Below are 65,739 nucleotides of genomic sequence, written 5' to 3'. Positions count from 1 at the left end.
ATCGCCAACGTGGCTCCTTTCGGAGTGACGCGATCTTGCCACGTGGCAGGCCCTGGTTGGCCGGGACTGCTGACGTGGCTGCTGACGTGGCCCCCCCTTTTTTTTTTTTTTTTTTTTTTTTTTTTTTTCTTCCTCCTTTCCGGGTGCTACAATAGGGTGAAAGATTTTTACTTAATTTGACGTCGAAAAGCTAAATGATTTATTGTGTCTATGGGCGGTCTTTAGGTTCTATGAATTTTTTTTCGGGAACTGAAACACGCTTATAATACCTACAAATATTTCAAATAAACCCCAAAATCAGTCCCAGGACCCACTCGACCAATTTTAAAAATCCGGCACGGCAGCTCCGCTGTGCTCCGGCGACAGCGTTGCCGCCCGCGGCGGTGGTCCACCTCGAGTCGGTCGTTTTTGATCATTTTCGGCTGAATCAGCCGATTTTGCATTAATTCCTGGGAGCAAATATGTTAAAGGGCATTGTTTGGCCGAAAAAATACAAAAAATTGAAACTCACCGACGGCGGGACTTTCTGGTGTGGTGGCTCATTCGGCTCACATTGCGGTTGGGTGTTTTGCTTCGGTCAACCTGTAGAGAAGAAAATGATTATCACAACGGTAGAAAAATTACACAAAACGGGAATCGGGAAGGGCTTCATCAGAGGCGTTTTGTGAAATTTTTCGCAACGGTGTCGTCGGGCTTTGCCGGTATTTTCTGGCCAATTAGTCGGTCTTTTCACTTCGATTTGATAATAGATGAGCTTAAAATTGAATTTCGTGCAAAAGGAAAAGTTTTTACCTTTTTTGGCGGTCGGAAAGGGTTCCGATGTAGCGGCAGGTGGCGGCGGTCGGCTCCCTGGTGGCTCGGTCGTTTTCTCCGACGAGGGGTTCTGGCGCCTTGGGTTAGGGTTTGGTGCGGATGAAGATTATTTATATCCATCCGCTTTTGATTTGAGCTGTCTATCGCGTTTGATCTGGATCATCCAATCGCGATTAAATAGGGAGTGAATCTGGACCATTCATCACGATCCAATCTGGGCCGTCTATCGTGATTCACTATGGACCATTCGATCGCATTTGACTATGGCCGTTCAATTGCGTTTGGGAGGGAACCATCCAGGCTGTTCGTGCGCGCGAGAATGGACCTCAGCCTTTCGATCGCGGACACACGGTTCGCCCACGTGGTGCTGCCCTCCCGCGTGGCTTCCCGCGTCAACGTCTCTGTCACTTGGCGCGTCCTGGTTGGTCCGGACTGCTGACTCGGCGTCTGACGTGACAAAACTTTTTAAAATTGCGTTTTGGCTCCTATTTTTCGATTGTTCTTTCAAAAATACCTCAAAAACTTAAATTTTTACCATTTTTTTCTAAAATTATTTTCAATTAAATCCTCTTTCAATTTTATTTTATTTTTTTACTCTAAATTAAATAAAACAAAAAACATTAAAACAAAATAAATTAATAAAATTTATATTTACTAATTATTTAATCACTACAAAAAAAATTTGTGGGTGTTACAATTTAGTTGTAGTGAAATGAAGAAACTTGATTTTGAAGCATGATTATAAGTAGCAATTCTTTCCTCAAAAGAGAAATCCAAATGGATTTTTGCTAGCAACTATTCAACACCACAACACCCAGATCAGAGCAAGTGCAAATTCAGTAGCAGAACAGAAAAATACCAAAATCCAGATAACAGGAAAGCAAATAATAATAAATGGAAAAGACTTTCCAGACCAGGCATTTTATTTCATGTTAAAAGAGTTTTGACTTAGCAATTACAAGTAGCAGAAAGCTGAAATACTAATTGTCTAAAATCAGCTTTAACAGACAATATAATCTTATTACTTACCCAGTTTTAATCTGTCCCCAAATCCATCCAAACACGTTCAGATTTTCCCAGAGAAAAGAGGAAAACCCCATAATCCTAATTAAATCATGCGCGTTTGATCCCTCAAATACTAATAAACCCGGGATTCTTAAATCGCACATCAAGTTTGAGGTTTCTTAAATCTTAGCATTCTCGTAAGCCTGGAGAGCCTCGTCAGTCAACCTGCAAATCCTCCATTCCGGCAACACCTTAGCGCCCATCAGCTCATAGAACTTAATGGCATTCGCATTCCAATCAAGAACAGACCATTCAACCCTGCCGTAACCCATCTTCACCGCCTGCTTAGCCACTGCCGACAGAAGCATCCTCCCCATACCTTTCCTCCTATAACACTCTCTCACGAACAGGTCCTCCACGTAGAACCCAGGCTTGCTCATGAAGGTGGAGTAGTTGGGGAAGAAGAGCACGTGTCCAGCAACGACGACGTCGCCGAGAGGATCGGTGAGGAATTCATTCCTCTCAGGGTCATCAACGGGGAGATCAAGGTTTATGACGCGATGGAGGGGTGGGAAGTGGGGGGAAGGGGAGGGAAGAGAAGGGAAAGGGGAGGAGGAGAGCTCGAGGAAGAAGATGGTGAAGGATTGGAAAGGAGGAGAGTTGAAGAGGGTGGCGGAGAGGGAGGATTCAGTGGCGGCGAAAAGATGAGCGAGGCGCTCGTAGACAGCCATCTGGTGGAGTAGCTTGTGGATGAAAGGCACATCGGCAGGCGTCGCCAGGCGGATTCTAGAGAATAAAGAGTGGCCGACTGCTGCCTTCTCCGGCACATTGTTGTGTTCCAGTGTGGAGGTTGGCGGAGGAGTAGGTGCTCTGGCTGCCATTTTTGAGTTTGAGTGACTGATGATCGGAAACAAATCAGGGCTTGTCTTCTCTCCTCTGCTTGATGTGGGGAGAGAGATTATAAAGAGATTTTCCGAAAATGTAAGGGGTAATTTTGTCCTTGCATTATTTATAAATTTTTGTTCTTCGTATTTATTTATTAAAAAAGTGAGATTTTGAGCAAAAAAAAATTAGCTCTTTCGAAATTGGCATGTTGACGAAATTTAGGAGATCTTGTAAGAATATGTTTAGCCACTTAACCTTACTTTATATATATATATATATATATATATATTATATTGTATGTAAATTAATTTGTTCCTGAAAGAAAAACCAACAATGTTCTCTTATATATGTGTATATATACATATATGTTTACTTTAGGTATCTGATAATTCCATAAATTATACGTAAGTGCAGTTCTGAAAGTTCATGCATGCACCTTTTAACAGTTCAAAATAATCACGATTAAATTGAACATGTACAAAAAATCGCATTAAGGACCCTAAATATGCAAGATGGTTCATGCAAGTTGGTACGTTGGATGAAATTCAGGAGACTTTGTAAAAATATGTTTAGGCACTTGATTTTATTATACATATATATATATATTGTGTATTGTATGTAAATTAATTTTTTTGAGAAGAAAAACTGCAATGTTCTCTTGCATATGTGTGCCCACATATACATATATGTGTACCCACATATACATATATGTGTACCTATTTTATCTATCTAATAATGTAGGTGCAATAATGAAGGTTCATGCATGTACCTTTTAACAGTTAAAAATAATTATGATTAAATTGAAATAGTACAAAAATTATAATAAGGAACTTAATATGGAAAAAAGTGTTTACAATGCTCATATTCACTTTTACTACTTGTGAATAAGTAAAAAAAAAAAAAAAAAACAACTCTCTTGAAGTTGGTATGTTGATGAAATTGACTTTACTATATATATATATATTGTATTTTATGTAAATTAATTTGTTCCTTTAAAACTTGCATATGTGTATACACATATATATATGTATATTTGTTTATATCATGTATGTGAAAATTGAGAAATTTTCGAATGAATTTTATTTTAGGGTTATTAATTTCACTCGAATTGATTAGATGATGAAGACTTAGTTAAGATCTATTATATAAAATAATTTTTAATGTGTTATGTTGAATATATAAAATGAAAAGTTTACTAATACAATACAAAATAAGAGATTAATTTCGTTCATTTTTCAATAATTCTCTTTTGACCGAAGCTTTCTTGTAAATCTCATATAATTCAAACCCAACATGAAAAAATTTTAATTGTTCGTATCAAAACTAATGTGAAAAACAAAACTAGCACCGTTTAAGAAATAAATAAATAAAAATAATAAAGAAGCTTTGTTGAGTTTGCTAGGAAATACCGACATATATAGTTGTTGTTGTTGAAGTAACTCAAAATCTTGTTATATTGTCAATTGGTGAATTATTTTGGTCATTGTTGGCATAAGTTATAAATTACTAAATTAGGGTTGTAAATTATTAGATTAATTGTTAGATTAATGTTGTAAATTACCAGATTGGTATCACAATTATAAAAATTTGATTAGCTTTTTGTACAGTAGTTTTGGTTTCCTTTTCTATGATGTAATTGTACTTTTATATTGTCTTTGAATAGAAAAGAATAATTATCCCTGAATTATTTATAAATTCTATCATTTTATGTGGTATCAGAGCATTCTTCCTAAATGACCAACTCTTGAATCAAATTTTGTATTCCTCTCCGTAAAATCAAATGGATGAACTAACTCTCGTCATATCCAAAAACCAAACACCATTATTGTCATCCACCAAGATAACTCTATGTTTCCTATCAGTACCATATTAAATGAAAGGAACTACTCATTATGGTCTTAGCTCATAGGGATGCGAATTGGTGCTCGAAATAAAGTTGATTATCTTACTAGAGAATAAAAAAGCTTGCACCCGAAGACCCCAATTACAAAACATGGGTCACCGAAAATTAAAAATTAAAGAGTTGACTTATTGACTCAATGAATCCATCACTTATGCAACAATTTATTGGCCTTTACACAACTAAAAAAATATGAGAAATTGTATCAAGAACTTTTTACGATGGATCATATGAAACCCATCTATTTGAATTAAACCAAAAGACTTTTTGTGATAGACCATTGTCTACTTACTATAATGAACTTGTTACTATTTTTTAGAAAATTGATCATAGGACTGCCTCTTAAGAAGAGAGAGTTGAAAGAGTTGTCTAGTTGTATTTTACAATGGCTATATTTTGAGTTTATATTTTTTTAAGTAGACTCGATTCTAAGTTTGATTAGGGTCATGGAGAAATCTTGTAAAGAAGATCCATAACTGGATTTAGAGAATGCATATGCATATATAAAGAAAGAATACCAACAACAATAAATAATGAGAGGTTTTCGAGTGATCTCAGAAAGATCAACCACGCTTGCCAACTAAAAACTATATAGATCATCCTCGATATCAGTAAAACCTCAAAATAATTAATATGCTAGAAAGTCCAGCAATTTTGTATGCAACCATTATGGTGAAACATGTCATCCTAAACAACGATGTTATGAAGTCATTGACTATCTTGAATGGTGAGATTTCTATATAAAAAAAAAAACTACAGAAAAAGATTGTAGGGAAAGCTATGATGACATCGTTTGAGAAAGTTGAATCTAATACGGAGGATAATTTGTAGCCTATAACAAATGTTGCTCACCCAGGTATTATTTATTAGACAAATATTCTTCTGTAACTTATAAGAATCCAAACTTGGATTATTGATACAGGTGCATATGATCATATGACTAGAGACCCTAACAGTTACAATTCATTTGCTCATCTTCTCAATCCGTTATATCAACATCTAATGGGAGTACAGCTCCTATTACTGAAGAAGGATCTGCCATTTTGTCCAATCTACTCACTTTAGATACAATTCTTATTGTCTCATATCTTGAATAAAATATTTTATCAATGAACCAAATTACTTTATTCCTTGATTGCACAATAACTTTTTGGCCTTTTATTTGTGTATTTCAGGATATTCTGATCCGAATGGTTCTTAGTATAATGTTAAACGAAGCAAACTCTGCTACTTAGAATTGACAAAAAATTAGGAATAAAAAGTTAGTCACAGATGTCAAACTAGTGGTGAAGAGAAAACTCAACAATTATATAGTTATGACATAGAAGATTGAGGCATCTTTTTTTAGATATATTTAAAAATTACAATAACATTTGTTTTTTAACTTGGATGTTTCTGATTTTCATTGTAATATTTGTGAACTAGTTAAAAGTCATCGTATTCCTTACTTATCTAGTATGAATAAATATTCTGAACTTTTTGTTGTCATACACTCTGATATTTGGGGCTCTGCAAAGATTCCTTCTCTATTTAAAGCTTTATATTTTATTATATTCATTGACAAATGTATTAGGATGACTTTGTTGTCCTTGCTTTAGAGAAAAAAATGATGTTTTTAGCCTTTCAAACATTTCATAGTTTGGTGGGAACTCAATATCAATGCAAGATTTGTGTTTGGCAATCTGACAATGTAAAAGAGTTTATTGATGCAAAGTTTGAAACTTTTCTTAGCCAAAGAGGTATTTCGCATCATACCTCTTGCACATATACTCTGCAACAGAATGACTTGGCGGAGAGGAATAATAGGCATATAATGGAGGTGGTTCATGTAATACCTGAACTCAAAATTTAGGTCGGGATCAATTTTAACATTTCTAAAATATATAAAAATTTATTTTTAAGTTAATTTGTTTTAATTTTTGTTGAATTTATGGAAAAAATAGGTTATGGATGAAATCAAAAACAATTTTGAAAAAAATGGGTAAAAATTTAGTTTCAGCGGGTGTTTTTGAAAGAAAAATTAGAAACTGGGAGTCAGAGTACAAATAGAAAAAATTATACTACGTAGGATCACCCAGTCAACAACCCTGACGAACTAGAGTACACCGCGTGGCGAGTCACATTGACGTCGGTACCACGCGGGCAATCAATGTGCCCCGCAAACGAACGATCCAGGATCGATCCTGCACACATAGATGGTCTGAATTTATTCTCCCTTTAAACATAATCGGATGGTCGAGATCAAATCATGATGGATGGCCCAGATTCATTTCCTCATACGCGATTGAACGGTCGAGATCAAATCGCGATGCACAGTCTAGATGAAAGCGAGATGGGTATAAATAACTCGCATTACACGAGAACCCAAACCTTAGCTGTTAGCCCCCACTAGAGAAGAAAAATCAAATGCCAGAGAAGGAGGTTGACTGTCGACTATCGCAGCATCGGAGCCACCGCCAACTGCTAAAAGAGGTAAAAATTTTCCTTACTTGCTTGGAATTTGATTCTGACCACCTCCACGGCCAAATCAGAGCAAAAGGGACGGCGGGAGAGCTGAAAATTACAGGCGAAACTCGGCGGAGCTGTTGCGGCCAAAGTTTTAAAAACCCTATGATGAGCCCCTTCGTGATTCTCGTTTTACGTAAATTTTTAATCATTGTGTTCATCGTTCTTTTCTGTGCAGGTCGACCGAAGAAAAAATCTCAGTTGCAAAGGAGACCGATAGAACCGTCGCACCCGGAGGTCCCCCCCGCCGGTGAGTTCAATTTTTTTTATGGTTTTCTTACCAACCGAGGCCACTAACGTGTTTTTCTACTAGGAATACAGCCAAAATCGCCTAAAAACTAACAAAAATCAACCAAAACGGGCTAGGACGAGGTGAACCGCTGCTATGCCGAAACTGTAAAATTGGTCAAAATGAGTTTTGGACATCGATTTAAGATTTTATGGTATTTTTAGGTATGTAACAAATGTTTTGAATTCTACAGGGATAATTCAAGAAAATTTGATACTCGTTAGGAAGCGTAATGGGCAGCGCAACATCTTGAAACATTGATTCAGGTAAGGATCCATTACCATTTTCTCCATTACGACAAATTGAGGCTTAATAATTGATAATTATATTTTTATGAAAAAATTAGAGAACCTTAAAATAATTACAGGTCACTAGTGGAGTCAGAACTGGTTAGTCCATGGTCGTTTCGATTTCCTATTTATTTTCCTATATTGCCCCTTTTTGTTTACTATTATATTGTGCATAACTGAAATGATGGTTTTTAGAGTTTTTTTGGTTATTTGATTCTTTGTTTCCCCTACAATTGTTTGCCAGTATTCTGGTTATTGGTTATTTGGCTGTGTTGAACTATATTTAAGTGAACTGTGAGTATAAAATGAGATACGATTATGCATGGTTGATTGTTTTGCTGATGAAAATCTATATGAGAAAGACTTACTGAGTACCCGAAAAAGGGCGGACGGGCCCGGTATATAGGGAACCTTACTGTGAACGTTACTTCAGTCAAGGGGGTTGGGAAATCCCTTACCAGTAAGGTTTGGGAGATATGGTTCACCCTCATACTGGACATGGTATTGAGGCAGTAGAATGTTTGGTGCCCATTACCGGACGGGGTATGGAGATGGCTGGTTAACTGTTTAATTGGATATTGCGTTCACGAGTAGGAAGACATCCCTATGGACCTCCAGGAGTACCGGTAAGCAAGTAAGAATAAAAAGTGATTGTTTCTTGTTATTTTATATACGATGATAAAAAGTGTATGGATATGATTTTTATAGGTTATTTTTGGACAAAAACTTGTTACATAAATATGGAATAAATGATATTCTTTATAGTAAATGAATTTATATAAATTAAGAGTGCTATTGGTTATTTTTCTGATTTTTACCAGTCTTCAGTTTTCGTATTTGTGATTAGTGTGATATTCTTATTGTGCTAGTGTAACTCAACCCTTCATTAACTATTTCAGATCAAGAGGACTAAGATCTAGATCTTGATCAATAAGAGAGTTGTGAATAGTTCACCATTAGGATTTTCTTCAAAAACTAATTGAGGTTGTCCTAGGATTGTTCAATTATTTGCTTTTCGTTTATTTCTTTAATTTTTGTTTATTCTTTTAAAAGGAACATTTCTCTAACCTTATTGGGTATTCTAAATTATTATGTAAGGAATGTAAACTCTAACTCTATTATTTCGCTTTCACATTTAGTTTATGACTTTATTTCTATTTAAGTTCTGAGCCTTTACAGTTCATGTATCACTTTTTGGTATGAATATGCCTTAGTTCTATTGGAGTAAAGCTGTAAAATATGTTGTTTATTTAATCAATCGGACGCCTTCCCAAGTACTAAATTTCTAAACACCACAACAAAAGATGCAATCTTTTTTCTCAATTCCAAATGTTCCAAATCTTGAACTTAGAGTTTTCTAATGTACTGTCTATGTTCATCTTCTTAAGAATCTTTAAAATAAACTAGACCTGTGTGCAAAAAGATGTGTTTTTATTGGTTATTCTGATTTTCAGAAAAGATATCAGTGTTGTGACCCTCAACCCTAGAAATTATATATGAACTTGGTTCATCCTTTAACGAGGTAGAACCTTATTACTCAAGAGGAGTTCATCCATCTTCTCTTTAGGGAGAGAAATATGAGAAAGAGAATGTTTTACAATAAAAAAACAGTAAAAGAGATGAAGGTGTTTTTTTTTTAGGTGGAAAAGATGCATGAAATATTGGAAGAAGTAGTCAAGAAAATCTGGCAGAGAATGATAATCAACTAATGGTTCCTTTTAAAAATATGTCAGAATTACCAGTAGCTGCATATTAGCCTTTGATAACACCATTAACTGAAGAATTAACTTAGAATGCCCAGATACTTCACCTCAGGTAATTCCAAATCCTATATCTGATGAGTCTCATTAAAAAAATATTTATTCTGAATTTATAATTCCTAAATATCCATAAAGATCTAATAAAGGTGTTCCAAAGAAATAATATGAATCTTATCCTAAAGTCAAAGTTAAATATCATATTAACTGTTATGTCTCTACTCATAAGTTGTTTGAGTCATATGCACTTACTATTAATCAATTATCTGAAGTTTCTGTTCCTAGTAGTGTGCAGGATGTATTGCAGGATACAAAGTAAAAAAAAATGCAATGAACAAGGAGGTGGAGGCTTTGCAAAAAAATTCCATATGGGAACTAGTTCCATTACCCAACGAAAAAAAGACTATTAGGTATAGATGGGTATACATAGTGAAACTTAAGGTAGATGAAAATATTGATCAATATAAGGCGAGACTAATTGAAAAGGAGTAACACAAAAGTATGGGGTGGATTGTCAAGAGACGTTTGCACCAGTAGTTAAACTGAGTATAATTCATATTTTTTTGTCTATAACAATAAATCAAGACTGGAATTACAATAATTTAATGTTAAGAATGTCTTCCTTAATGGAAACTTAGAAGAATAAGTTTACATGAAGCTGCCACCAGGATTTGGAATGTTCTTTGTAGCAATAACAACTTTTAGTTATAAGCAAAGTAATTCATATCATTCTTTGTTTGTAAAGCATATAGAAGGGAAGGTAATGACTTTAATTATGTATGTGATGACATGGTCTTAACAGGAGATAATTATTGTGAAATGAAGTTATTACAAGAATACTTGGCTACTGAATTCGAAACGAAGGACCTGGGATAACTTAAATACTTCTTAGATATTGAAATAGCCAGATTGAAACACATGATTTTTCTTTTCACAATGAAAGTATGTGCTGGATCTTTTGACTGAGACTAGAATGTTTGCTTGTAAGCAGTAGACACGCCCACGGAAATAAATCACAACCTTGGAATTTTTCCAGAACAGGTTTTAATAGACATTTATCAATATCAACGACTGGTTGGGAGATTAATTTATTTGACACATATAAGGCTAGGTATAGTCTATGTTGTAAGTGTCGTGAGTCAATTCATGCATACACCAAGCGAAGATCATTTAAATATAGTGTACTAAATCTTGAGATGCTTAAAGGGTGCTCCAGGTAAAGGTTTGTAATTTTCAAAAAATGGCTCCTCGAAAATTGAAGGATATACAGATGTTGATTGGGTAGGTGATTAAATGAGTAGATGATCCACTTCTAGTTGTTTTGCTTTCGTGGAAGGTAACCTGGTCACATGGAAGAACAAAGGTTGTGGCAAGATCAAGTGTTGAAGTTGAATTTCGAAGAATAACTCATGGTATAAGCGAATTTTTATGGATCAAGAGTATTTTAGAATATTTAGTGTAATATCCAGCTGGTGTAACAGCTGGGTACAAAAGAAAAAAAATATAAAATATATATTAATTAATTAGAAAAAAAATATAGAGAGAAGGAGAACAAACCAAGCATAAAAAAAAATATATATAATGAAATAGCACAAGAGAAAAAAAAAGAAAAAAAAAGAGAGAGAGGAAGAGAGTTGAGTTCGAGCGGGTGAGAGAGGAGGCCGAGCTAAGTAAGGATCGAGGCCAAGAGAGTGGAGTGAGGGGAGGAGCCTTGGCAGCGTGGGGAGGAGGAGTGAGCGATAGTTGGGAAGGTGAGATGCGGCGAAAGGGGAGACATCGCGAGAAGGAGAGGAAGAGAGAAGAAGAAGGAAGAAGAAGAAGAAAAAAAAAAAAAAAGAAGAAGAAAAGAAAAAAAAAGAAAGAAAAGAAAAAAAAAATAGAGAAAGAAAAGAAAAGGAAAAAAAAAAGAAAAAAAAGAAAAAAACAAGAGAAAAAAAAGGAATAAAAAAATAAAATTAAATTAAGGAAGAAAAATAGTAGTGTGGCGACCAATATGTTATTGGTGCGTCGCATGCAATAATGCGCACTGATATGATCATCAGCGCCTGACATTTCCAATGACACGCGTATGATGACGCATGGTAACATTGGCGACTTGGACCGCATGTCCCAAGGTAAAATCTGTTCCTCATATCACGTAATATAGTTTCTAAAATTATTTATAATTTAATATATGTGTTGTTTATTATACACGTGGAAAATTATTTAAAAGGTATTCGAATTTTCGAGAGAACCTTAGATCGAGTCAGAAAAGATTCCTAAAGCTTTCTCGATCACATCATAGGTAAGAATTATGTGTATTTCTTATGGAGATATAAATTATATGTTTATGTAAATGTATTATGTATAGTACATTGTGTGTAAATGTTTAAATATATTTGTAGTATAATAGAAATATAATTAACATGTCTAATTTATATTTGTTTGTATTTATGTTGTGTGTATATATAGATGTTGTTACGCATGCGTGTGTAAATATATAAAAATATACGATGAATGTGATATAAATTGAAAATGACAGATTTGATAAGAATAACACTAATAAAAACAAATACGTGAATATATATATATATATATGATATGTTGTATGTGATGGTGTATACGTATTTAAGTATGAACATGTGTGTATATATCAGTAGAGATTATGTGTGTAAATATAAATATATATTCTGTGTGAGACATTTAATGATGGTACATGTCTGTATTGTAATATATGTCTGTATTAAAATGTGTATACATATGTCATGCATGTGAAATGTATAATTAGTGTATGTACGTGTAAAATTTAGGTACATTGCACTGGTTGTGTGATTTGGTGTAGATATACAGTGCACTATACTTGTTGTGTAATTTGGTACAGTTGCGCGAGGAATCTGAGTATCTTGTGCTTGCTATGTGATATGGTACAAGATGATTCAGAAAGTGGTTTGAAATGTATAACTCTAATGTGCGTGATGATATTGTGCATTTTGTGTGTATGTTTGTGTTTAATTATGTATAGAAATTAAGATCTTATGTAGGAAATAAGTGAATTAGAAATGAAAAATATTTGAAAAGAGTGTAGAGTATAAGAATCTTGAATACCTACTCGTTTAGTCTGAATCGAGGAGGTGAGGGTGCGTGTGTGGCTGAAGTTCAGCGGGTATGGTGAACCTGCACATGATAGAGTTTGAAACCTAATCTAGACGTTGATAGATGTTTGTGAGTGTGGGTCACCTACCAAACATATCTGCGGCGGCCATTGTGAGATTTGTGCGTGTGTGTTATCCATGCGATGAGAGGATCCATTTCGCTTTTTCTCAATGACGATATAAACGGTATCGCATGATAAAATTTTAAATGTGATATTTCGAGTGTATTGTAATATTTCGAGTATAAGTTTAATTTGAAATAAGAACAAGATTGAAGTTATAAGAGTAAGAATTAGAATATGTTTCGTGTGATTATTTATTTTATTGTGTATTTTGATTATAATGTTTTGTTTGATACTTTTTTGATTATAAGTATTATTATATTTTATATATTGCATGAACGTATGTACGTAAGTTTCCATTATATAATTATTTTTCTTACTGAACTCGTGAATCTCACCCCAATTCACCCATATCCAAGTTAGAGGAAGTCAAAGATCAAAGGAAGATGACGAAGAAAACTTCATTAGTTTTTATTTTAATATCATAAATTAATTTAAATGCCTCAATTATTTGTTATCCAGTCACAAGAAATATGTATTAAAGTGTAGTTCAACTACATATTTAATATTTATCTATTTAATTGGTTGAAAATATTGTGGTAACGTCCATACCTACCGACATTGGGGTTCAGGATGTTACATTTAGAAATTAAATATGAGAAACTATGAGTCTTTATTGTGACAACACAACTGTTATCGAAATTGCATAAAATCCTATACAACATGATCGTACTAAACATGTTGAGATTGATAGACACTTCATCAAAGAAAAGTTAGATAAAAAAATCATACCTTTTTCCTTTGTCAAATATGAAAATTAATTAGTTAATATCTCACCAAAGTAGTTACTAAAAACAGATCCTCGAAAATGACAAACAAGTTGGGCATAATAGATTTTTATGCTCCAACTCGAAGAAGAGTATTGACATGAGTTGTAAATTACTAAATTAATATTATAAATTATCAGATTAATTGTTAGATTAGTACTGTAAATTATTAGATTAGTATCATAATTATAAGAACTTAACCAGTTGATTTTTTTATATAATAATTTTGATTTTCTTTTATGTGACGTAATTGTACTTTCATATTGCCTTTGAATATAGAAGAATAATCATACATGAATTATTTACAAATTCTATTGTTTTACCGTCACCGTAATCCATCGAAGATAAGTAAAAAAGATACAAGAATTTTATCTTAGATAATATATTCTACGCAAACCAAGTCGCAATTGTCTAAAGCCAACTCAAATTTTAACATGTTCATTCAACTTAAAATTTCTTCCCCAAGATAGATGCCAATACTAGTTCATATTTTGACAAGAGTATATTGATAGTTTAATTCTTGGAATGTTTTAAGACTGGTGTTTGTTATTCCAAATAAATAAATATCAATAGTAATTTCAACAAGTATATAAGGCAACAAAGTTGGAGTCCTTTCTGATCTTGCTTCTTGGCTTAACGCCTAATCAAAGAGAAATCCAAATTGATTTTTGCTAGCAATTATTCAACACCACGAAACCCAGAAAAACCCAGATCAAAGGGAGTGCAAATTCAGTAGCAGAACAGATAAAAGCCAAAATTCAGATAATAAAAAGAAAGACTTTCCAGCCGGGGCATTTGATTTCATGTTAAAAGAGTCTGATTTTACAATTACTAGTAGCAGAAAACAGAAATACTACTGATCAAGATCAGCTTCAACAGACAACATAATCTTATTACTTACCCAGTTTTAATCTGTCCCCAAAATGCATCCAAACACATTCAGATTTTCCCAGAGAAAAGAAGAAAACCCCATAACCCTAATAAAATCATACTTCAGCCCTGCGTTTGATTCCTCAAATGTTAATAAACCCGGGATTCTTAAATCCTACTTCAAGTTTGAGGTTTCTTAGATCTTAGCATTCTCATAAGCCTGGAGATCCTCACCAGTCAACCTGCAAATCCTCCATTCCGGCAACGCCTCAGCGCCCATCAGCTCATAGAAATTAATGGCCTTCACATTCCAATCAAGAACAGCCCATCCAACCTTGCTGTAATTCATCTTCACCGCCTGTTTGGCCACCGCCGTTAGAAGCATCTTCCCCATCCCTTTCCTCCTGTAACATTCCCTCACGAACAGGTCCTCCACGTAGAACCCAGGCTTGCTCACGAAGGTAGAGTAATTGGGGAAGAAGAGCACGTATCCAGCAACGACGGCGTCGCCGAGAGAATCGGAGAGGAAGTCAGTCCTCTCTGGGTCATCGATGGGGAGATCAAGGTTGATGACGCGATGGAGTGGAGGGAAGTGAGGGGAAGGAGAGGGAAGAGAAGGGAAAGGGGAGGAGGAGAGCTCGAGGAGGAAGATGGTGAAGGATTGGAAAGGAGGAGAGTTGAAGAGGGTGGCGGAGAGGGAGGATTCAGTGGCGGAGAATTGATGGGTGAGGTGCTCAAAGACAGCCATCTGGTGGATTAGCTTGTGGATAAAAGGCACATCGGCCGGCGTCGCCAGTCGGATTCTAGAGAATAAAGAGTGGTCGACTGGCGCCTTCTCCGGCACATTGTTGGGTTCCGGTGTGGCGGTTGGCGGAGCAGTAGGTTCTGTGGCTGCCATTGTTGAGTTTAGGTGACTGATGACGACAAACAACAAACCAGGTGCTTTAAGAGCTTCTACTCTCTCGTCCACATGATGGGAGCGGGAGCGAGAGAGAGAGAGAGAGGGAGAGGTTATATAGGGATTTTCTGAAAATGTAGGGGGTAATTTTGTCCTTGCATTTTTTATTTACAAAAATAGTATATGAAATCCAAGTTAATATCCCTTATATTTACAAAAACATTTTCTTGATTATGATTTATTTAGCCTTTTGGATATTTTGTAATTTACTTTAGAAATATATACATATATATATATATTTATTTACAAGCAAATTGGTAATTTAAATTACTGATGTAAAATTATTATTAAACAGATTTTATTTACATATTATTAAATAAAATTTTAGCTTTTAGTAGATATATTGGAAATAATTATGATTAAATAGAAACCAAATATACAAAGAGGGTTTATAGAGCTCATAATAAAAATTTTCAGTTTTCACTATAATTATTGTGTGAAAAGTTGAAATAATTTAATTATTTATTTATTTTGAGTTAAAAAAAAACAGCTCTCATGAAGTTGGCATATTGATAAAATTTAGAAGACTTTATAAGAATATATTTAGATATTTGACCTTACTATATATATATATATACATACATATTATACTGTATGTAAAACATTAATTTCTTCTTAGAAACAAATCCACATATGTTATCTTGCATATGTGCAGACACATATATTGTGTTTATTATATGTATCTAATAACTCGATAAATTGCATGTTGGTGCATGCATATATACCTTCCAAGAATATGTTTAGGCACTTATCCTTACTATAAGTAATGTATTGTATGGAAATTAATTTGTTCCTGAGAAGAAAAACAAAAAAAAAAATGTCCTCTTACATATATGTACGCACATATATATACATATGTGTTTATTTTAAATATCTAATAATTCGATAAACTGCATGTAGGTGCAGTTCTGAAGGTTCATGCATGCACCTTTAACAGTTCAAAATAATTACTATTAAATTGAACGTGTAGAAAAATCACAGCAAGAACCCTAAATATGCAAAATAGTTTACAGAGCTCATAATAATTACTCTGTGAAAAGTGAAACAATTTAACTAATTATTTATTTTGAGAAAAAAAAAAAAAACAGCTCTCTTAAAGTTGGCATATTGATGAAATTTAAGAGACTTTGTAAAAATATATTTAGCCACTTGACCTTACTATATATATATGTATCTATATATTGTATTGTATATAAATAAATTTGTTCTTAGAAAAAAAAAAAACCCAACAATTTTCTCTTGAAAACCCAACAATTTTCTCCTGCATATGTGTATATACACACACACACACACACACACACACATATATATATATATATGTTTACTTCAAGTATCTAATAATTTGATAAATTGCATGTAGATGCAGTTCTAAAGGTTCATGCATGTACTTTTAACAATTGAAAATAATTATAATCACATTGAATAAGTAGAAAATTCACAGTAAGGAACCTAATATCCAAAAGCTCATAATAAATGTTTTTACTTTTCACATTTCACATTTCACTGTTCTTGTTGTGTGAAAAGTGAAATAATTTAATTAATTATTTATTTATCTTGAGCAAAAAAAAATGATCTTGAAGTTGAGATGTTGATAAAATTTGGGAGACTTTCTAAGAATATGTTTAAGCATTTGGCCCGACTATATATATATATATATATATATATTATATTGTATGTAAGTTAATTTGTTCTTAGAAAAAAAAAAAAAGAACTAACAATGTTCTCTTGTATATATGTATGTGTGTTTATTTCAAGTATCTAATAATTTGATAAACTACATGTAGGTGCAGTTATAAAGGTTCATGCATATAACTTTAACAATTAGAAATGATTATGATTAAATTGAACAAGTAGAAAAGCAATACTAAGAAACCTAATATGCAAAAAAGAGTTTACAAAGCTCATAATAAATGCTTTTACTTTTCATAATTATTGTTGCGTGTTGAAAATAAAATAAAATAATTTAATTATTTATTTATTTCGAACAAAAATATAACTCTCTCGAAGTTGGCGTATTGATGAAATTTACGAGTCTTCGTAAGAATATGTTTAGGTTCTTGACCTTATTATATATATAAATGTATTTACTTATACCATGCATGCGAAAACTGAGAAATTCTCTCATGGATTTAATTTTAGAGTTATCATTTTCACTCGAGTTTGGTTAGGTAATAAAGACCTAATCCTTATTATATCTAACTATAAGAAAGATTAATCAAGAGATAAAATTTTATATAAATAGTTAAGATCTATTGTATAAAATAATTTCTAATGTGATATATTGAATATATAAAATGAAAAATTTACTAATAAGGTGAAAAAAAAAATAAGAGACTAAATTAGTTCATTTTTCAATGATTCTCTTTTGACCCAAGCTTTGTAATACCCTAATTAATTTAATTGTAAATATAATTTTTTAATTTTAATTTAATGCAAAAATAGAGTAAATTTGGTAGGGGATGAAATTGAAAACAATTTTAGGGAAAATGAGTGAAAATTTAGGTTTTGAGGGTGTTTTTGAAAGAAAAATCATAAATCAAGGGTCAGAATGTAATTTAAAAAAATTTTACTACGTAGGATGTCCGGTCAGCAGCTCCGACGAACCAGAATGCGCCACGTGACAACGGACACTGGCGCGATGCCATGCAGAAGCCCACGCGGGCGATCCGCATGCCCGCGATCGAACGGCTCAGATCATGAGCACGAACGACCCAGATGCATTCCCTCCCCAAACACGATCAGACGATCTTTGAACACGATGAATGGTTCAAATTAGATCACGATGAACGGTTTAGATTGGTCGCAATGAACAGTCTAGATTCACTTCCTATTTAATCGCAATCAGACGGTCCAGATTAAACGCGATGGACGGCCCAAATCAAAAGCGGATGGGTATAAATAACTCTCTTATACCAAACCCTAACCCTAGCCGCCAGTTGCCCTCACCAGAGAAGAAGACCAACCACCGAGAAGGAGAGCCGTCGCCACCCGCTGTCTCGCCGGAGCTACTTTCGATCGCCAAAAGAGGTAAAAAAAAAAAATTATTTTTACTTGGAATTCAATTTTAAACACCCCAATTGCCAAATCGGAGCAAGATGACCGAGTAATTGGCTGAAAACTACGGGCAAAGTTCGGTAGAGCTGCCACGGGAAATTTAACAAAATGCCTCCGATAAAGCTCTTTTCAATTCCCGTTTAGCAAAATTTTTTTACCATTGTGATCACTGTTTCCTTCTTTATAGGTTGGCTGGAGCAAAACACCCAACCGCAACGTGAGCTAGAGGAGTCGCCGTACCGGAGAGCTCCGCCGCCGGTGAGTTTCGATTTTTTGTATTTTTTTGGGCCAATCGAGGCCCCTTAATATATTTTCTTGCAGTGATTGATACAAAATCGGCCGAAAACAGCCAATCCAAGACGGACCGCCATCGCAGGCGGTGGCGTTGTTGCCGGAGCACGACAGAGCCACCGTGCGTGAATTCTGGAATTGGCCAAAATGGGCTATGAGATTGATTTTAGGTTTGTTTGGGACATGTAGGTACTTATAGTGCGTTTTGATTCCTGAAAAAAAAAATTCAGGGAACTAGGGATCACCAGTGGACGCAGTCAACAGTTTAGCCTTTTGGACATCAAATTAAGTAAGAATCCCTCACCTTATTCTCTGTTATAGAATTGAAGTCTAATTAACAATAAATACGGTATTTTATATAATTTAGAAAATATTCATAATTAATTACGGATTGTTAATGGAGACAGAATCAGAAATTATCTATTATTGTTCTGTTGATTGTTTTTACAGTTTAAATGCATGATAGTGCCTTATTGATTGATTTTATAGCTTTGAATATATGTATTATGGTTTTATGTGTTTACAGTTGAATTGAAAAAATGGAGGTTAAAGATAAACGAAAAATTTGTGTGATTATGTTAATGGATGAAATGACAGCCTTACTAGGTATCCTAATAGATGGTGGACAGACCGGGCACATAGAAAACCCTACTGTGAACGATGTCTCATACCGAATGGGGTATGGAGACTAGGTAATTTGGCGCTCATACCGGACGGAGTATAAAGACGGCCCACTTCACCCTCATACTAGACGGGGTATTGAGGTTTAGTAATTTAACACTCATACCAGACGGGGTATGGGGACAGTTCGTAATTGAGAATTGTAAAGGAAATGGTTCACGCGTAATAGAGATATCCCTATGAACCTCCATGGATACCAGGAAGCTAGTAAAAAAATGGGCAATTGTTATTTGATGATTTAAATATGAAACTATAATATATGTTATATTGCCAATTATATATTGAATCATAGTATATATAATGTTATTTTTTTTATATGTTATTTTTATAAATCTCACTTCGATAAGTGGACGATAAATAGTTTTATTATTAATAAATGAATTAGCTTAATTAAGTGCTCTATTAGTTTTTTTTTATATTTTCTATCAACATTCTTTTCTGTGTCAGTGATATAGTGTGATATTTTTACTGAGATAATGTAACTCATCCCTATTTAACCATTTCAGATCAAGAGGACTAGGATTTAGAGCCCGATCTATAAGAGGATTACGAGTAGAATGCTAGTTTTCTTTATTTTCTGTTAATTTCCTTATTTCTTTGTATTTCTTTCAAAATGGTGAATTCTGTAACACTATTTAGTACTTTAAGTTATTGTGTAAGGAATGTAAATTTTGAATATTTATTTTGCTTTTGTAGTTTAATTATAATTTATTTTCTTTAAATATTTTCGGGGTTGTTACAAGCTTTCTTGTAAATCTCATATAATTCAAGCCCAAAAAAACAAATTTTAATTATGCATGTCAAAACTAATATGAAAAACAAAACTAGAATTGTTTAAGAAATAAGTGAAAAATAAATCAAAGTTTTGCTAAGGAAATACCAACATGTATAATTAATGTTGTTGAAGAAACTCAAGATCTTAGTTAATTGTTAATTGGTGAATTATTTTAGTTTTTATAATCCCACGAAAATAAATAAGAAAGATACGAGAACTTTATCTTAGATAATATATTCTAAGCAAACTAAGTTGCAATTTGCCAAAGCCAACTCAAATCGTAACATGTCCTAATGACATATACTAATGTTGGTTAATATTTTGAAAGGAGTATTGAGTACTTACTTATAATGAAGTCGATAAAAAATGATGTAATCCACTATCATAAACCCTAATGTTACTGTTGTAAGAAACTTCAAGTATGTTTAAAGACTTCGTGAATTAAAAAAAAAAAGACATGTTAAAGTATTTTTAAGAAAGAAGAAAATTATGTTGGTAGTTCTTGAATTCTTTAAGATTAATGTTTGTTATTCAAAATAAATAAATTATAATAATAGTTTCAACAAAGTTAGAGTTCTTTGTTTGGTTAAATGAATTCTAAAATCGAAATAAGTAACTGTACTGTATCGTTCGCAGAATCTATATTAACGACGGATTCGATAACTATAAGATAATAAATTAATTTAAAAAATTTTTTATCTAATTTGAGTGAATAAATTCTAAAATTATAACGAGAGAATATACTATTTTTAGAGTTTTATAACAAATTGCGGAGATAAATATGAGAAAATTTATATATAATTGAAGTTGTTAAATGTGGATATGTCTTGCCAAATGTAGACTTCATCTTGTTGAGATGACAAACCACATGCTCATGCTCAAAGCAAAAGAACTTCCCAAACTCTTATGGGCTTAAGCATATATATATATATACATATATATATATATATGTATATGACAACTTATGTACTTAACCAATGTCCTATATTAGCCTTTCACTCCAAGAATCTCTTTACAATTTCACATGAATAGAATCTTCAATATAACACAATTGAAAGTCTTTAATTATTATTTTTTAATTATATAATTCTTTATTGAAGAAAATAAATACTCAATGTAATTAGTTTTAATGAAATTTTGATGTAATTAGTTTTAATGAAATTTTGATGGGTTATAATTTTAAAACTAAATGAGATCGATTTTCGTAACCTCTTATAGGGTCGAGTTTTATCGGGCTCAAGATCTCGTCGAGTTTTATCGGACACATTAATAATAATAAAATCAAATAATTCTCGAGTTTTTTTAATAAATTAGTTTCATTTATTAATAATAATATTATTATTTTCAATAAATCATCTCCAGAAAAGGAAAGGAAAGCCTGGAAGGGAACTCTCAAAAGAGGTTTCCAGATTCAGTCCCTATTTACCTTCAAACACCTACACTATTCAGTTCTTTTTTACTTTTCCAAATTATAATATATATAATTTTAAATAATTATATAAAGTAATAATATAATATTTACCTAATTGTTCAATTATTATTACATTATTTTAAATAATTATGGAGAGCATTATTTTGCTGATAAAAAGGGTTTAATCTTTACACAAATATATATAATTAAGTACAAAAAGTTTATTTTATTAAATAATGTTCAACTAAAGTGTTCATTAAATTACAAATAATTAATAACATTAATTTTAATGCCACTCGACATGCCATCTCAATTAAAATAAATACAAAATAATATAAATAGGAATGTTTAATTTTGTATTCAAACCATATAAATGAGTTAAATTAAATTAATTATATCAATAAATACTTTTTTATGTTAATTTTGTGACACCATGTTACTTTTTTTTAATTAAAAAAATTAATAATGTTAATTAAAATAAAAATTAAACAAACCCAATTAAAAAAGTTAGACCCTTGATTAAAAATTAAACAAAGAATTTAAGATTACTTTACTTAATTGAAAATACTAAAAAATTAGACCCTTAATTATGCATTTGTGCAAAGGAGAAGCCCTTCAAAATGCATTTAGGAAAGTAAATAAAGCAAAAGAGGAAACATAATCAAGTGAAGCCATCAAATCAAAACTTATCCATTGAGTTTCTGGTGAAAGAAAGAAACTTGATTTTGAAGCATGATTATAAATGGCAATTTTTTCTTTCTTGGCCAAACATCTAATCAAAGAGAAATCCAGATTGATTTTTGCTAGCAACAATTCAACACTACAAAACCCTGAAAAACCCAGATCAAATCAAGTTCAGATTCAGTAGCAGAACAGAAAAAACCCAAAATCCAGATCAACAGGGAAGCAAATAATAATAAAAAGAAAGACTTTTTCCAACCCCAGGCATTTGATTTCATGTTAAAAGAGTTTGATTTTGCAATTACTAGTAGCAGAAAACAGAAAATAGTACTGATCAAAATCAGCTTCAACAGAATATGTAATCCTATTACTTACCCAGTTGTAATCTGTCCCCAGATTCATCCAAACATATTCAGATTTTCCCAGAGAAAATAGAAAAAAACTCATAATCCGAACAAAATCCTACTTAAGTACTAATAAACCCAGAATTCTTAAATCTTAAATGTTAGCATTCTCATAAGCCTGAAGAGCCTCACCAGTCAACCTGCAAATCCTCCACTCCTGCAACACCTCAGCACCCATCAGCTCATAGAAATTGATGGCATTCACATTCCAATCAAGAACAACCCATTCGACCCTGCCGTAACCCATCTTCACCGCCTGCTTAGCCACCGCCGAGAGAAGCATTCTCCCCATACCTTTCCTCCTGTAACACTCCCTCACGAACAGGTCCTCCACGTAGAACCCAGGCTTGCTCATGAAGGTGGAGTAGTTGGGGAAGAAGAGCACGAATCCAGCAACGACGGCGTCGCCGAGAGGATCGGAGAGGAAGTCATTCCTCTCTGGGTCATCGATGGGGAGATCAAGGTTGATCACGCGATGGAGGGGAGGGAAGTGGGGGGAAGGGGAGGGAAGGGAAGGGAAAGGCGAGGAGGAGAGCTCGAGGAGGAAGATGGTGAATGATTGGAAAGGAGGAGAGTTGAAGAGGGTGGCGGAAAGGGAGGACTCAGTGGCGGAGAAGAGATGGGTGAGGTGCTCGAAGACAGCCATCTGGTGGATTAGCTTGTGGACGAAAGGCACATCGGCAGGCGTCGCCAGGCGGATTCTGGAGAATAAAGGGTGGCCGACTGGCGCCTTATCCGGCACCATGTTGGGTTCCGGTGTGGCGGTTGGCGGAGGAGGAGGTGCTGCGGCTGCCATTTTTTAGTGCGGTAGGAATTGTTGATTTTGGGTGACTGTTGATGATGGGAAACAAATGAGGGCTCAAGGGCTTCTCATCTCTCTTCTACACGATGGGAGAGGGAGACTATGTAGAGATTTTCTAAAAATGTAAGGGGTAATTTTGGCCTTTGAATATTTTGAGTCTAATTTTTTCTGTAGAATTGGTTAAAAAATCCAAACTTCAGAAGTACATATTTATTTACTAACGTACGAGTAAGCACTTATTCAGATTCAAACAGGTTATATAAATTGTAAGCACCAGAAAAAAGTGTTTTGTTGGATAATATCTGAATTTATTCTAGAGATAACCTTAGTTAATCAACAATTAGAAACATTATGATTAAATTGAATAAGCAGAAAAGTCAGAAATGAGTAAAAGGGTTTTTCAACGCTCATAATAAATGTTTTCACTTTTCACTATTATTATTGCTGTGTAAGTTGACAAGAAATGTCAAACCATAAAGAGAAAAAAAGAACACCATGACCTGATTTTAGAACTCAATGTCTCTCTACCACAATTTACATCTCTACCAGACGCCTCTTCTACATCAAACTAACCAGAACATTTGAAAAAAACCAAGAGATCATCATCCTCATCATCATCAACAGCAGCAGCAGCACAAAAATCAGACCCACCAACAAACAAGGTGACAATGGTGAGCTTCTTTCCCGCACCATGAATGCCACTGTTGCTAGGTCCCATTGACTACACAAGAATCCAGATTGAAGAACAAAACCCTCAAAATGGGTATTTCCAACTATCATTGAATTCTATTAATTGGATAATACACCTACAGAAAAGGATAAGTTTAACCCTAACCTCCACCTACTACTCATAAACAGTGATAGGGTATCTGTAAATCCTACAGGCCTCCTTTTGGCCCCCTAGACCTCCATTCCCCCCCTGCATTTATATATTGCACAAGCAATCTGCCAACTAGAACAAATCTTCAGGCAGGTGAGTTCACCCGGTGACCCGTTTTCCGTCTATGGCGGCTAAAATCTGACACAAACCTAAATGAAAGACCACAGCCCTCAACTGGGCACTTGTATGGCCGCTCCCCAGTGTGCAAACGCATATGCTCAGTCCTAGCCCAAGCCCATTTAAATGTCATCAAACAACCCTTCCATGTACACTTTAGTGGTCTTTCATCATCATGTACACGTTGATGAAGAATAGCATATTTGTGAGAACTGAACTTCTTTCCACAACCTTCATATGGGCAACAGTTCCGCTTGTGCACCCTCAGCGCCTCTTTTGTCTCAAAACTCATCCGGCATCCTTCTAAATCACACCTATGACGGTCCTTCAAAATTTCTTTCTTGCCTCCACAAGGATCTTCAACTTTTGAACATTCTTCTGTCTTTCTTCTTGCCACCTTCTCCTTGACTTTTTTGCTGGAATCAATCCCACTTCCACTGGTTTCATCTTTCCTATTCCTTGGCCTCAGGCCTTCACATGGACTCCTGATAAAAATGTTATTTTCTAATTTGTTTTCTGCTTTTTGTTCCTCTCCTCTTTTTCGTTTTCTTTCTTTTCCTCTATTTGAATTGGGATCTACCGTGGAAGATTCAATATTCTCCGCCTCACAACCTTCATTTCCATCGTGCAAGCTTGCCACATTACGGACCCCACTTTGACCTTCGGAACTTTCATGGACTGGGGGAAGAATGGGCTGATATATAGGTGTTGCAGAGCAAGAAACGTGTACCTCATTACTAATTTTCACATTCTGGTTATTTTCTTGTCTTTCACTCTCTATTGTAATATCACTGCTTAACTCTTTGCTGACAAGTGTCCCTCTTGGGACATTAGAACATGTTTTCACAGATACAGGAATTTGTTGACTTTCTGCCATTTGCAGAATGGAATTGGAGGTACATGAAGTCTGGGTACCTACCTGCAATTTAGCATCTGAAGCCAGTTTAGCACCCGTCCCTCTGGATACATCAGAATGTTCTTTCAAAAGAGTAGGATGATCTACTTCCATTTGTGTAACAGAACTCGAGACAAGCTCCACCACACCTTCATGTGTATTCTGAATGCCCCACTGATGCACTTTATTCTCCAAAGTCACCTCCTTGCACAAATTTGCACAAATCTCCCTTGGAACTTCTGAACTCTCCTTCAGTGGGGTAGAAGGTCCATTTATCAGTGTATCAACATCAAAAATCGAATGTTCTTTACTTGTATCAGAAGTCAGCTGCAGGTTATTTTCTACAGAAACACTACAGCAGAAGTTTTCTTCAGTACAGATCTCTCCTGTACCTTCACAATTCTCTCCTATTGAGGCAGGTGTTGTCTGACTAATTGATGCATGATCTGTTGAGTTTGGTTCCTCAACTTTACTTGTGTAGCCAGCTGGAATTTCAAGCTGGACCTCGTTAACAGAAATCACATGATTAAAAGCCTCATTGTCCATGTCAACAACTATTCCCTCTATCCCCGGTTCAAAATTTTCTGGTGGCAGAACAGCACTCTCTAAAGTGGCTAATTTAACTTTGTCAGAAACCTCGTCCATCAACATGTCTCCCCCATCACCTGATACAGAAACAAGTTGACAGGCATTGTCAGCCAGGCATTTATTTACCGCAATGTGATCTTTATGTTTCATTTCAAATCTAGCACAACCTGGAATGACATGCTCGCCAGAACATTCCTCGGTACAAAAGTTTGCAGTTTTTGCATTGGTTCCCTGACTGACCTTAACCTCATGGTTCACCCCAGAACCATCACCAATTGCTAAGTTACAAGGTTGTCTCTCCATGTTCAGCACCTCCAGTGGTTCACTCTCAATCTGTCCACGACTTACAAACTCTGAAGTAGTGGCAAGTGATTCTGCATCTCGTAAAAGAAAAGAATTTAACTGCATTCCTATGTTTTGTTCAACCTGAGCTTTTTCATGTTTCATCAAAGGCATTTTGCTCGGAGAGAAGCCCATTCCAGAACTGCTTCTGCTATGGCCATCATTGGAAAGGCTACTTTCTGAGATATTTTTACTAAGATCAACAAAATTTCCACATATAGGATCTGAAACTTCTTCTGCGGTTTGTTTTCTAGGGCAATCCTGAACCCTATTTGCTTCCCTAGAACAGCCTGATTTAAACTTACTCCTCCTTGAATATTGAATAAGTGTTTCTTTCTTTCTGACAATCACATCATCTGATTTTCCCCCTGATTGTTCATCTTTTTTTACTTCAAGGCCTTCACATGGTTCACATTGGGATGAATGATTCAACCTAACTTTTGAGCGTGATCTTCTGGATTGCCATTTAATGTTAGAGAAATCTGAATTGGGATTTTTATCCAAGAATAGTCCACCTAATGCCAGCGCGTGATGAACTTGCTTAGAAAGGGAGTTCTTCCTTGCCTTCACACACCATCGTAAGTTGATGTCCAGTTTTGATGTCCAGTCTTCTCCACATTCATCATGTTCTTCATCATCAATGGCAAGATTAATCAAATCAAGTTCTTCATGTGATGCAGACTCTGATGGAACATCATTATAATTAAAAGAACAACCAATTTCCTCCGCAACTGCTGTAGCATGAGCCTTCATCTTCTGATAGTCTGTATGTGATACAAAAGAAAAAGGGGATCAATTCAGAACTAGCAGATCATAGCCCAAACAATAATCAAGGAGAAGACTGGAGAATTTAGGAGTCAGAAGGAACTCCAAGGTGAGATAAAGCAAGACTGTGATCATAATCTATTGAAAAAGAACATGGATAGTATCATAGATACACAGAAAGGACTCGAGTCAACTGCCTGGTTGATTCTCACAAGTTTGATCAATATTTAATATCATGGAATAAAACCTTCCCCATTCCTGGGGAACATAAGTCCACAGGGAAAAGAAAATAACTTGATCTTTACAAGTAATTAGCTACATAAGAAGTACTTTAAGAAAAAGACAGAACGTAAATATATTCTGATTAGTAATTAGGTCCATGCTAAAGGAGACAAAATTAAGAGCAGGTTTAAATGGATGAAAGGTACATTATCAAAGGGCAGGGGCACCCCTGGCAACTACTGCATAGATAGGTGCTGGCCAAAATGATACACAGATATGAACCATATCTCACCTCTATGGCAAATTACAAGAACACTAGCTCCACCTTTTGACTGCAACAACTCCTCAATTTGAAGTGCGTGCTCCAGGCAAAAAACTCGAGGCCTTAGATATTTACAAGAATTATTCCACCCGTTTTTAAACTCCATAAATAAGGGTGTTAACATTTCCTTTTTGGACAAAGAAATTTCAGAAAAAATATCTCCTGTAGATAGAAGCATAATTTTAGTCTGTCAAATTCTTATGGATAAACATTGACCAAGAAGAAAATTAGAGAAAATTAGTATAAACAGAGGACTCTACTACTAAAAAGATGCAGCTCTTGTACAGCCAGAAATTAGAATTCCTTGACAAATGCACTTCCCTTTCATGGATAATTATGTTCAAAACAAGGTAATGACGGTGATCATAGCCCATAGATGCAAATTCAAGATAAATAAAACTGCAAGTAACTATCTAGAATAATTTCTGCTTAGTTTAGCACTCAAAATATAAAAATATGCAGCATGCAGATAAGAATAGCAATGACTATAGCTATAATACAGCCATATACCTCAAAATTTTTTGAAATATAAAGTGTGAATTTGTATTAATATAGGCAACAAGGAGGTACTACCCATGTACAAAATTTACAAATCAATCAATGTATCAACAAATTCCGCTAAATCCTCTATAGAACAAAGAGGATGATCCTGTAATCAAAAAACAAGAATTTAGAACCATCTATTCTTAAGGATATCAAAACTATTTACATCCTCAACCCCATCAAAAACCTTCCTATTCCTCTTCTTCCAAACCATCCAGAAGATGAAGAGCTGTATTATGTCCACATGATCATAGCCATGAACCTCAAAATATAAAAATGAAGATAGAAAGATATAAAAGGATAGTGACTTTGATTTTCAGAAATTAGTTTTAAGATCATAGTGATTTTCCCCAAAATTTTCTTTGATTGGGCAGCAGACAACATGCCCAACAAATTGTACAGGTGATGTACTAATGGAAGAGAGCAACTTCTACAAAGGCTTAAAACATTTGAAGCTTCTTGCAGCAACCCTCAGATGAGACTAGAAAAAAGTACTGCGACTTAGAGAAAAAGATTTTGGATATTATTTTGAAATAGCGTCAGAGTAATTAACCTTTCTCCAATCAGAGGCATCCCTGATGATACAAGCATCATGTTTGTCATAGTATCTATAGCCCGAATGACAATGAAAATAGCTGAAGCATGACATAATAAGGAAGAAGAAAAAAATGAATTAGGAAGGTTATAACATAGGTAGATAGTTAGAATATATTACCTGAAGTAGATTCCTTCATGATGGAAGCAACATCTGGATGAGAATGAGGGTTATTATGTTCTGAAGCTACAGGTTTTTCTTGAACCAAAGTATGATATGCTGGAAGTTGCGTTACTGTTTTCTCAGAAGGTTGTACCACGGACATAAATGGAAAACCAAGAATGCCACAAGCCACACATGCCAGCGGTCCAGAATCAACTTGAAAATCGCTTAACAAATCATCATCATTAAGATATAAATCATTCAAGGTTCTCATATACAAGTTCATTTCCTCTAAAAGGTTATTCTGTTTGGTGTTGCTATTTGTTTCAGAGTGAATGTAGGAAAAATTTTCTGCCAGTGCACAAGAAGCAGCAGCAGTCACACTGGCCATCCGAGACTCCTTACTTTGACAAGGAAGTAGATCAGGGTCCCACAATACCGTACGATAAGCAGCTTCTCTTCCAAGAAGAATAGTTAACATCTTGTTTTCATTCAACATATCTTCTATAAAAGCCTTCTTTACTAAGAACTCCCTTCTTTCCTTCTGGCGGTCTCTCAGGCGAGAACTCCGTGCACCTGGTAGCAATGATCGTGGCACTCTGGCACCAAAACAGGTCCAGCATATCAAACTTAAGAACTAATGAAAGAAGACCACTTAATACTAGACACAAATTGGGCAAAGTAACAGAACAAAACAAAAAAGTATGCAAATACCAAAAGAGCAGAAGTTTACATAGATAAACAACATAATAAGTTAACAGTTGGAAAGCTGAATGAAAACTCAGGTATTCATGCTCATTGCTGAAATCAATACAAATCATCTGATACAAGAAGGGAAGAACACACAAGGGCATTTATTTTATTCAGGCAAGAGAACAAAATTCAGTCATTTGGGCCGAGTTGTATCGCCTTACTGAATTTTTCTTATGTCAATAAGCTTAGTACTATGAAGCATACACAGAGTTAAGGGAATGGGCCTATATTGTGATTATTGTGCACATAAATAGCCTTTCATATGATAACCCCAAATGGCGACGTTTAAATATGGATGAAGTTGTTAAATCCAATCTAAATGTGATAGGATCTCTTGAAGGAAGAGAACATATCCATTTAATGGTTAGGAGACATTATCATTGATTGTAAACATTAGCGAATTGATCAAACACTTAATGAGATCTCCATCCAAAAATGCATTTTTAACATCTTTTATAAGTATGTTTGGGTTGTAAGGGTTGTAATCCTTATCAATAAGGATAAAGATTGAGAGTCCATGGTTGGAGGACAATACCTCTTTGTTTTCTCTAGTTTCCCACTAAAGAAGTGACTGGAGCAAAGAGAAAAACGATTCAAAATTCCCCAAAACATGACATCCATGCTAAAAAGTACTTCCATAACGGGAAGCTAATAGCACGTATTGCCCTTCTATGTAGCAGAATATTCAATAAAGAGACACTTGGGATCCCGTTTTCCTATACTTCACTTATAACAAAACAAAAGACTCGAAGACTTTAGGAGAGATGGTATAGGACTTAGTCCCTAGCAAAACTTCTAAGGGACTTTTAAAACCCAATGTTTGCATTGGCATTTAATAAGATGGGCCACTCTTATGATTGCAGTCCAGTGAGGTTTGGGAACATTTGAGAACATGTGGGCTCTTGAAACTTCTAATATGTGCCTATTCTTTCTCTCAACAATCCCATTTTGAGTATTAGTATTGACAAAACTAACCTAGTGCACTATTCTGTGCCTTTGTCAGAGCGAGTGACTTTTGCATTGATATGTGTACAAACCATTTTTTGGAGAGTTAAACAAGACTTTGTTTTTAGCATGCAACAGGTAAACCCAGGTAATTTGACTGCAATAATCAATAAAAATGACAAAGCACTATAATGATACAATTTTAGTAGAACCTGCCACATTAAAGTGAATAGTCATAAATTAAACATAACTTTTATCATTGACATAGGATAAGAGAGCTTGTGTGTTTTACAAACTCATGCATCATAGATCAACAACTACGAATTGCAATTTTTAAACATATGAGGACAGATTTTTTCTAAAACTAAATATGATCAGTGACCTAATTTTTTTATACAATTGAATAATTCATTGATTACCAGATATCAACTTTCCAACGATAGCTCAGGTTCTAGAAAGGATCAAAGAGTTGTTACCCTCCACTAACACATAGAGCTTGTCTTGCAGTCTACCATAGTTAATTGTTTTCCCTATTTTAGTCCTGGAAAAGCACAATAAGTTGGATAGGATTCAGCTCTACAGTTAAGGTCATTTGCAATGGAAGTTATAGACAAGAAGTTATTAGGAAAATCAGGAACATATAGGACAGTATACAACATGATGGAAGGTGTACAAGGATGAGATCTTTATCAATGATAAGTGATAAAGGCCCATTTACACTCAAACTTTATCATTACTTGAACATGTTGTTTGTTTTTTCAAAATTGTCTGAAGGGCCTGTTAGATGGCCAGAAGCTCCTGAATCTATAATGCACACACTGTTGTTTTTAATTTTAGCAAGAAATATCATGCCTGACTTGGCAAAGTTAAGAGGAGACTACTGCAAATGATAGAGAATCAAGTCATGGTAAAAGTCATTTTAGGGATATTATCTCTTCAATTTAGTGACTTCTCTTCATATTGGTGTTTCAACAGTCTCAAATACGTTGGCTTCTCCCCGTGTGGGCTTATTTCAGTTACCTCTACGACCTCTATTTAGTCTTCCATTAAGTTTCCAATAACTCTCCCTATTATGTCACAGTTCACTACAACAATCACAAGTCAAGTTTTGATCTTTGTCAGACAATCCTTGTGAAGAACTTGAGAATAAAAAAAAATTCTCTTTTCTTCTCACTCTGATTTTATTCATCGATAACCAGCAACACTTTATAGGCAAAGGAAGGAAGAAAAAGACAAAAACTAACAAACTTCCCTAATGGAAGGGAAAAACAGCACAACCTGACAGTAACCATCTTGTTATATTGCCAGGTTGTAAAAAACAGAAAAAGAAAAAATATAAAAAAATAATTCTACACTCCCCCTCAATCTAAGTTACATAAATGTTTAGTAAGCCTATATTGGATATTAATTTGTTGAAGAGTCCTTTAGAAAGTGTCTTTGTTAAAATATCTGCAGTTTGCTGATTAATAGGAACGTGGAGTATTGTAATGATCTGATCTTCAATCTTCTCCTTAATGAAGTGCCTATCTATTTTTACGTGTTTAGTCCGATCATGATATACCGGATTTTTAACTATGTTGATTGTTACTTTATTGTCGCATCATACTTTCATTGGAGTAGTAACCAAGAATTTCATTTCCATTAGAACTCTTTTTAACCAAATTCCCTCACATATTCTATGAGCAAGTGACCGAAATTCAGCTTCTGCGCTACTTCATGACACAACAGATTGTTTCTTACTCCGCCAAGTAACTAATTTTCCTCAAACGTAAGTACAGTACCCAGACATAGATCTTTTGTCAGTTATAGAACCCGCCCAATCAGCATCTGTGTAGATTTCAATATTCCTGTTCATTGTTTTTTTAGAAAAATAGTCCTTATCCTGGAGTTTTCTTAAAGTATCTTAAGATCCAATATACTATATTCATATGAATATTAGTAGATTGGTTCATAAATTGACTTCCAGTACTTATAGTAAAACTGATCTCAGGTCTAGTATGAGCAAGATATATTAGTTTGCCCACAAGTCTCCGATATCTTTCTTTATCAACCGGCTTACCCTTTTTAAATCCAACTTTTGTAGTTGTTTCCATGGGAGTTTCTGCTGATTTATACCCGAGCATCCCTGTTTCTTTCAACATGTCAAAAACATATTTCTTTTGTGACACAGATATTCCCAGAAAATACATGAGTGCTCCAAGATCTTTTATCTCAAACTCCATGGCAAGAAAACTTTTGAGTTTTTTGAATTTTCTCTATGTTTCACCTGTTAAAATAATATCATCAACATAGACAATTAGAATAGCTTTCTTACTGGATGCACTGTTCTTGACAAACAAAGTATGATCAGACTGACATTGGTCATAGCCCATATGTTTAACTGCTTTGGTAAATCTGTCAAACCAAGTTCTCGGAGATTGTTTTAAACCATAAATTGCCTTTTTGAGCTTGCATATCTTGTGATTTTTATATGTGGTCTCAAGGCCTGGAGGAACTTCCACATATACCTCTTTTTCTAAATCTCCATTGAGAAATACATTCTTTACATCAACTTGACAGAGAGGCCAATCAAGATTAGAGGCAATAGAGATAATATCCGGATAGTGTTGAGCTTAGCCACTAGGGCGAATGTCTCTTGATAATCTATCCTGTAGGACTGAGTGAAGCCTCTAGCTACTAGACGAGCTTTGTACTGATTCACACTTCCATCAGGATTGTATTTTACAGTAAATACCCATTTGCACCCAACTTTATGTTTTCCCGGTGGAAGTTCTGTCAGTTCTCAAGTCTTGTTCTTTTCAAGAGCCCTAATCTCTTCTTGAATAGCACCTCTCCACATTGGCAATGCAAGGGCTTCATGAATGGTTTTATGTTCAGTGGGGCTGCCATCAAGTTTGCTTATATATGCATGATACTTTGAGAACAAGTTGTTGAATGAAATGTAATCTTGTATAGAGTGTTTGGTACAAGATCGAGTTCCTTTCCGCAAAGCAATAGGTAACTCAGTATCATGATTAGTAGTAGTAACCGAATCAAAAATTGTGCTTGAAAACTCATTATCTGATATGTTCTTACTGCTTGGAACTGGAATAGACTCATGCCAATGTATAGTTAGTTCCGAATCTTTATTAACTGGAGTTTTGTGTCTCCTGGTATAGACATGTAACTCTTTGTTGATAGTAACAAGTATAGATTCAGTTTCAGACTCTTTAATACTGGTTTCAGGAAAATTTGATGAAAACTCGGGAATAGTGAGGGGAGAAAATGTGAGAGGTAGTGTACTTATATCTTATATTTGATATTCCTGATTAGAACTCTCCCCCTGAATATCAATAGTGGGATAGAAGGACTGATTTTCAAGAAGCGACATCCATAGTGTTGTAGAAACGACGGATCTTGGGACAAAAATATTTGTATCCTTTTTGAAATTGGTGAATATCCAACAAAAACACATTTAATGGCTCGTGGGTCAAGTTTACCCCTGAGGTGAGTATGAACATGAACATAGGCGAAACAACCAAAAACTTTATAGGAAATGGTATGAAGAATATGAGATTGCGGAAAGACCCTGAGGAGGATATCATAGGGTGTTCAAAATGAGAGAGTTCGGGAGGGCATACGGTTTATCAAGTGCAGCAGTGAGAACAGCCTCTCCCCAAAGAAATTTTGAAATGTGGTTAGTGAATATGATTGATCGGACTACTTCAAGAATGTGTTTATTTTTCTGTTCAGCTATGCCATTTTGTTGTGGAGTATTGACACAGGAACTTTGATGGATAATGTTACGGTCAGAAAAATATTAACTTAAAATAGTTTCAAAGTATTTAAACCCATTGTTTGACCTCACTACTTGGATGTTGGTGTGAAATTGATTGTAAATCATAATGTGAAATTTTTTAAAAATCTGGCCAACTTCAGATTTTTCTTTCATGATAAAAATCCAGATAATTCTAGTGTGATCATCAACAAAAGATACAAATCATTTTGTCCCGATAATATTAGTGACCCAAGAGGGACCCCGTACATCACTATGAATTAATGAAAAAGGTTTTGTGGGTTTGTAAACATAACTGGAAAATGAATTTCGGATATATTTGGACAGCTGACATACTTCACATTGAAAGGAAGTTGGATTTTCATTTCGAAACAAAGTAGGAAATAGTTTTTTCAAGTAACGAAGTTAGAATGTCCGAAACGGTAATGCCATAACATGATAGGGCATTCCATATTTAAGTTGTTTACAGATTCAGAATTAGTACATACTGCATGATGAGTTTGTCTATTAAGAGAAGAATTGTCAACTTGCAGTAGATAAAGACCCGAATCCATACTAGCATTGTCAATCGTTTTCCACGAGTCCAAGTCCTGAAATTCACACAATTTAGAGTTAAATATAGTCACACAATTCAAGTTCTGTGACAATTTACTTACTGACAGGAGATTGCAATCCAAATTTAGAACATATAGCACATAGTACAAAATTAACTTGGGTGTCAGTGCAATTATTCATTTTCCTTCGACTTGGGAGTTAGAGCCATCAGCAATTTTAACTGAGAATTTATTTCTGCACATACTATATTCCTTGAATAATGAGATATCCCCAGTCATATGATCGGAAGCACCTAAGTCAATAATTCATATTCATTTTTTTGTGGAATAAGTTGAGAAACTAAAAAAATTACTTTTGTGAGTTGTAGAAGCATTACTGAGAACCATATTGAGTGAAAACAATTTTTGGAGGAGGCTGATTTGTTCAGGACTAAATAGGGAGCTTCCAATAGAAATAGTTGCAGTGGATCCCTCATCTGTTGAGATAAAATTGCCCCGATGAATTTCCTCCATTTCCTGCTTTCGTGTTTTCTTCTTCTCAGCCGATTCCTTCTCAGCTGGTTTCCTTTGAAGTTTCCAGCATCTTCTACAAACGTGTCCCGGCTTTTTACAGTATTCACACCATGGCTGTCCCTTTCGCTCAGTCACCCGATTTGTGAGAACAGTACCAGTCTCGGGTGAGAGAGATATGCTTTCAGTAAGGTTAGGATTGAGTTGCGAGTCACCCATCATCACTTTCTTCCTGCTTTCTTCACATCGCACCTCTGAGAGCACCTCTCTGATGTTCGTTAGAGGTTTGGTTCCAAGGAAGCGTCCTCTTACCTCATCGAGGTTTTTGTTCAGTTCGAAAAGAAACTTGATGATTCGTCTCTATTCCACGATGCTTCAGAATCTTCTGGCATCCTCTAAGCAGGTTTAAGCATGTTCCTCAAAAACATCAAGTTGCTACCATTTTCGAGTAAGAAAATTTTAATATTGAGTTACTGTTTTTTCTTCTTGGCGCAGGTCGTGAAGGTTTGCTTCGATTTCAAAGATGGCAGAAGTGTTGTCACGAATGGAGTAAAACTCACGAACTGCAACTCAGATATCGTACACAGTCTCATAAATGAGGAAATTTTCGCCAATCTCAGTGGTCACTGAGTTCACCAACCAAGATATAACAAGATTGTTCTCAATTTTCCATATCTGAGCATTTGGATCGTTCGTGGGAGGAGGTGAGAGCTCTCCAGTGAGATATTCATCTTGGCTTTTCCCTCGGATGAACATCAACACCGAGGACGACCACTGAACATAGTTACTGCAATTTAGTCAATGGCCAGTAACGAAAGATGGAGCCTGATCAACCAGAGCATGGCGGTCAGGCACCGAAAGGTGAGAACCCAAAAGAACTTCGGGCGGAGAAGGGGTCTGCTCATCCATTGCCTATTGAATGCAAGAGGGATGCTGAAGAATTTGGATCAGGCTTGCTCTGATACCATGAAGAACTTGAGAATAAGAAAAACTTCTCTTTTCTTCTCACTCTGCTTTTATTCATCGATAATCAGCAACATTTCATAGGCAAAGGAAGGAAGAAAAAGACAAAAACTAACAAACTTCCCTAGTGGAAAGGAAAAACAGCACAACCTGACAGTAATCGTTTTGTTATATTGCCAAGTTGTAAAAGACATAAAAAGGAAAAATACAGAAAAATAATTCTACACCTTGATTATTGATCGTAGGTTGTTCACAAGTGGCGCCACCAACCAAACCTATCTTGTCTACACTAGTTGGATGGACCATGACACTTCTATGATTCTCCTCTTGCTAAACTTAAGAGTAGCTCCGTCATGGTGATGGTACTGGATCTCAACAAAAAACTTGATCTGCATTTGGTTGTATCCTATGTCAAGGCCAACAAGAAAATCATAGACTCGTGACCCAAGGGAAAGAGGGTTTAGTTGATCGTTTCTAGCACACGACTCTGTTCAACAAATGGGTGATATAGTTAGCCGGTTTGAAATATTTATGCATGACACAGGCTTGATTTCGTTGTCTTTGGCATGTGGCTCTGTTCCACAATGTCGGGAGCTGAGTTCTCAGCTCTCACATGGTCGACGTTCCCAAATATTTTTCTTTTTTCCAAGCACCGCTGCATCCAAACCTAAGATCGTCCAACAGCGTGCGCACTTGAGAAGAAAAGGACGTGTGTGAAGCCTGAAAATGACTTCAAAAACACGAGGCCCCTAGGGGCTATCAAGGAAGCAGTTAGAAGTTAGAAGAGGCCTGTTATTGAGAATGGATAGTGGGACTTAGCCTGTACCATGTTGAAACTGATGGTGAAACCAGAGAGAGATGTTTTCTGTAGATTCATATGGTTCTTTAGACATTTATACTAGTTACCTATACATGGAAGTTCCATATAGTGTTTTTTTTTTTAAATAAAAAGTTTTATATAGTGTTACAAAAAGAAAGACAAATAATCAAGAGATTTGCATATTTATTAATACAAAAGGGAAGAAATATTTTTGGAATTTATTGCAGCGTATTCTGAGAATTATGGCAGATAGTCAACAGAAAGTCACACACCCTAAAGAGCAGCTTCTTATCTCTTTGTACCCAACTTGGTTTTTAAAGTTCCAGTTGTTTTCCTTCAAGTTAGAACCTAATTATTGAATGCCAAACAAGTGAAACAGTATCAACTGAAAAATTCACTGAGGCTGCTAGCATTGGGATGAAGCCATACTCCTACTGTTAAAAAACATGATAAAATTATATTCACAATGCATAACTTGCCAACCACCATGGACTAGACGATCCAACTTTGTCAGAATAACATAAAGTCATGCTGATCAAATATACAGTTCTTTTTTTAAATTAAAAAAAAAAAACTGTAATGAAGTATACAGTTAAGTGCAGTATTTACGGATAAAACTATAAAGAACATGGTTTTGAAAGTTTGTGTAGAAGCAACAGTATTGAGTGGATAATAAAATACAGATGCAATCAAACTGTTCATTTGACAAATAATGGGCTATGTAAAATAACACAAGCTGTAAGAATAGAAATCCCTTACATGAGATCCAAGTATAAAATATGCATATTGGCATGCATGAATATCAATTCAAAACAGGTTTCTTAAATCATATGCTGCCAATATCTTCACCTTCCATCCAAATTGAACACAAAAAATCTTGAAGGTAATTGTATCAGTGAACATGCTAGATCAGAATTCTCTTGTTCAATGCAATATAAAATCGGCATTGTAGGACAGAGTTATTATATAAACCATGACAGTCCAAGTTGCATATGGGAGAAATGCAGGAGCCATGACAGCTTGGAATTACTTTTTGGTGCTTATAATAGCTTCAAGCAAATCTACTTTAATATTCATGTTTAGTAATATAAAAACCCAAGATGTTTATCAGGTTCATAAAGAGTGACTGTAAGAAGGTAGAACTAAGCACCCTAATCCTGCCTTTTAAGTTCTTATTTTATTATCTAGTTAATTTTACTTAATATCATCTCGATATACCCTTAAATGTTTCACTGATTATCTTTACATATGAAGTTACATGCTTTAAGCAACTTAAGACACCTTCCTGCTTTAAGCACCTTTCTTTTGGCAATCTCAAGCATCCTCTTAGGCAATTTAAGGTCAACTAAAACAGAGATAAAATGTACAAGCGCTGACCTGGAAACAAAGGACATGGTCAAGAGATACAGCAACTGCTGATGCGAAAGCATAGGAAGATAATTCATAGCAGCTCTTCGAACAGCAGCTTCCTTAGCTACTTTAAGCCACTGTGGTGTTCCAAAGTTAGCAGCTTCACCACAATTAAAACCTAGGCCAGAGAGAAAGGTTTTATATTTCACAAAAAGGATAAAGACATGAAGAGAAAAGAAAAGTCTTAAAAGTTATACAGCAGCTTAAAAGGAATGAAAAGGTAAAAGACAAATCCAATTTCTGCCAAAACAGATAAGGAAATGGTATAAAAGAAACTGACAATGAAATGTGTTTATAACTTCTTTTAGAGCCTCAACAAAACTTTAAGCATTAGTACATATATACATCCACAATGAATTAAGAGCTTTCAAAAAAATCTTATTGATGAGCATAATATACTTGAGGATCTTAAAGAGTTATAAGTTCACAATATTAGGTATTTATAATTCTTGTAATACTTCAACACAAAATCTAGGCCACGGGGTGACTCTCTCTCCTAATATAGTAGTGGTGTCTTAATAGGAGTCGAAAACATTTACGAATGAGTCCTGAGCTTCTAATTTGATAAGAGAGGGCATGATAACCATTTTTTGAAATAAAAATAAGAGTAATATTAATATCAAAAGGTGCAAAGGGAGCACCCCCCATGTACAGAATTTACATCTCGATTAGCATATCTACAATGTTACCTAAATCATCAAAACAATCAAGATTATGCCCTAAAATAGAAGAGCCAAAAGAGTTAAACAAGTTATCCTTGATGATGTTAAAATCATATTCGACTCCTTCGAAAGCCCGTTTGTTTCTTTCCTTTCAGATGACGCAAAATATAATAAGAAGAATGAGTCTGGTGAATTTATTGCTGCTGCCAAGGCCCTCCCAAGCCATCAATTCCGAGTTGACATTTTCAGAGATTACCCAAGAGACCCCCTGCAACCCTAGGATCAATTCCAAGGGCATGATAACTATTTACAAGAACAGTAAATTAAATTTGAACTTTCTGGAAACTTCTTTCGGAATTGAAGCTGCATGAATCAGTCCCATCAACTTAGAGAATTATGTTTTTCTGAACTTTAGAAGGTAAATTCACCCACTACCTAATTATTAGAACCTACCAATTCAGTTGCCCATTGAAAACTTGGCTCACTGATGATGCTACGATATATATGATACATTGAAAGAGTGAGATAATTGAAAACGGAAAAAAGGACAGTAGGTGGGATTGAATCAAGTAGTGGCTTGATTTTCTGGGATGAAAATCTGGAACTAGAGATATTAATTCTCTATTTCTAATGTTTAAAATTTCCCACTTTTATACTGTATGGAATCAAAACCAAAGGTCCTTCTAGGAATCCTAGTAAAAGTAATCTTTACTAACTATACTTGGAGAACCAACTTAAATCGTCACAACAATTAAGTCGTAATGGCTCCTAGTTTTTTAAAAACCATTACTTTGTCCTCTATCAATTCTCCAAAAGTGAGGGAAGCTCTCTCAGGGATGAACTATCATTCCCAGTTCAACTTGATTGCATCTCTCCAACCATGTATGTTGCTCCACTTAGAGAAGATATCATTCCTGACAATTAAAATGCTTTTCAATTGACCATCCAACAAAAAAGTATACAGTTGTTCAAGTACCTTTTGCTACTTTTTCAAGATAAAAAGAATGAAATGTTATATGGCACTAAGGAGGTACTACCCATTTACAAAATATTTACATCTTAGTCAATAAGTCAATGACATTCTCAAATCCTCACACCTATAGATGTCATGACCCAAAATTAAAGAACCAAAAGCATGCATCCATCTATCTCTAATTTTGGCCATTTCTCCCTCATACCATTCAAATGCTCTATTGTTCTTCTTTTTCTACATCACCCAAAAAAATAATTCAAGAAATAAGTTTTACAAATTTATTCTTTGTAAAAATTTCATCCCAAGCTCATAGTTCATCTCTAATAATACCCGCAATAACCCAGTTAATCCTCAACAATTTATAGACCATAGTCCAAATGTTATACACCACAGGACATCAAAAGATAATATGATTGTAAGATTCAGTAGCTTTCTTGCACATATAGCAACCATTTACCAGTATTTTACTCCTCATCAATTTGTCAATGGTTAGAATACATTCTCGTTCCATGCAAAGAAAGCAATTCCTGAAGGTGCCTTCACTTTCCAAATTTGTTTAGCTGGGAACCTGACCACTTCCCCATCCCTCTTGACCAGATGATTATAAAAAGATTTAATAATGAACTCCCCATCCTTCTTCAGTTTCCACACAAACCTATCCCTATTGTCACTCAATTGCAAATTGGATAACAGCTGGAGCATTGCCTCATATTCTTCTATCTCCCAATTGTTAAGATTTCTTGACACATTCATATTCCACCCCCTTCTACCATTGCCCCCTCTAAACATTTCCTCCACGACCATATTCTACCCTTGAGTGATAGCGTATATCCTCGGAAGTTGTTTCCTGAGACTGCCCTTCCTATCCATTTGCCATCCCAAAACCAAATCTTATTCCCCCTCCCCAGTTTCCATTAAATGCATTCCCAAAACTGTTGTCTCCCGTACCAATCTTCCTCCACAAACCCATCCTATGAGGTCTCACTACCTCTCTACCAACTCCTCTCCAGTCCTCCACACCTCAACGCGCATCGATAAGTCTCCACAACCTCCCCTCCTCCATACCTTCATAACCACTTTCCTTGCAAGGTCAAGTTCATTTCAACAAATGTTCTAAAGCCCAAACCCCCCCCCCCCCCCCCCAACTTCCAAAAGACATCTTCTCCTCATCCCATTTCACCAAGCGATATCTCCTACTCCTCAAATACCCTTTACTACAATGTCTAACTAGCTAGTCTTCTCTCAAAAATGTTGACTAGCCAGTTACATTGGTATGTGAACTTTTTCTTTACTTCTGCAATTAGACCCTCACATACATGGATAAATGTTTCATCTTCTGGAAAAAAGGTTAGCTTTTTAGGACAATTGTTCAAGTAACCGTTGTTACAATGTCTAACTAGCTAGTTTTCTTGCAAATATGCCTGACTAGCTAGTTACATCCATATGTGAACTTTTTCTTTACTTTTGCCCTTAGACCCTCCATATATGAAGAACTGTTTAATCTGCTAACAAAAAAGATTAGTTTTTAATTCTTTTAATTCTTCTATATGTGATATTCCTGATTTCTATTGGAAAAAAGACCTAATGTTCTAATAGGTCTATTTGCTAGAGATGACAGAAATGCACCAACCCAACTTTTCAGTATCTTCAATGTCTTTTAAGACCATGTATATCTTTTCATATTCTAGGAAATTGTCAGCATTAACAGGCAGGAAATGTAATATATGCATTATGAGAGTGCAATGAAATAGTTACTGCAAATAAAATGGATAATCTGACCTTGTAATTAAAATAAATGACAAATATTTAATAACACAAGCTTTTGACACCGGTTTTATAAGAATTCTATTAATTAATTGTAGTCATTGGTGATTATGTAACTTCCATGTACAACAAGTCAATAGTAGCAAGCTCTTTAAGCTGCACAAGTAAAAAGTAATGCAATTACCATGGCTGAATCCCACATGGTAAGCCCTCGGAAAAGTCACAACAAATTCACCAGGATTTTGTACTAACCTGAAATAAACACCAGGAAAGGAATGAAATTAAATCCTTAAAATCTGAGATTTTAACTCTCACATCCAAAAAAGAAAGATTCAGATGCAACAGGAAAGGAAAAACCCACCTACAGCAGGGAATCCCTGAATCAATAACTATCTCTGGTGATAACAGAGTTGTCTTTTCACCTAGTAGGCTAAGGGCAGCTGACAGTGAAGCAAACTTGAATTCAGCGACAAATATATAAAGATGTAAAAGTTATCAGGCTCCCTTCACATGGGAATGAATTACTATATTCCAAGATAGTTGTCTGAAACTTCCAAACTAAAAAATATTCCTGAAGCAAATGATTGAGCTAGGACTGATGTTTAATCGAGTTGATTAAAATATCAAAGAAATCCTTAAGCATGCAAAAGATTAACTAGATAAGTACAAAAATAATGTTCAATGCACATTTGCATGGGGCAGCAAGCATATATCAGGAGCAGTAGCTATGCTAGGTGTTCATATGTCAATATAATAACGCAAACCTACTGCTATAGAATTCTCATATTCTTTCATTTTAGTTTCCCTTATAGATTAATCAACCATGAAAAGTGAACATACCTAACCGGTCAACATTACCCCCATAAGCCTCAGACCGAATAACCTCTTCAAATGCAAATGCATAATGACCCGGGACAGCATACCAAGTCTTGGACGAGCCCGTGTGAAGAAAATTCATGCTATGAAGTTCATGGTCTTCAACATGCCAAGCGAACCAGCTGAATAACATACCAATGTAAACCATCGGTGAAGTAACACCAGGGATATCATCTGGCATGAAACGAGTAAGTGAGCCAGGTGAGCGTGCAATTACTTGAAGGTTCCACGGACTGTTTGAAAGCTTCCAGCCGGCAGTACCTTCCATATCACTAGGGGAGGATACACTCTTTCTCCTAGAGGACTGCAAAAGTTTATCAGAAGGAAGATTTGCTGATTCTGTAAATAGCTTGGATGCCTGCAAAGACATATCCAGCACATTCTTACCAAGCATATCACTAGTCTCGTGATCACTATGAATACTCCTTTTACTTTCCTCCTCACTTTTCTTGAAGCCAGAGCTTTCTCTCCTACAAAACAATTCCCTCTTCCTCCTCCGCTTACTCAAATATCGAAATTGGTCCTCTGGTTCCCCAAAAGCCGAGCCAGGCACATCATTTGCATATTCAATATATATAGGCTTCTCTGACTCTGCTTTCCAAAACAATGCCTCAACTACCAAAGGCGTGACCTCCTTAATCACTCCCAACTGGCTCCGCACAAAAGCCTTAGACTTTGACTCAAACTGTTCCAATGTATAAACTTCCCCACTTTGCCACACCTGCTTATGCACGCCAAATTGCGGAGTACCAATCACCCCTTTCATTCTCTTGGCATTCTGTCCCAACTCTTGGTGCCTAGTTGTGAAAACAGCCCTAACATCACCATCCTTCCCACCATTCCCACCACCCAGTTTTGAGGAGGAACCGACATTAGAAAAATCTACATCCGACCCCAATTCAGGGCACTTCAAAAGTGACTTGTTCAAGTTAGAGAAAACGTATTTCTTTGAAGGCTTTGGTAATGGAGGGATAATCTTGCATATACCAAACGCACTAGCCTCCTCCTCAATTTTTGATATATACGCAATTGGGTCTGCAAATTCGGTGTCAGTGGGCCGAAATTCGGGTGCCAATGGCAACCCTTTTAGCCAACTGGGTATTTCAACATTAACCATTACAGTTAAAATTTATAATCACCAGACGAAAAACACGAGACTCCACGAAACAAACACATAGCACCCAATTAATCAACCTTATCGAAGCAACTGAACAGAGTAAGAAGACAAACAATAGTCGTTCAAACCCTAGAATTATGATTTCCCTATAGCACTTCTACATGGTTTTTGCCGCTTTTTCCGTCACTGAAACTACAATATACTGAAAGCGAAAGAACAGAGAAACAGAAACCCAGAGGATAACAAGAGAATGTATAGACAAAATTAAGCAATGAAAAATAAAACGATGGAACCCGCAAAACCTCTAAGACACAATTCGATTTGCTCCCCCCAGAGGCACTGAGAGAGAGAAAAAGAAGAGGTGACACAAGTATTGTTTTTTTAATATTCATAGGTCGTACAAGTTAGCATTATATGGTAACAACTTGCTAACGTGTACATGCGTACAGCTCAGATCATGATGCATGGTTGATGCGTTTAATTGCTCGTTATAATGGGGGTTTGGTACGGATTATCATACACCCCGGCGCATGTTAGCAACTAGACAAGGACGTGGCAGACGATAGACGATATGCCATGGAAAGTGACACCTAAGGCCTTTGGTGAATACCAAGACCATAAGAAAGAACCAAAGAAGGGTTTTTGTTGTAAAAGAAAGATCTTGGAATATTAATTTTTTTAAAAATTTTTTTTGAAGTGATTGTAAAGTTTAATTAATTAAATTATGTTTGTATAGAAATTTATAATTATTAATAAAATAAATTATAATTTTTGTAGATAATTTATAAAATGAGTTGTTATCTAAATTAATTATGTCTGATCATCAAAGACTTAATTTTAAAATTTTATTATGAGTCAATTAATGACTAAATACATGTTAAGAGACTTAAATTTATCTAATTGTAATTAAAATTCAATTTTTTATTCTGTTCAATTATAAATTCTTGATATTTATTACTATAATATCGATAAGTATATATAATTTAGTAAAAGATTTGTTTTTTTTTTATTGTTGAATGTTTTAGATAATTGTGAACAAATAATCTTGATTTATGAAGAATGTGTAAATTTTTTTAACATTTTATTATAATTATAAAGATTTTTTAAATTTTTTGGTAGATTTAAGAGGAACGCTGAAAAAAAAAAGGTTAGCTCTTACTCTCGAGAAGAAGCCATCGAAGAACCATATACTAAAATGAATAATTGTCAATGTGGAAAGGTAAGCATATATGTGATATCTTGTTGATAAAACTTATAAAGTTTTCCTGTAATCTCTATTTATAATTGTTCATTTTAAAAATAATAATGATAAGACTCTCAAAATCATGACTTTTTGAGCAGTCATCGTAATGGAAATATCATATTTGGTAAACTTTTAGTTGTTAAGTATTTCATTATCACATGTTCATGTATAATTAACCGCTCACTTGCCAACTATTTATACTTACCATCATTTTTTTCATTGTTGCATGTATCATATAATATATCTAATATATAATTCTTCACTTGACGATATAATAGGTAGCGATTGTCTTTCATCTTTAATGGGTAAAGCTTAGCTATAACCCTTCTCTAGTTTGAATAAGATCTAATTATTGTCTCTCTTCCAAGTTAAATAAGGCTTAGCTATAATTACTCCTTATATAAAGTTTAGTTATAATCTTCTTTTAATAAAGTTTTCACACAGTGCCGTTTTTAAAGTACTATTAATATCATATTTCCTCTAAGGTGTTGCTACTTATTAACATGTCGTCTTTTAAATATTATAAATTTTTTAAGGTATTATTTTAGATGCTCATTATATTTTGTAACGGCCCCGAAAATTTAAAATGAAATATGTCTATTAAAAATATCAATGCGGAAGCGAAGTCAAAATTTGATTAACATCCCTTACACTGAAACCAGAAAAACGTGCTCAAAATATAAAAGATCAAACTAACTAAAAGAGAAATTCGAAAGTAAAGCTATGAATATGACTTTGGAGTCTTTAGGCGTCCCCTTCGTCGTCTTCTTGCGGAATGGGCTCGGGAACAATGTCTTCCTGATCTGAAATGATTAAATAAGGAATGAGCTACACTAGCCCAGTAAGGACATCACGATATCTCACCGTCACGGAGGTAAAGGTAGGTAGAAAACACAAAAAGATCAATGGAGCATAATTTACAATAAACTCATTTATCAGTAATAAAACCTTTTACCATTCACTTACCTCGGTGAAATTCATAAAACAATATACGAAAGCAATAACATTATCATCATCATGAAATCATATAAACTGTGTAACATAATACTTATCACGCCTTTGCAATTCAATCATTTCACAATTGCTTTTCCTCATTCACTAGCCTACTAGTATCCATGGGGATCCATAGGGGTCCCGCTACCCGTTACCCTTAATATTTGTAATCAGATTCCAGGGCCGTCCCCATACCCCGTCCGGTATGGGCGCCAAAACTGTAAACCTCAATACCCCGTCCGGTATGAGGGTGAAACGGGTCGTCCCCATACCCCGTCTGGTATGGGCGCCAAAACATATACGGTCTCCATACCCCGTCCGGTATGAGAGACCGCATTCCCGGTAGGGTCCCCTACGGACCCGGTCCGTCCACCATCTCCCAGGATATCTAGTCAGGCTGACCATATTACACAATTATCAATCTATACAATCTTCCATTCTTCTTTTCCTCAATCAGCATCATCAATTCGCATTTAAATAAGCAAAACAGTAATTCATGCCAAACAGACAACATACAGCATCGGTAATTCAGTCATTCAACCAATAATCAATAAAACAGTAAAATATGCACACAGAACTATAAAATGAAAACATCAAACCTCATATTGTATTTAAAACTATAAAACAGGCCAAATCACAGTTAACCGACAAACACACTAGACTCGAGCTCCATTAGCGACCTTAAACAATTTCACACATTCGATCATTCAAGAAATACCGTGATAGGAAATAAGGTGAGGGGTCCTTACTCGTTTAGGGGTCCGAACACGGCTTCACAGTGCGCCTACAAGCTGTCCCCAATTTTCCCTAAATTTTTTTCGGGGAACTGAAACGCACTACTGGTACCTGCACGTGTTCCAAAAAATCCCAAATTAGGTCCAGGGCCCCTTTCGGCCAATATCGCAACTCCGGCGACGGCGCCGCCGCATGCGGCGGCGATTCGCCTCGGGTTGGCCGCTTTCGGCCACACTCGCATTGGTTTCTGTGAATAAACAAACCTACGGCCCTCGGGGGGCCAAAAAATTACGGAAAACCGAAGCTTACCGGCGGCGGTACTCTCGGGTGCGGCGGCTCTCCGGCGAGGTTCGTCTTTTGGTGATTTGGCTCCGGTCAACCTGTAGAGAAAAGAATGGTGATCACGGTGATATAAAAATTGCATCAAACGGAGGCCGGGAAGGGCCTCATCGAAGGCAAAAACCGAGGAGGGGCGCGGCGGCACCGCTGGCTTTCGGCCGTGTTTTTCGGCCGTTTGGCAGGGATTTTCGCTCCGATTTGGCCACAGGGAAAATCAGCGTGGAAAAACGAGTCGGAGGTATGAAATTTACCTCGATCGGCGGTCGGAAATCTCCCCGGTGCGGCGGCGGCGGCCGGCTTCTGGTTCGTCTTCTCCGGCGAGGGCAGGCGGTTAGGGTTTTGTGGTCTGGTGTGGGGGTTCTATTTATACCTTTTTGCCTTTTGATCTCAACCTTTCATTTTGTTTTAATCTGGGCCGTCCGTTTTTGATTGAATCTGGACCGTCTGTGCGATTGCATCTGGGCCGTCCGTGCGCGCGATTGATCTGGGCCGTCCGATCGCGCGCACGCGGATCGCCAACGTGGCTCGTCCCCGGTCGACGTGGTTTTGCCACATGGCAGGTCCTGGTTGGCCAGGAAAAATTGGTGCGACACAAGGACTTCCCAGGAGGTCACCCATCCGAGTACTACTCTCGCCCAAGCACACTTACCTCCGTGACGGTGAGATATCGTGATGTCCTTACTGGACTAGTGTAGCTCATTCCTTATTTAATCATTTCAGATCAGGAAGACATTGTTCCCGAGCCCGTTCCGCAAGAAGACGACGAAAGGGACGCCTAAAGACTCCAAAGTCATATTTATAGCTTTACTTTCGAATTTCTCTTTTAGTTAGTTTGATCTTTTATATTTTGAGCACGTTTTTCTGATTTCAGTGTAAGGGATGTTAATCAAATTTTGACTTTGCTTCCGCATTGACATTTTTAATAGACATATTTCATTTTAAATTTCCGGGGCCGTTACAGTTGGTATCAGAGCCGCATTTCCTCGGACTCATCCCTTACACAATAGTTCCTTAGAGAAATACTCACTGATTGGTCGTTACTCGACCATTCCTTGTGAATGCAGGTACACAGAAATGAGGAGAGGAAGGCCCCCACTAAACCGAGCGGCTCAAGATAATTCACTTCGGGAGGATTTAGACAGATTATATGAGATGGTGGAAGCTCTCGTAGCCGCCCAGCGAAGGCAAGAGGAGAGAAGGGAGTTACCCAGACCTCCTCCGCTAGCGCAGGTTGAGCCCCCGCTACAGCAGGCTGATCCCGAGCCACCCCGGCAGGAGCCTGTTCCTCCACAGTACCACCCGGCACCACAGCCGCGGTACGACCCGATACCACAGCCACAGCCGCGGTACGACCCGATACCACAGCCACAGCACCAGCAGGTGCCGCCACAGCACATTCCAATACCCCCATCACATCAGCAGGTGCCACCACAGGGTCCCCCAGTTCACCCTCAGCCGGTCCCAGTCCCTCTATCTCGGGACCCCGCTCCTTCCTTGATCGATCCCGGCTTCATAGAGAGGTACAGAAGGCTGAACCCTTCTACTTTTGCAGGGGGATCCTCTTTTGAAGAGGCCCAATACTGGCTGGCAGAGACTGAGAGAGCTTTCGAGATCTTGGGAGTAGTTCCTGAGCAGAGGGCTGCCATTGCCTCCTACATGCTGGTAGGGGAAGCAGTGCGCTGGTGGGAGCTCAAGCGGGCCACCCTGCCCACACCAGCTACTTGGGAGCAGTTCTTAGCGGCTTTCCACGCGGAGTATCTCCCCAAACACATCCAACACCTAAAGAAAATGGAGTTTGCTCAATTGGTTCAGGGAAACATGATAGTGTCGGAGTATGCCCGTAAGTTCCTGGAGCTGGGGCGACATGCCCCGGAGACACTGACGGATGAGGGCCGAAAGGCCAGGAAATTCCAGTAGGGTCTCCGCCCGGAGATTAGACAGTACTTACTGGTGATGGAGCTCGAAACATATTCGGCAGTCCTGGCAAAGGCGCAGATTATAGAAAGGAGTTTCGACACCCACCCTCAGCTAGCGGGAAGTTCCCGACCCTCAGCCCCGCTCCGCAGGCCAGCACCTACCATGCCTGTCCAACCCAGTAAGAGGCCCAGACCCGCCATTCAGGCCCCTCCTCAGGCTACGGGGGTAGCACGCGGGAAGATCTGCCAACACTGTGGTAGGGATCACGGGGACCGACCCTGCTACCGCCTTAGCAACACCTGTCGCATATGCGGCAGTGCCCAACACTATGCAAGGGAATGCCCGAGGAACCAGAATCAGAGAAGGCCTCCAATCCAGGGCAGAGTTTACAACCTTACCCAGAAGGACGCCGACGCAGACCCGGACGTGGTACATGGTATGTATACTATCTCTGGCCACATTGTTCATGTTTTGTTTGATACTGGTGCATCACATTCTTTTATTTCACATGTTCTTGCTTCTAAAATTTGTGTATCACCTGATAGACTTGATTCATTATTGCTTGTATCTACCGCTGGGGGGGAGACATTGCTAGGAGAGGTTATCTACAGGGCATGTGCCGTGGAGATAGCAGATAGGGAACTGAGGGTAAACCTGATAGGGTTAGACACGGGGGATTTTGATGTAATCCTAGAAATGGATTGGCTAGCGGCGTATCACGCCACCATAGACTGCTTTAACAAAAAGATTGTATTTAACCCTCCCAACGAGGAGCCATTTACAAGTTAATAAAATTATTCAGTACTGATTTTCCCCTAATGGCAGGTTGTCTTAATTCCCAGTGCCCTAATCTTGTATTTTCTCTAACTAGGTAAACCCAAGAAAGAAGTTTGTATTCAGGAGATTCTAGTAGTCCGAGACTTTCCAGACGTATTTCCGGATGAACTGCCCGGTCTACCCGCGGACAGAGAGGTTGAGTTCACCATAGACTTACAGCCAGGTACCCAGCCCATCTCGGTTGCTCCTTACCGAATGAGTCGCATCGAGATGGAAGAACTAAGGAAACAGATCACTAAGCTACAAGACAGTGGTTTCATTAGACACAGTGTTTCCCCATGGGGTGCCGGGGTTACTTTTGCAAGGAAGGGAGATGGAACGTTGAGACTGTGCATTGATTACAGAGGGATAAATAAGGTAACAATTAAGAACAAATATCCTCTTCCCCGGATTGATGACCTTTTCGATCAATTGCAGGGTGCACGGGTCTTTTCTAAAATAGATCTACGATCAGGTTACCATCAGGTAAAGGTAAGAACAGAAGACATCCCCAAGACGGCATTCCGAACTAGGTACGGACACTATGAGTTCCTGGTCATGCCGTTCGGGCTAACCAACGCCCCGACCATCTTTATGGATCTAATGAACAGGATCTTCAGAGAGTTCTTGAATCAATTTGTCATCGTGTTCATTGATGATATCTTAGTCTACTCAAAAAGTAGATAAGAACATGCTCATCATCTTGCCCAAGTCCTACAGGTACTCAGGAAAAAGAAGTTGTATGCAAAGTTGAGTAAGTGTGGATTTTGGCTCGAGCAAACCGCCTTCCTGGGACATGTTATATTGAAGGAAGGGGTATCAGTGAATCCCGAAAAGGTTGAAGCGGTACTTGGTTGGGAAAGGCTGACAACAGTTAAGGAAATTCGCAGCTTCCTGGGGATGGCAGGTTATTACCGCCAGTTTGTCGAAGGGTTCTCTAGTCTAGCAGCTCCTCTAACCCGACTCACAAAGAAGAATGCAAAGTTTGAGTGGAATGAGGACTGCGAAAGGAGTTTTTCAGAATTGAAGAAGCGACTGACTACTGCACCCGTGCTGGCTCTACCGAGTGGATCAGGAGGGTATACAGTTTATAGTGATGCCTCCTACCTGGACCTGGGTTGTGTCCTGATGTAGCATGGAAAGGTTATAGCATATGGGTTCAGACAGCTGAAAAGTTATGAGAAGAACTATCCTACTCATGACTTGGAGCTTGCCGCAATCATACACGCCTTGAAAATCTGGCGCCATTATTTGTATAGAGAGACCTTTCAGATCTACACAGATCATAAGAGTTTGAAGCACATCTTCACTCAGAAGGATCTCAACATGCGTCAGAGAATGTGGATGGAACTCCTCAAGGACTATGATTGTGACATCCTATACCATCCAGGTAATGGCAACGTAGTAGCCGATGCCCTCAGCAGGAAAAGTACAGGCACCCTAGCTCATTTGATGGTTTCAGAATGCAGGTCCATTGGGGCTACGTAGCAGGTTCGACTGCGAGATCTGAAGAGGGCCACATGTTTGGGCCACCTAGCAGTCCAACCCGAGTTAATCCAAAGAATAAAGGAAGCCCAGTCAGTTGACCCCGCCCTGGTAACCCGCAAGAAGGATGCAGAACAGGGAGTGAGTTCAGAATTCCAGCTCTCTGCCGACGGATTAATTCGTTTCAAGGACAGAGTGTGTGTCCCAGACGACAGTGAGTTAAGAAGAGACATCATGACGGAGTCCCATAGTTCAAGGTTTGCCATGCATCCAGGGAGTACAAAAATGTACCAAACCATGCGGCCTCGTTTCTGGTGGAGTGGGATGAAGAGAGATATAGCCGACTTTGTATCTAAGTGCTTGGTGTGTCAGCAGGTCAAAGCAGAACATCAACGCCCAGGTGGGTTACTTCAGCCTTTACCGATTCCAGAGTGGAAATGGGAACATATCGCCATGGACTTCGTATCGGGACTACCCAAGGCACGATCAGGATATGATGCTATATGGGTAATTGTTGACCGACTCACTAAGTCTTCCCACTTCCTAGCCATCAGAATGACTAATTCCTTGGATAAGTTGGCAAGAATGTATATCCGGGAGATAGTCAGACTGCATGGAGTCCCAGTGACAGTGGTATCCGACAGGGACCCCAGATTTACTTCTCGATTTTGGAATAGTTTCCAGCAAGCTATGGAAACAAAGCTGTCTCTTAGCACTGCATTCCACCCCCAAACTGATGGACAGTCAGAGAGGACAATTCGTACGCTTGAGGATATGCTCCGAGCTTGTGTTCTTGACTCTGGGGGCCACTGGGACGACCATCTACCCCTGGTAGAGTTTGCCTACAACAAAAGCTACCAAGCAAGTATCGGCATGGCCCCATATGAGGCGCTATACGGGCGCCCGTGCAGGTCACCGATTTGTTGGGAGGAAGTAGGCGATAGAAGATTGTTCGGCCCGGAGTTGGTAGAGGAGACCACGTCCAAGATAGTTAAAATCAAGAAGAACATTCAGACAGTGCAGAGTAGACAGAAGAGTTATGCAGATACCCGGAGGAGAGACCTAGCTTTTGAGAAAGGCGACCGGGTGTTCCTTAAGGTCACTCCTTTCAAGGGGATTAGTAGGTTCGGCAGGAGAGGAAAATTAAACCCCAGATATATTGGACCCTTTGAAATCTTAGACAAGATTAGTACCACTGCCTACAGACTTGCACTGCCACTTGAGCTTTCCCGGGTTCATAACGTGTTCCACGTATCTATGCTACGTAAGTACAACCCGGACCCTTCTCATGTCTTGGCTCATGAACCGCTTCCACTCCAAGAGGACCTGTCTTATGAAGAAGTACCGGTCGGTATCACGGGCCGAGAGAGCAGAATACTCCGCAACTGGGAAATCTCATTTGTAAAGGTCGTGTGGCAGAACCACACGCTCAGGGAGGCTACTTGGGAACTGGAATCAGAATTTAGGGTCCAATATCCCCATCTGTTCGATCAAGAATAAGAGGCAAATTTGGGGACCAAATTTCTTTAAGGGGGGAGAGTTGTAATGCCCGGAAAGAGAAAAAAAAAACGTGCACCACGTCAGCAGCCACGTCAGCAGACCCAGTCAGCAGTCCTAGCCAACCAGGACCTGCCACGTGGCAAAACCACGTCGACCAGGGACGGGCCACGTTGGCGATCTGCGTGCGCGCGATCGGACGGCCCAGATCAATCACGCGCACGGACAGCCCAGATGCAATCGCACGGACGGCCCAGATTCAATCAAAAACGGACGACCCAGATTAAAACAAAATGAACGGTTGAGATCAAAAGGCAAAAGGGTATAAATAGAACCCCCACACCAGACCACAAAACCCTAGCCGCCTGCCCTCGCCGGAGAAGACAAACCAGAAGCCGGCCGCCGCCGCCGCACCGGGGAGATTTCCGACCGCCGATCGAGGTAAATTTCATACCCCCGACTCGTTTTTCCACGCTGATTTCTCCTGTGGCCAAATCAGAGCCAAAATCCCTGCCAAACGGCCGAAAGCCAGCGGCGCCGCCGCGCCCCTCCTCGGTTTTTGCCTCCGATGAGGCCCTTCCCAGCCTCCGTTTGATGCAATTTTTATATCACCGTAATCACCATTCTTTTCTCTACAGGTTGACCGGAGCTGAATCACCAAAAGACGAACCTCGCCGGAGAGCCGCCGTACCCGAGAGCACCGCCGCCGGTAAGCTTCAGTTTTCCGTAATTTTTTGGCCCCCCGAGGGCCGTAGGTTTGTTTATTCACAGAAACCAATGCGAGTGTGGCCGAATTCGGCCAGAAACGGCCGAAAGTGGCCAACCCGAGGCGAATCGCCGCCGCATGCGGCGGCGCCGTCGCCGGAGCACGGCGGAGCCGCCGTGCCGGAGTTGCAATATTGGCCGAAAGGGGCCCTGGACCTAATTTGGGATTTTTTGGAACATGTGCAGGTTCCAGTAGTGCGTTTCAGTTCCCTGGGAAAAATTCAGGGAAAATTGGGGACAGCTTATAGGCGCACTGTGAAGCCGTGTTCGGACCCCTAAACGAGTAAGGACCCCTCACCTTATTTCCTATCACGGTATTAAAGTTCAATAATGATAAAACGGTATTTCTTAAATGATCGAATGTGTGAAATTGCTTAAGGTCTTTAATGGAGCCCGAGTCTAGTGTGTTTGTCGGTTAACTGTGATTTGGCCTGTTTTACAGTTTTAAATACAGTATGAGGTTTGATGTTTTCATTTTATAGTTTCGTGTGCATATTTTACTGTTTTATTGATTATTGGTTGAATGACTGAATTACCGATGCTGTATGTTGTCTGTTTGGCAAGAATTACTGTTTTGCTTATTTAAATGCGAATTGATGATGCTGATTGAGGAAAAGAAGAATGGAAGATTGTATAGATTGATAATTGTGTAATGTGGTCAGCCTGACTAGATATCCTGGGAGATGGTGGACGGACCGGGTCCATAGGGGACCCTACCGGGAATGCGGTCTCTCATACCAGACGTGTAGCACCCGGAAAGGAGGAGGAAAAAAAAAAAAAAAAAAAAAAAAAAAAAAAAAAGGGGGGGGGGGGGGCTACGTCAGCAGGCCCGGTCAGCAGTCCCGGCCAACCGGGGCCTGCCACGTGGCAAGATCGCGTCACTCCAAAAGGAGCCACGTTGGCGATCCGCGTGGGTGCAATCCGACGGCCCAGATCAATCGCGCGATCAGACGGTCCAGATTCAAACGCACGGACGGCCCAGATTCAATCAAAAACGAACGGCCCAGATTAAAACGAAATGAACGGCTGTGATCAAAAGGCAAGGGGTTATAAATAGAACCCCCACACCAGACCACAAACCCTAGCCGCCAGCCGCTCGCCGGAGAAGACGAACCAGAGGCCGACCGCCGCCACCCGCCGCCACTCGCCGCCGCACGGGGGAAATTTCCGACCGCCGATCGAGGTAAATTTCATACCCCCGACTCGTTTTTTCCCCACTGATTCCTCCTATGGCCAAATCGAAGCCGAAATTCCGGCCAAACGGCCGGAATACGCGGCCGAAGCCCAGCGACGCCGCCGCGCCCCCTCTCGGTTTTTGCCTCCGACGAGGCCCTTCCTGGCCTCCACAGTACCACCTGGCGCCACAACCGCGGTACGACCCTGTACCACAGCCACGGTACCAGCAGGCGCCGCCACAGCACATTCCAGTACCCCCACCACATCAGCAGGTTCCACCACAAGGTCCCCCAGTTCACCCTCAGCCGGTCCCAGTCCCTCTACCCCGGGACCCTGCTCCCTCCTTGATCGACCCCGGCTTTATAGAGAGGTACAGGAGACTGAACCCTTCTACTTTTTCAGGGGGATCCTCTTTCGAAGAGGCCCAATACTGGCTGGCGGAGACTGAGAGAGCCTTTGAGACCTTGGGAGTAATTCCTGAGCAGAGGGCTGCCATTGCCTCCTACATGCTGGTAGGGGAAGCAGTACGCTGGTGGGAGCTCAAGCGGGCCACCCTGCCTGTACCAGTTACTTGGGAGCAGTTCCTAGCGGCTTTCCATGCGGAGTATCTCCCTAAACACATCCAACATTTAAAGGAAATGGAATTTGCTCAGTTGGTCCAGGGTAATATGACAGTGTCGGAATATGCCCGCAAGTTCCTGGAGCTGGGCCGACATGCCCCGGAGACATTGTTGGATGAGGGCCGAAAGGCCAGGAAATTCCAGTGGGGTCTCCGCCCGGCGATCAGACAGCAGTTATTGGTGATGGAGCTCGAGACATATTCGGCAGTCCTGGCAAAGGCGCAGATCATAGAAAGGAGCTTCGACACCCGCCCTCAGCTAGCGGGAAGTTCCCGACCCTCAGCCCCGCTCCGCAGGCCAGCGCCTACCATGCCTGTCCAACCCAGTAAGAGGCCCAGGCCTGCCGTTCAGGCTCCTCCTCAGGCTATGGGGGCAGCACGTGGGAAGATCTGCCAGCACTGCGGCAGGGATCACGGGGACCGACCCTGCTACCGCCTCAACGACACCTGTCGCATATGCGGTAGTGCCCAGCACTATGCAAGGGAATGCCCCAGGAACCAGAATCAGAGAAGGCCTCCAATCCAGGGCAGAGTTTACAATCTTACCCAGAAGGATGCCGACGCAGACCCGGACGTGGTACATGGTAAACCCAAGAAAGAAGTTTGTATCCAAGAGATTCCAGTAGTCCGAGACTTTCCAGACGTATTTCCGGATGAACTGCCCGGTCTACCAAGGGACAGGGAGGTCGAGTTCACCATAGACTTATAGCCAGGAACCCAACCCATCTCGGTAGCTCCTTACCGAATGAGCCGCATCGAAATGGAAGAGCTAAGGAAACAAATCACTGAGCTACAAAACAGTGGCTTCATTAGACACAGCATTTCCCCATGGGGTGCCGGGGTTACTTTTACAAGGAAAGGAGATGGAACATTGAGACTGTGTATTGATTATAGAATGATAAACAAGGTAACAATTAAAAACAAGTACCCTCTCCCCCGGATTGATGACCTTTTCGATCAGTTGCAGGGTGCACAGGTCTTTTCTAAAATAGATCTACGATCAGGTTACCATCAGGTAAAAGTGAGAGCAGAAGACATCCCCAAGACGGCATTCCGAACCAGGTACGGACACTATGAGTTCCTGGTTATGCCGTTTGGGCTAACCAACGCCCCGGCCATCTTTATGGATCTAATGGACAGAATCTTCAGAGAGTTTTTGGATAAATTTGTCATCGTGTTCATCGATGATATCTTAGTCTACTCAAAAAGTAGAGAAGAACATGCTCATCATCTTGCCCAAGTCCTCCAGGTACTCAGGGAAAAGAAGTTGTATGCAAAGTTGAGCAAGTGTGGATTTTGGCTCGAGCAAACCGCCTTCCTAGGACATGTTATATCGAAGGAAGGGGTGTCGGTGAACCCCGAAAAGGTTGAAGCGGTACTTGGTTGGGAAAGGCTGACAACAGTTAAGGAAATTCGCAGTTTCCTAGGGATGGCGGGTTATTACCGCCGGTTTGTCGAAGGGTTCTCCAGTCTAGCGGCCCCTCTAACCCGACTCACAAAGAAGAATGCAAAGTTTGATTGGAATGAGAACTGCGAAAGGAGTTTTTCAGAATTGAAGAAGCGACTGACTACTGCACCCGTGCTGGCTCTACCGAGTGGATCAGGAGGGTATACAGTTTATAGTGATGCCTCCTATCTGGGCCTGGGTTGTGTCCTGATGCAGCATGGAAAGGTTATAGCATATGGGTCTAGACAGCTAAAGAATCATGAGAAGAACTATCCTACCCATGACTTGGAGCTTGCCGCAATCATACACGCCTTGAAAATCTGGCGCCATTATTTGTATGGAGAGACCTTTCAGATCTACACCGATCATAAGAGTTTGAAGCACATCTTCACTCAGAAGGATCTCAACATGCGTCAGAGAATGTGGATGGAACTCCTCAAGGACTATGATTGTGACATCCTATACCATCCAGGTAAGGGCAACGTAGTAGCCGATGCCCTCAGTAGGAAGAGTGCAGGCACCCTAGCCCATCTGATGGTTTCGGAATGCAGGTCCATTGGGGCTACGCAGCAGGTTCGACTGCAAGATCTGAAGAGGGCCACATGTTTGAGCCACCTAGCAGTCCAACCCGAGTTAATCCAAAGAATAAAGGAAGCCCAGTCAATCGACCCCGCCCTAGTAAACCGCAAGAAGGATGCAGGACAGGGAGTGAACTCAGAATTTCAGATCTCTGCCGACGGATTGATTCGTTTCAAGGACAGAATGTGTGTCCCAGACGACAATGAATTAAAAAGAGACATCATGACAGAGTCCCATAGTTCAAGGTTCGCCATGCATCCAGGAAGTACAAAAATGTACCAAACTATGCGACCCCGATTCTGGTGGAATGGGATGAAGAGAGATATAGCCGACTTTGTATCTAAGTGCTTGGTATGTCAGCAGGTCAAAGCAGAACATCAACGCCCAGGGGGGTTGCTTCAGCCTTTACCGATTCCAGAATGGAAGTGGGAACACATCACCATGGACTTCGTATCGGGACTACCCAAGGCACGATCGGGACACGATGCCATATGGGTAATTGTTGACCGACTCACTAAGTCTTCCCACTTCCTGGCCATCAGAATGACTGATTCGTTGGACAAGTTGGCAAGAATGTATGTCCGGGAAATAGTCAGACTGCATGGGGTCCCAGTAACAGTGGTATCCGACAGGGATCCCAGATTCACTTCTCGGTTTTGGAATAGTTTCCAGCAAGCTATGGGAACAAAGCTGTCCCTCAGTACTGCCTTCCACCCCCAAACCGATGGACAATCAGAGAGGACAATCCGTACGCTGGAGGATATGCTCCGAGCTTGTGTCCTTGACTCCGGAGGCCATTGGGACGACCATCTACCCCTGATAGAGTTTGCCTACAACAACAGTTACCAAGCAAGCATCGGCATGGCCCCATACGAGGCGCTATACGGGCGTCCGTGCAGGTCACCGATTTGTTGGGAGGAAGTGGGCGATAGAAGATTGTTTGGCCCGGATTTAGTGGAAGAAACCACGTCCAAGATAGTTAAGATCAAGAAGAACATCCAGACAGCTCAGAGTAGGCAAAAGAGCTATGCTGATACCCGGAGGAGAGACCTGGCCTTTGAGAGAGGTGACCGTGTGTTTCTTAAAGTCACCCCCTTCAAGGGAATTAGTAGGTTCGGCAGAAGGGGAAAATTAAACCCCAGATACATTGGACCCTTTGAAATCTTAGACAAGATTGGTACCACTGCCTACAGACTTGCACTGCCCCCTGAGCTCTCCCGGGTTCACAATGTGTTTCATGTATCTATGCTGCGCAAGTACAATCCGGACCCTTCTCATGTCGTGGCTCATGAACCGCTTTCACTCCGAGAGGACTTGTCTTATGAAGAAGTACCGGTCAGTATCACGGACCGAGAAAGCAGAATACTCCGTAACCGGGAAATATCATTTGTAAAAGTCTTGTGGCAGAACCACACGCCTAGGGAGGCGACTTGGGAGCTGGAATCAGAATTTAGGGCTCAATATCCTCATCTGTTTGATCAAGAGTAATGAGGCAAATTTGGGGACCAAATTTCTTTATGGGGGGGAGAGTTGTAGCACCCGGAAAGGATAAGGAAAAAAAAAAAAAAAAAACAAAAAAGGGGGGGGGGCCACGTCAGCAGCCACGTCAGCAGGCCTGGTCAGCAGTCCCGGCCAACCGGGGCCTGCCACGTGGCAAGATCGCGTCACTCCAAAAGGAGCCACGTTGGCGATCCGCGTGGGTGCGATCCGACGGTCCAGATCAATCGCGCGATCGGACGGTCTAGATTCAAACGCACGGACGGCCCAGATTCAATCAAAAACGAACGGCCCAGATTAAAACGAAATGAACGGCTGTGATCAAAAGGCAAGGGGTTATAAATAGAACCCCCACACCAGACCACAAACCCTAGCCGCCATCCGCTCGCCGGAGAAGACGAACCAGAGGCCGACCGCCGCCACCCGCCGCCACTCGCCGCCACACCGGGGAAATTTTCGACCGCCGATTGAGGTAAATTTCATACTCCCGACTCGTTTTTCCCCACTGATTCCTCCTATGGCCAAATCGAAGCCGAAATCCCGGCCAAACGGCCGGAATACGCGGCCGAAGCCCAGCGGCGCCGCCGCGCCCCCTCTCGGTTTTTGCCTCCGACGAGGCCCTTCCCGGCCTCCGTTCGATGCAATTTTTATATCACCGTGATCACCATTCTTTCCTCTACAGGTTGACCGGAGCCGAATCACCAAAACACGAACCTTGCCGGAGAGCCGCTGCACCCGAGAGCGCCGCCGCCGGTAAGCTCCGTTTTTCCGTGATTTTTTGGCCCCCCGAGGGCCCTAGGGTTGTTTTCTGACAAGGACCAATGCGAGTGTGGCCGAATTCGGCCGAAAACGGCCAAAAACAGCCAACCCGAGGCGACTCGCCGCCGCCAGCGGTGGCGCCGTCGCCGGAGCACGGCGGAGCCGCCGTGCCGGAGTTGCGATTTGGGCCGAAAGAGGCCCTGGGCCTAATTTGGATTTTTTTGGAACACGTGCAGGTACTGTTAGTGTGTTTCAGTTCCCCGGGAAAAATTCAGGGAAAATTAGGGACAGCCTGCAGGCGCACTGTGAATCGTATTCGGATCCCGAAAACAAGTAAGGACCCCTCACCCTATTTTCTATCACGGTATTAAAGTTCAAAATGATAAAACGGTATTTCTTAAATTAACGCATGTGTGAAATTGCTTAAGGTTGCTAATGGAGCCCGAGTCTAGTGTGATTAATGATTTACTGTTGTTTGGCATGTTTTACACTGTTTTACAGCTTTAAATGCATTATGGGGTTTGATGTGTTCATTTTATAATTTCGAATGCATATATTACTGTTTTATTAATTATGGGTTGAATGACTGAAGAACTGATACTGTATGTTGTCTGTTCGGCATGAATTACGATTTGCTTGTTTAAATGTGAATTGATGATGCTTATTGAGGAAAAAGGGAAATGAAACATTGTATAGACTGATAATTGTATGATGGGGTCAGCCTGACTAGATATCCTGGGAGATGGTGGACGGACCGGGTCCGTAGGGAACCCTACCGGGATTATGGTCTCACATGCCGGACGGGGCATGGAGATCTTATGGTTTTGGCGCCCATACCGGACGGGGTATGGGGACGGCCCGTTTCACCCTCATACCGGACGGGGTATTGAGGTTTATGGTTTTGGCGCCCATACCGGACGGGGTATGGGGACGGCCCTGGAAACTGATTATGAATGTTAAAGGTTAACGGGTAGCGGGACCCCTAGGGACCCCCATGGATACTAGTAGGCTGGTAAATGAGAAAAGGATATGTTGTATAATGATTGAATTATAAAAGGCGTGATAAGTGCTATGTTTTACAGCTTATATTATTCCATGATTGTGATAATGTTATTATTTTTCTTATATTGTTTTCATAAATTCCACCGAGGTAAGTGGATGGTAAAGGTTTTCATGTTAATAAACGAGTTTATTGTAAATTATGCTCCATTGGTCTTTTTGTGGTTTTCTACCCACCTTTATCTCCGTGACGGTGAGATATCGTGATGTTCTTACTGGGCTAGTGTAGCTCACTCCTTAATTAACCATTTCAGATCAGGAAGACATGGTTCCCGAGCCCGTTCTGCAGGAGGACGACGAAGGGGATGCCTAGAGACTCTGTAGTCATACGCATAGTTTATTTTCGAGTTTTCTTTCTTAGTTAGTTTAACCTTTTATATTTTAAGTACGTTTTTTTGGGTTTTTTTCGTGTAAGGGATGTTAACTGAAATTTTGATCTTGCTTCCGCATTCGATATATTTAAATACTCATTTCTTTTTTAATATTTTCCGGGGCCGTTACAAGACGGGGTATGGAGACCGTATGTGTTTTGGCGCCCATACCGGACGGGGTATGGGGACGGCCCGTTTCACCCTCATATCGGACGGGGTATTAAGGTTTACAGTTTTGGCGCCCATACCGGACGGGGTATGGGGACGGCCCTGGAATCTGATTACAAGTATTAAGGGTAACGGGTAGCGGGACCCCTATGGATCCCCATGGATACTAGTAGGCTGGTGAATGAGGAAAAGTAATTGTGAAATGATTGAATTGCAAAGGCGTGATAAGTATTATGTTACACAGTTTATATGATTTCATGATGATGATAATGTTATTGCTTTCGTATATTGTTTTATGAATTTCACCGAGGTAAGTGAATGGTAAAATATTTTATTACTGATAAATGAGTTTATTGTAAATTATGCTCCATTGGTATTTTTATGTTTTCTACCCACCTTTATCTCCATGACGGTGAGATATCGTGATGTCCTTACTGGGCTAGTGTAGCTCATTCCTTATTTAATCATTTCAGATCAGGAAGACATTGTTTCCGAGCCCGTTCCGCAAGAAGACGACGAAGGGGACGCCTAAAGACTCCAAAGTCATATTCGTAGCTTTACTTTCGAATTTCTCTTTTAGTTAGTTTGATCTTTTATATTTTGAGCACGTTTTTCTGGTTTCAGTGTAAGAGATGTTGATCAAATTTTGACTTCGCTTCCGCATTGACATTTTTAATAGACATATTTCATTTTAAATTTCCGGAGCCGTTACATATTTAGTAACTGAGTTGGATAATGGAATTATAAATTCACTACTTCTATCTTAGTGAAAACTCATGAAAAAATATTACTAACGTTATTTTTTAATATGTTAACCTTAATTTTTTTAAATTTATACTTATACTTTACGAATGGAGAATTGATTTGTCTCTTTTAAAATGCGAATAATTTGTTTATCATTTGTTCGTAAAAAATAAATTTATCATGATCAGCTAGAGGGAAAACTTCAATCTCTATCATCTAAGGAATGTAATTTCATACTATATGTTTTTTTAGCTAAGATTTTTATTGTCATTATTTGTAAACAAATGATAATTTAAATATTATGATATATATATATATATAAATATGTCATAAATATTATAAGTTTTTCAAATTATAAAATGTCTAAAAATCAGTTTTAATATGAAAATTACATATCTTTTATTAATTATGGTTGGTTTCAGAAAATTTGATGCTAATTATAATAAATTTAAAACTATATACATTCAAAATTTTGTTCCTGTCATTAGAAATGCTGTTGAAATCAAAACTTACATATCCTAATTAGAGGAAATTAATGTTAACAATCCAAAAATTCTCTTCTTCTGACGATTTGAAAAACTATATATACACTTATGTATAATATTTATAATATTTCTCATTGATGATTTCGTGTTTTTGGTCCCGAAATGGCCCTGAAGGGCTGGACCATGAAGGCTATACATATATATATATATATATCCCCCGGTCATTTCTCATTGATTTTTATAGATATACAAATATATACATTATATATATAGATATATATAATCAATGATATATTAGATAATGTTACACAGCAGCAACAGCATACGTGATGTTAAAACCAAATTAGAAAGAAAAAAAAAAGAAAAAGAAAGATTGTTAAATATTATATTAAAAACCACAGCAGCCTGTGTCGATCTAGATCACCAATGACTCCAAGACGATCCAGACTTGCCGGAGATTTGCCGGCAGACTTCGCGGCAGGCCCGCACACACTGCTTCGGAGTTGCGTGTTCGACTTCGAGGCACCTGGGCATGCAAATGCGAATGCATTCCGCTCGTCCATTTGCTTCAGTTTGGTCAACGGTGTACGCATGATTATCACCATGGTCAACACCAGCATCATTGACATGGACGATTTTCTGGTGGCCATGATCGTCTTAATCTGTCTGGGTTCTAAAGATTAAACCTTTTTTTTTTGGGTTTTTGTTTGATGAATGCTGTTGGCTGGGGGGGGAAGAAGGGGGGTGGGGGTGGTGGGGGTGTCTGGATCTTTATATATAGAAAGTAAAGATACAAGGAAAACAAAACCATGTTTTCTATGGCTTGGAGAAAAACATGGAGAGCCAATCAAAGGTTTTGAGATAGTACAAAATTATGCTTAGTGACTGATTAGTGAGCATGTCTTCCAATTTTCTAAACATATATACATACACAAATACAAATATATATATATATATATATATTACGCATACATACATATATTGTTTGATTTATTTTACCCTTTACTTTTAGCTCGTTTTAAAATTTTTCGATCGAAAACAATCGACGTTATTTTAGACCTTTGTTAAAACTGATTCATTATCTAAGATATTAATAAGTTATGGCGAGTTACTCATTTTTTTTTTCTTTGAACTTTATATTATATTCTTCAAGAAGAAGAGAAGAGGTGCAATAGATCTACAATTTTTTGTTTCGAAAAATAAATTACGTTTTCACTCTTTGTCATTTAATTTTGTTACGATTTAAATTATGCAAATTTTCGTGAAAATTAAGTACTCGCAATTTGATTTTGCTATTTTGCATAGCATTCTTGCTCCATTAGTTTTTTAAATTATAATATTTTGTTGTTTTTTTGTTTAAATTTATTTATACTAGTTTAAACTTTTTATAAATATTCACTTATAATAAGTTTGTATGGGTATATTTTATTTAAAGTTTCGAATAATTTATCTAAAATGATAAAGAAAAACTATCTTACATATGAAATATGTTATCACAAAACTCGTATAATTTGATTGTAATAAGATTAAATTGCATACGCGAAATTACAATTTCTCTTTTTATTTTTTTTTTCCAAATAGAAGCGAAATTTACAATTTATCTACTTAATTTTATCTTCGATTTTTTCAAAATGATTCGTTTTTATTTTTTTCATCATTTCTTTTTCTTAAATTTTCTTTTACTATTTTTCTTTCCCTTTTTGTTTTCTTTATTCCCCTCTCTTCATTTCATCTTCATTAAAATAAGAAGTAACAAATGAAAAACAATGTAAATAATAATGAAAATAATAATAATAATAATAGTAAGTGACATTCCTTATAATCGCGAACTAATTTATAATTATTCTTACCAAAATTTGTCGTCTATTTTACACTATTATTATTTATTTTTTATTTGGCCGAACAAAATTAAATATTACAATTGATTACCAACAATTGAACTCTTGAGCCCGAGTGATTCGGGGAAAAAAAGTGTTAGACAAGTGACATTTAAATTAAAACATTTTATAGTAACGCCTCAAGCGCAAATAACAATTAGCGAAATATTATCGACACAAATTTAAGTTATTGTTTGTGAATAATTTGAATAACAACTACAAAACAATCTACTTAGAATACAAATAATATAGTGAAAACTTTTTATTTTGGAGTCATATGTCTAGTTGAATGACATTACTTTATTAATGTTAAATTGCATAGTTAATTATTTAATAACTTTAACATTAAAAAAATGATAGAAAGTAGTAAAATACATTATTTACGTTCTAAAATGTTTGTTCAACCGTTGGTAAAATCAACCTATTTCCTTCAAAAGCTTAATTTCAAGATCTTAATTTTATTCTAATATATCCTAACAACTTTGTGATTTTAATGACTTATTCTTCAATTTAATTAATTGTAAGTGATTTGAATCTTTATATAAAATTCAGTAATTTTAAATTCAACTATTCTGATAAGAAATTGAGATATGAGATATATAATATTATTTCATAAATGATAAAGGCCGTTAATTTTTTATATATATATATAAATTACAACAACATATGTATATAGAGATAGGGAGAGAAAAAATAAATTAAGCAAGGGGCCAAGGATCTAAATTCAGCACTTGTAATAATTTTGAAAATTAGGTTAAGTTTCAATTTCCCTTCTACGCCAAAAACCCCCCCACCAACTTCTTTCATTTGATTGTTCAACTTGGTCACAGGTTTGTGTGCAAGGGGGCATACATCGAAACTGATTTGCACCCGGTAATGTTAGGCAAGAAGCCAAACATGGGGACATACACTCTGGAGTTGTCGCTCCACATAGATCATTGTTATACACCATTAAAACCATCGTAAGCATGAAGACAACAGTGGATTTGTTGGAAGCCATGAGATCTTGTCCTTGCTTTTCTAGGTTTTCTCTCCATTTATTTAATTAATTGTTGTTGCTTAGGGCTAAAACCTCAATGTTTGCTTTGTATCTATATTTATTCATATATATATCCAAGGAAGAAAACATTTTACGTGGATGTTTTTTGAGGTTTGGCGCAAAACATAGGGAGTCATCAAATCAAAGTGTATATATTAAGTGTCAGATAAGGGTGTCAAGTAGTAATCATGACGAAATTAAGTTTTCTATCATTATGGTCTGTTGGATTTACTTTTCAAATAATG

At 38.1% G+C, this 65,739-nt stretch overlaps 2 protein-coding genes and 2 pseudogenes across 4 annotated transcripts; all 4 read right to left on the bottom strand.

Moving 5' to 3' along the window:
• Positions 1-1,698: 1,698 nt before the first annotated feature.
• LOC110814557 (GCN5-related N-acetyltransferase 8 pseudogene) lies at positions 1,699-2,792 on the bottom strand (annotated as a pseudogene).
• Positions 2,793-14,230: 11,438 nt separating this feature from the next.
• On the bottom strand, positions 14,231-15,410 carry LOC110825438 (GCN5-related N-acetyltransferase 8 pseudogene; annotated as a pseudogene).
• A 7,024-nt stretch (positions 15,411-22,434) lies between these two features.
• Positions 22,435-23,484, bottom strand: LOC110814556 (GCN5-related N-acetyltransferase 8-like). Its single transcript, XM_088212441.1, has one exon. It carries the CDS (start codon positions 23,383-23,385, stop codon positions 22,684-22,686), a length of 702 nt encoding a protein of 233 aa, XP_088068567.1. The 5' UTR covers positions 23,386-23,484; the 3' UTR covers positions 22,435-22,683.
• A 317-nt stretch (positions 23,485-23,801) lies between these two features.
• On the bottom strand, positions 23,802-44,256 carry ELF6 (Zinc finger (C2H2 type) family protein / transcription factor jumonji (jmj) family protein). 3 transcript variants are annotated; one of them, XM_022042076.2, is made up of 9 exons: positions 42,732-44,256; positions 42,253-42,331; positions 42,076-42,143; positions 38,460-38,610; positions 34,724-34,825; positions 28,781-29,361; positions 27,493-27,684; positions 26,039-26,977; positions 23,802-25,948 (listed from the first exon to the last, which is right to left on the bottom strand). In XM_022042076.2, exons 1-9 carry the CDS (start codon positions 43,882-43,884, stop codon positions 24,357-24,359), a joined length of 4,857 nt encoding a protein of 1,618 aa, XP_021897768.2. In that variant the 5' UTR covers positions 43,885-44,256; the 3' UTR covers positions 23,802-24,356. The 3 variants fall into 3 exon arrangements, with proteins under 3 accessions (XP_021897768.2, XP_021897767.2, XP_021897769.2); XM_022042075.2 differs by having other exon boundaries at positions 23,802-26,977; XM_022042077.2 differs by lacking the exon at positions 34,724-34,825 and having other exon boundaries at positions 23,802-26,977; positions 42,732-44,255.
• Between the last annotated feature and the right edge of the window lie 21,483 nt (positions 44,257-65,739).

The sequence above is a fragment of the Carica papaya genome, chromosome 2 (genome assembly GCF_054855325.1).
Source record: "Carica papaya isolate Zhongbai chromosome 2, ASM5485532v1, whole genome shotgun sequence".
Classification (NCBI taxonomy): Eukaryota; Viridiplantae; Streptophyta; class Magnoliopsida; order Brassicales; family Caricaceae; genus Carica; species Carica papaya.
Note: the sequence above shows the minus strand (reverse complement) of the source record. Positions and strands in the feature narration are given on the sequence as shown.

Coding starts and splice junctions, on each gene's coding strand:
- LOC110814556 (XM_088212441.1), bottom strand. CDS start 23,385: ATGGCAGCCGCAGCACCTCCTCCTCCGCCAACCGCCACACCGGAACCC.
- ELF6 (XM_022042075.2), bottom strand. CDS start 43,884: ATGGTTAATGTTGAAATACCCAGTTGGCTAAAAGGGTTGCCATTGGCA. Junction 42,332..42,731: donor GGGTAATGTTGACCGGTTAG/GTATGTTCACTT, acceptor CTTCACTGTCAG/CTGCCCTTAGCCTACTAGGT. Junction 34,826..38,459: donor ACCATGTCCTTTGTTTCCAG/GTCAGCGCTTGT, acceptor TGTGAATTTCAG/GACTTGGACTCGTGGAAAAC.